Raw genomic sequence first — 70,017 nt, 5'->3', positions numbered from 1 at the left:
ACAGCACATTTACACAGTTATACAAGCTGTAGGCTCACTACTTTACATTGTAGCCAAGTGTCATTTCTTCGATGTTGTCACATGAAAAGATATACTTAAAATATTTACAAAATGTGAGGGGGTCTACTCACCTCTGTGGCATACCGTACCTATTTTATAGGACGAGGTGGTCCGTTAGTATCCCTCACTGCAGAAATCTTTAAACCTAAATTACTACCTGAGATGTTGTACGGGGCTTTCGACTGGGGATTTGGAAATTTTATACCCGTTAGACGTTATACAAAATGAATTCACTTCTTAGATTCATCTTTGCATCCGAAGAAGCCATCACTTTTGGCCGAATCAGGTGGCAGGGAGGAACCTAATACACTTTTTTTTAAAAAAAAATGGGGTGGGAGGGTGCACACACACACACACACACTGGCTAATAGCCACTGATGGACCTCAGCTCCATATTTTTATCCAATCCCCTCTTGAAGTTGGCTATGCTTGTAGCTGCCACCACCTCCTGTGGCAGTGAATGACTGAGTTACTGCATAAATTATTGTGCTCTGCGGTCATTCCTACGGAACTAAGAAAAAAAAATGTAAGCTGGAAGCTAAAAATCTGTGAGCTAGCTCACACTAACTCAGCTTAGAGGGAACCCTGGTGGAGAGAGCAATGATGCAAAAAGGCCTAGATAGGTGTGGCCAAACTTGCTTAATGTAATAGAATAAACGGCGTATGTCCAAGAGCCACAAGACCTGAATGTCAGACGTTTGGGAGCCGGAAGGAAGGAAAATAGAGGAGGGAGGGAGAGGTGGAAAGAAAGCAACTTGAAATGCATTCTCCAAGCTGCCATCTGGCTTGGCTTGGGGAAGTGATTTAAAGAGACAAACGCCTTCTCCAAGTCGGCCAATGGGGTGGTGGGGGGGCTCCAAGAGTCACACAATTTGTATGAAAGATCCATGTGTGGCTCCCGAGCCAAAGTTTGGCCACCCCTGGCCTAGAGAATGGTCCAAACGCACATGGAAAGAGTTCTTCTACTGGAGTCAAGTTGGTCTCGTCCAGCAAGCAACATCTATGTCAGCTGCTCCCAGTTCTTCCGAGGAAGAAGAAACTGTAAGTGAAATGACAGGTGAAAATACAGTTAACGGAGTATATATAGGAAGTCAAATGTACACCTCTTGGTTGTGGTAGTATGCGGAGTCTCTCTTTTTAAAAAAGTAAAACAAAGCAGGAGTCAAGTAGCACCTTTAGGACCGACAAACTTGTATTCAGAAGGGTCAGCTTTCGTCTGCATGCCCACTTCTTCAGACGAGGAATGAGGTACGGTGAGCAGAGCTACATAGAGCTGGCGGGGTTTAGAATGCAAAGTGGTACAAAGTGAGAATCCAATAGCAGAATAGTAAAATTAACAAATTCAGAAAACCTTTGATCTGGGTGGCATTTGCGTGAGAAACCAATAAAACAGTAACACGGCAGAATGTGAGAATGTTAATTACTTGATTGCTCATAAGCCTGGGTCAAAATGAGGGCGTTTCTTTCCCAGAAGTTTTTCCTGTCCAACTAATTTACCTTTTAACATGTAACATAAATATATATCATTCTAGTTTGCCATTAGAAAAGATGATAATGCTGATATTGGATTTATATCCCGCCCTCCACTCCAAAGAGTCTCAGAGTGGCTCACAATCTCCTTTCCCTTCCTCCCCTACAACAGACAACCTGTGAGCTGTGTGGGGCTGAGAGAGCTCTCCCAGAAGCTGCCCTTTCAAGGACAGAGTCTCAGAGCGGCCTACAATCTCCTTTCCCTTCCTCCCCCACAACAGACACCCTGTGAGGCAGGTGGGGCTGAGAGGACTCTCCCAGAAGCTGCCCTTTCAAGGACAGAGTCTCAGAGTGGCCTACAATCTCCTTTATCTTCCTCCCCCACAACAGACTCCCTATGAGGTGGGTGGGGCTGAGAGAGTTCCGTCAGGAGCTGCCCTTTCAAGGACAACTCCTACGACAGCTATGGCTGACTCAAGGCCATTCTAGCAGCTGCAAGCAGAGAAGTGGGAATCAAGATTTGGCACACTGAACCACTACACCAAACAGGCTCTCGAGTCCACTAGCATGTCTTAGACGGCAACAAAATTGGGTTTAGCATATGTAAAAAGCTGTATGATCGATACAAGTAGTTGGCCGTGTCGGTCTGAAGCAACAGAACAAAGTTGGGAGTCCAGGGGCACGTTTAAGACCAACAAAGTTTAATTCTGGGTATAAACGTTAATGTGCATGCCCACTTCTTCAGGTATGTTGAAACAAAACTCCTTCAACCTTTAGAGAAAGGGTTGGGGGCCGGGGTCAGATGCCATGAAGGGCTAAATACACTCAAGATGCATAAGTAACTGAGCAATAAAGCAAGGCTATTTTGTAGCAGGAACTCCTTTGCATATTAGGCCACACCCCCTGATGCAGCCAGTCCTCCGAGGCCACAGGGCTCTTAGTACAGGATCCACTGTCAGTTCTCGGAGGATTGGCTACATCAAGGGGGCGTGGCCTAATATGCAAATGAGTTCCTGCTACAAAAAAAAAAAGCCCTGGCAATAAGCATAGCCCCTCTGGGGACAGTAAAATTAACAAATTGAGAAAACCTTTGATCTGGGTGGCATTTACATGAGAAACCAAATAAAACAGTGACATGGCAGAATGTGAGAAGGGCCTAAAATCTCCTTTTCCTTCCTCCCCCACAACAGACAACGTGTGAGGTGGGTGGGGCTGAGAGCTCTCCCAGAAGCTGCCCGTTCAAGGACAGAGTCTCAGAGTGGCCTACAATCTCCTTTCCCTTCCTCCCCCACAACAGACACCCTGGGAGGTGGGTGGGGCTGAGAGAGCTCTCCCAGAAGCTGCCCTTTCAAGGACAGAGTCTCAGAGTGGCCTACAATCTCCTTTCCCTTCCTCCCCCACAACAGACACCCTGGGAGGTGGGTGGGGCTGAGAGAGCTCTCCCAGAAGCTGCCCTTTCAAGGACAGAGTCTCAGAGTGGCCTACAATCTCCTTTCCCTTCCTCCCCCACAACAGACACCCTGGGAGGTGGGTGGGGCTGAGAGAGCTCTCCCAGAAGCTGCCCTTTCAAGGACAGAGTCTCAGAGCGGCCTACAATCTCCTTTCCCTTCCTCCCCCACAACAGACACCCTGGGAGGCGGGTGGGGCTGAGAGAGCTCTCCCAGAAGCTGCCCGTTCAAGGACAGAGTCTCAGAGCGGCCTACAATCTCCTTTTCCTTCCTCCCCCACAACAGACACCCTGGGAGGTGGGTGGGGCTGAGAGAGCTCTCCCAGAAGCTGCCCTTTCAAGGACAGAGTCTCAGAGCGGCCTACAATCTCCTTTCCCTTCCTCCCCCACAACAGACACCCTGGGAGGCGGGTGGGGCTGAGAGAGCTCTCCCAGAAGCTGCCCGTTCAAGGACAGAGTCTCAGAGCGGCCTACAATCTCCTTTTCCTTCCTCCCCCACAACAGACACCCTGGGAGGTGGGTGGGGCTGAGAGAGCTCTCCCAGAAGCTGCCCTTTCAAGGACAGAGTCTCAGAGCGGCCTACAATCTCCTTTCCCTTCCTCCCCCACAACAGACACCCTGGGAGGCGGGTGGGGCTGAGAGAGCTCTCCCAGAAGCTGCCCGTTCAAGGACAGAGTCTCAGAGCGGCCTACAATCTCCTTTTCCTTCCTCCCCCACAACAGACACCCTGGGAGGTGGGTGGGGCTGAGAGAGCTCTCCCAGAAGCTGCCCTTTCAAGGACAGAGTCTCAGAGCGGCCTACAATCTCCTTTCCCTTCCTCCCCCACAACAGACACCCTGGGAGGCGGGTGGGGCTGAGAGAGCTCTCCCAGAAGCTGCCCGTTCAAGGACAGAGTCTCAGAGCGGCCTACAATCTCCTTTTCCTTCCTCCCCCACAACAGACACCCTGGGAGGTGGGTGGGGCTGAGAGAGCTCTCCCAGAAGCTGCCCTTTCAAGGACAGAGTCTCAGAGCGGCCTACAATCTCCTTTCCCTTCCTCCCCCACAACAGACACCCTGGGAGGCGGGTGGGGCTGAGAGAGCTCTCCCAGAAGCTGCCCGTTCAAGGACAGAGTCTCAGAGCGGCCTACAATCTCCTTTTCCTTCCTCCCCCACAACAGACACCCTGGGAGGTGGGTGGGGCTGAGAGAGCTCTCCCAGAAGCTGCCCTTTCAAGGACAGAGTCTCAGAGCGGCCTACAATCTCCTTTCCCTTCCTCCCCCACAACAGACACCCTGGGAGGCGGGTGGGGCTGAGAGAGCTCTCCCAGAAGCTGCCCGTTCAAGGACAGAGTCTCAGAGCGGCCTACAATCTCCTTTTCCTTCCTCCCCCACAACAGACACCCTGGGAGGTGGGTGGGGCTGAGAGAGCTCTCCCAGAAGCTGCCCTTTCAAGGACAGAGTCTCAGAGCGGCCTACAATCTCCTTTCCCTTCCTCCCCCACAACAGACACCCTGGGAGGCGGGTGGGGCTGAGAGAGCTCTCCCAGAAGCTGCCCGTTCAAGGACAGAGTCTCAGAGCGGCCTACAATCTCCTTTTCCTTCCTCCCCCACAACAGACACCCTGGGAGGTGGGTGGGGCTGAGAGAGCTCTCCCAGAAGCTGCCCTTTCAAGGACAGAGTCTCAGAGCGGCCTACAATCTCCTTTCCCTTCCTCCCCCACAACAGACACCCTGGGAGGCGGGTGGGGCTGAGAGAGCTCTCCCAGAAGCTGCCCGTTCAAGGACAGAGTCTCAGAGCGGCCTACAATCTCCTTTTCCTTCCTCCCCCACAACAGACACCCTGGGAGGTGGGTGGGGCTGAGAGAGCTCTCCCAGAAGCTGCCCTTTCAAGGACAGAGTCTCAGAGCGGCCTACAATCTCCTTTCCCTTCCTCCCCCACAACAGACACCCTGGGAGGCGGGTGGGGCTGAGAGAGCTCTCCCAGAAGCTGCCCGTTCAAGGACAGAGTCTCAGAGCGGCCTACAATCTCCTTTTCCTTCCTCCCCCACAACAGACACCCTGGGAGGTGGGTGGGGCTGAGAGAGCTCTCCCAGAAGCTGCCCTTTCAAGGACAGAGTCTCAGAGCGGCCTACAATCTCCTTTCCCTTCCTCCCCCACAACAGACACCCTGGGAGGCGGGTGGGGCTGAGAGAGCTCTCCCAGAAGCTGCCCGTTCAAGGACAGAGTCTCAGAGCGGCCTACAATCTCCTTTTCCTTCCTCCCCCACAACAGACACCCTGGGAGGGAGGTGGGCTGAGATTGGATTAAAGCAGTGGATAAGACTCTTTATCTCTTAATTTGCTGCTATTCATAGGTTTTACCAACCGCTTTGATTCAATCTTAGCTATACTTACCAAAGAGTTACCTATACATCTTGAATTTAATTAGCCTTTTCTGGCAACTAGCTCCTACCCCATCCTCTCATCCTATAGGCAATGGTTGAGGGAGTCTTGTTTCAGTGTAGAAACAATCTGTAGAAGTGTGTGTGCACTCAAAAGCTTTCACCCAGAATCGTAGAATCATAGAGTTAGAAGGGACCTCAAGGGTCAACTAGTCTAACCCCCTGCACAATGCAGGAAACTCACAAACGCCTCCCCCTCAATTCACAGGATCTTCATTGCTGTCAGATGGCCATCTAGCCTCTGTTTAAAAACCTCCAAGGAAAAAGAGCCCATCACCTCCCGAGGAAGCCTGTTCCACTGAGGTCAGGAAGTTCTTCCTTATGTTCAGCCGGAAACTCTTGATTTAATTTCAACCCGTTGGTTCTGGTCCTACCTTCTGGGGCCACAGAAAACAATTCCACCCCATCCTCTATATGACAGCCCTTCAAGTTCTTGAAGATGGTGATCCTATCACCTCTCAGCCGCCTCCTCTCCAGGCTAAACATCCCCAGCTCCTTCAACCTTTCCTCATAGGACTTGGTCTCCAGACCCCTCACCGTCTTCATCACAGAGTTAAATCTCATTGGTCTTAAAGCTGCCACCGGACTCAAACTTTTTAGCTGTCCGTTGGCACGTTAACAAATTGCAGAGGGGTGGCTGTGAGAGACTTGCAGGGTTTGCCATGACATTTTGATGCCTTGCCAGTCCACAAAGACGTTTGTTTCTAGAAGTAGCTCAGCTCCCGGAGAAGCGGTGATGGGGGGAAAGCAGTTGATCGGTAAGCTGTCCGGGAACCAAAACAGCTGCATACGATCCTTCTCTCCCAGAACCAAGCAGCCGAAGTGTGCTGAATGCACCTGTGGACAGAACTGCAGGAAGCAGCCCCTCTGCCCTGTTCGTAATAATGCTGCGTAGATAAGTGGGGCTGTAGCTCAATAGTAGAGCATCTGCCTGGCATGCAGAAGGTCCCAGGTTCAATCCCCGGCATCTCCAGTTAAAAGGAGTAGGCAGGAGGGGATGGGAAAGACCTCAGCCTGGGACCCTGGAGAGCCTTGAAGTGGGGCTGTAGCTCAGTGGTAGAGCATCTGCCTGGCATGCAGAAGGTCCCAGGTTCAATCCCCGGCATCTCCAGTTAAAGGGATCAGGCAGGAGGGGATAGGAAAGACCTCAGCCTGGGACCCTGGAGAGCCATGAAGTGGGGCTGTAGCTCAGTGGTAGAGCATCTGCCTGGCATGCAGAAGGTCCCAGGTTCAATCCCCGGCATCTCCAGTTAAAAGGAGTAGACAGGAGGGGATGGGAAAGATCTCAGCCGGAGACCTTGGAGTACTGCCTGTCTGAGTAGACAATGCTGTCGGATGTAGATTCAGATTTGCACTAGAACATGCACAGAATGCCAGATAGACTTGCACTAATCCCGATCATAGAACATATCTGCACTAACCTGCCTTAACTGCTATATTTGCAGAACCTGCCTTCATATACATGACACAAGCCCATAGTGGTCTTTGAGAACAAAGAAAGAAATCACATTGCATATCACAAAGCCCTTTTCTCTAGAAAGAATATGTTATCGGGGTATGTTCTGAAAACATCTTCTAGGAGAAAGTAAACAGTTCTCCTACCATCGGAAAAGCCTGGCTTGGAGGGCACAACGACCCCACACAGTAGAGCAGGGGTGGCCAACAGTAGCTCTCCAGATGTTTTTTGCCTACAACTCCCATCAGCCCCAGCCAGCATGGCCAATGGCTAGGGCTGATGGGAGTTGTCAGTAAAAAAACATCTGGAGAGGTACCGTCGCCCACCCCTGCAATAGAGATTTTGCTTACTGACATTTCCTGGAACCCAGCTAAGAAGCTGCACAACATCCCTCGGCCATCTGCACATTCTTAGAGGAACAGTGGCTCAGTGGTAGAGCATCTGCTTGGTAAGCAGAAGGTCCTAGGTTCAATCCCCAGTATCTCCAACTAAAAAGGCTCCAGGCAAATAGGTGTGAAAAACCTCAGCTCGAGACCCTGGAGAGCCACTGCCAGTCTGAGAAGACAATACTGACTTTGATGGACCAAGGGTCTGATTCAGTATAAGGCAGCTTCAGATGTTCATATGTTCAACACCGAACCACAGAGTTCCGTCCAGATGCTAGATGCCAGGAAGGCAGGAGAGTGGGAGTACAGCTCAAAGAAATCATCTCATCCTGAAAGAGACGGGTTTCTTTGAGCCAATGGGGAAAGGCTAAAACCTAAAAGCGCAAACTTTGTAACCAATCCTCAGGCCGGTCTTCGTTATCAAAATTGTAGAAATGTTAGGGCTTTGTGGAAAAATTATGTCGGTACAGAGAGAGTTGCTTTTCCTCCTGTCGCCGGTGGCAATAAAGGAATCTCTGGATTGACTCACTTGGGTCTCTGACTGTTGAGTCTCGTAAACTGGGCTGAGGACTCCACTCTTGGCACCGATGGTGTGTGCAACAATTCTGACTTTGATGGACCGAGGGTCTGAGTCAGCCTCTGGAAGCTTCATGAATAGCAATGGTGACTGGTTTGAGCTGTACCCAATCGAATGGGACAAAGCAGCCCCCTAAGGCAGGGGTGGCCAACAATAGCGCTCCAGATTTTTTTTTGCCTACAACTCCCATCAGCCCCAACCACTGACCATGCTTAGGCTTCCCAACCCTCCCGCCCTGGCGGGGGACCCCAGGATTTACAGCCTCTTCCCCCGCTCTCCAAAAAAGCGGAAGCGGGGGGAGGGGGGAAACGGCGCCAAGGAGCGTGGCGAGCCGCCCCATCTCGGAGGAGCAGCTAAGGTGAACCGGAGAAGAGGCGGCAGCAGCGCAGCGGCATCGCCCGCTCCGCCTCTGAGGTAAAATCAGAGAAGGGGAGTGTGGAAGCAGGCCAGGAGTGTGGCGAGCCGCAAATCTGGGTCCTTCTAGGACCTGGACTCAGCCTGAGCCCATCTCGGAGGAGCAGTTACGGTGAAGTGGAGAAGAGACGGCAGCAGCGCAGCGGCGTCACCCGCTCCGCCTCTGAGGTGAAATCAGAGAAGGGGAGGGTGGAGGGAAGGAAGACATTTTAAAAAGTGTGCCGTCCCTTGAAATGCGATGGCCAAAACTCCCGTTGGGGTTCAGTGATGCTTGTCACACCCTTGCTCCACCCCAGTGTCTCCTGGCTCCACCCCCAAAGTCCCCAGAGATTTCTTGAATTGAACTTGGCAACCTCAGCCATGCTGGCTGGGGCTGATGGGAGTTGTAGGCAAAAAACATCTGGAGAGCTACTGTTGGCCACCCCTGCCCGAAGGTTTTCAGTGTGAGCATGCTGCACTTTCCTCTCTAGAGCCACCCTGGCCTATTGCCACGCTTCCGTGTTTCAGGAGCAGCCACGTTTGCTGTGGCAAAGGCTTCTGGGGAATAGTCTGCTTCAGCAAGTGGATGAATGCCGGTGGAAGCCCACAGTGGCACATAGCTGGTCCGAGGAAGAGAAAATGCTGAAAAGCTGGGCCCAAGACAGCAAGGTAAGTTGCCCAGCCTTCGCCACTGTTCCACAAAGCTCCAGTATGTGCAACGCAAACCCAGCGCCTGCTCAGCCATGGCAGTTGCATCTGAATTGCAACAATTCAGTCATTTTCAGACGCCCTCAACAGGCTTCTCTGGGCACCACGCTGCAGGGGTGGGAGAGGAATCACCCCAAGAAACCTGAGTTCTGTGTCTTGTGCAAATTGGGCAAAAACCCAGCGGTCTTTTGGTTGCATGTCATTCTGCCCCATGGCGCAGAGCGGTAAAGCTGCAGTACTGCAGTCCGAGCTCTCTGCTCACGACCTGAGTTCGATCCCGGCGGAAGCTGGGTTCAGGTAGCCGGCTCGAGGTTGACTCAGCCTTCCATCCTTCCGAGGTCAGTGAAAGGAGTCCCCAGCTTGCTGTGGGGGGAAGTGTAGATGACTGGGGAAGGCAATGGCAAACCACCCCGTAAAAAGTCTGCCGTGGAAGCGTTGTGATGCTGTCACCCCAGAGTCGGAAACGACTGGTGCTTGCACAGGGGACTGCTTTTTTAAATTCTGCCAAGGTTAGGCTGGGTCCAGAACGGCGGTTTAAGCCGACACAGGGAAGGCTTAAAAAATCAAGTCCAAACACACGTCTGGCTCCCATACTCACCGTCCTCTGTCCGCACGCCATCTGCCTTTCTGGGTGAATGAAAGCCAGAGAGAGCAAGCGAGGCAGATAAGCAGTGTGAAACCACCAATCCAGTCTAGGCGCTCGCGGGTATTTATTTATTTTTTAACTGCCGTAGGTGCTTGAGCACATAGCCACTAAAATGTAAGGAACAAAAGAAACTCAAACCACACTAAGGGGATGGTGTGCGACAACCGTCTGACCACGCTGAAGCACCCCTCGTGTGACATACAGGTGCCTTGTGCGGGAGTATCTGATCACTCTTGCCCACTTCAGTTTGGGGTGCCTCTGGTACACCTGAAGCCACCCGTATGTCTCCAGCCCTTTTGTGGGCTTCTAACAGTGTGAGCTTTAGCAGAGTTGCCTGCTTTTAAGTGAGGAGGAGAAGAATTGCAGATTTATACCCCACCTTTCTTTCTGAATCAGAGACTCAGAGCAGCTTACAATCTCCTTTATCTTCCTCCCTCACAACAGACACCCTGTGAGGTGGGTCAGGCTGAGAGCGCACTCACAGCAGCTGCCCTTCCAAGGACAGAGTCTCAGGGCACCCTACAATCTCTTTTCCCTTCCTCCCCCACAACAGACACCCTGTGAGGCGGGTGGGGCTGAGAGGGCTCCCCCAGAAGCTGCCCTTTCAAGGACAGAGTCTCACAGCGGCCTACAATCTCCTTTCCCTTCCTCTCCCACAACAGACACCGTGTGAGGTGGGCAGGGCTGAGAGAGCTCTCCCAGAAGCTGCCCTTTCAAGGACAGAGTCTCAGAGCAGTCTACAATCTCCTTTCTCTTCCTCCCCCACAACAGACACCCTGTGAAGCGGGTGGGGCTGAGAGAGCTCTCTCAGAAGCTGCCCTTTCAAGGACAGAGTCTCAGAGCGGCCTACAATCTCCTTTCCCTTCCTCCCCCACAACAGACACCCTGTGAGGCGGATGAGGCTGAGAGGACTCTCCCAGAAGCTGCCCTTTCAAGGACAGAGGCTCAGAGCAGCCTACAATCTCCTTTCCCTTCCTCCATCACAACAGACACCCTGTGAGGTGGGCGGGCTGAGAGAGCTCTCTCAGAAGCTGCCCTTTCAAGGGCAGAGTCTCAGAGCAGCCTACAATCTCCTTTCCCTTCTGCCCCCACAACAGACACCCTGTGAGGCAGGTGGGGCTGAGAGGACTCTCCCAGAAGCTGCCCTTTCAAGGACAACCTCTGCCAGAGCTCTGGCTGACCCAAGGCCATTCCAGCAGCTGCAAGTGGAGGAGTGGGGAATCAAACCCAGTTCTCTCAGATAAGAGTCCACACACTTCACCACTACACCCAACTGGACAAGGTAAGTAGGGAGGAAGAGGGGGAACCCTCAGAAAGGTTCAGTAGCTGCGCTTCTGTCAGTTCCGGCTGAATCTGAGGCCCGCCGGAGACCAAACCTCGCAAGCATGAATTAAAAACCACATAAGCTTTCAAGTTTTCACGACTGTTGGAGGTGGCCTGTTCTGTCTAGATACAGGATGAAGGAAGTTTAAGGGCTCCCCCACTCCTGGTATATCATCAGCAGGGCCGGCCCTATCACTAGGCAAACTAGGCCATTGCCTAGGGCGCTGACCTTTGGGGGGCACTAAATCGGGGTGTCCACATGTAACTCGGTGAGGTTATCAGTGCGGGGGACGGGGAGCCAGACGTTAGCTTTGCCTAGGGTGCCAGACGGTCTGGGACCAGCGCAGCCTTCAGTGATATGCCTATCCAGGGGTGTCGAACTCATTAGTTATGAGGGTCAAATCTGACATAAATGAGACCTTGTAGGCGTCGGCTGGCAAAGAAGATGGATGGGCGGAGCTTCAGGTGGGTGGAGCTACTTAAGCTCCACCCAACTGCCTTTTTCTGGCAGGTGTGATGTCCACAGATTGAGACCAGGGGTGAGTGAGGAAGAGGAAGTGGGGCCTGCCAGGTGTGGTTGCCAGCTCTGGGTTGGGAAATTTCTGGAGATTTGGGGGTGGAGCCTGAGATGAAGGGAGCGGCCTAAAGTCTGCTATGAATAGCCGCCATTTTCTCCAGGAGAACTGATCTCCGTTCCCCTGGAGATTCAGTTGCAATTCTGGGAGAATAAATCCCAACAGTTGGAGGTTGGCAGTTGTAGTCTGGGTGAGACGGTGGTATTGGGAGGTTGTGAAGCTAAAAGGGGAGAGCGAAATTCCCCGGGGAGAATAATATGAACTTTGGGAGAGGACATGAAGGGTGGGGAGTAGGGTTGCCAATCCCCAGGTGTGGGCAGGGGATCCCCCGGTTTGGAGGCCGTCCCCCCGCTTCAGGGTCGTCAGAAAGCAGGGGGAGGGGAGGGAAATGTCTGCTGGGAACTCTGTTATTCCCTATGGAGATTTATTCCCATAGAAAATCATGGAGAATTGATCTGTGGGTATCTGGGGCTCTGGGGGGGCTGTTTTTTGGGGTAGAGGCACCAAATTTTCCGTATAGCATCTAGTGCCTCTCCCCAAAATACCCCCCAAGTTTCAAAAAGATTGGACCAGGGGGTCCAATTCTATGATCCCCGATAGAAGGTACCCCTATCCATTATTTCCTATGGAAGGAAGGCATTGGGAAGGTGTGCTGTCCCTTTAAATGTGATGGCCAGAACTCCCTTTGGAGTTCAATTATGCTTGTCACAGCCTTGATCTTGGCTCCACCCCTAATGTCTCCTGGCGCCACCCCCAAAGTCCCCAGATATTTCTTAAATTGGACTTGGCAACCCTAGTGGGGAGGGGGTTTTGAGCTGAAGAATGGGAAACTTTCCAGAGAGGAATATGTGGGGGCAGTTTGGAGCCAGCAAACAGGGATTTTGGAGTTGGGAAGTGGGGAGAAATGCCATTTTAGAGAGGCAGGAGGTCTCTGGCTGGTCTCCCAGAAGGCTGCAGGAAGGAAAACCAGTTCCTGAGCAGGAAATGGGTTTTATATTAGTGATTTTTGGTGGGAAGCCTTCAGTTTTGAGTTGGGCTTTGAGTTCAGTCAGTTGGGTTGGTGAGTCTGTCTTTGCTGAAGGGTATGGCCAGGGCAAGTATTGTATAATAGAGAAAGGAGGTGTGTTTTCCCCTACTTTCATTTATTTCTTCTCTTCACTATTTTAAAATGCCCGTATATAGTTATAAATTTTAAATAAATGTTGTACCCTCTGTACCGCATAGTTTCCCCAACCGCCTTAGACCACGTTGCTGCAAGGGGAAGGGGGAAGGCATACGGTTGGCAAGGATGCCAATCCTCCAGGTAGGGTTGCCAAGTCCAATTCAAGAAATATCTGGGGACTTTGGGGGTGGAGCCAGTAGACATTGGGGGTGGAGCCAAGATCAAGGTTGTGACAAGCATCATTGAACTCCAAAGGGAGTTCTGGCCATCACATTTAAAGGGACAGCACACCTTTTCAATGCCTTCCTTCCATAGGAAATAATGGATAGGGGCACCTTCTATCGGGAATCATAGAATTGGACCCCCTGGTCCAATCTTTTTGAAACTTGGGGGGTATTTTGGGGAGAGCCACTAGATGCTATACTGAAAATTTGGTGCCTCTACCCCAAAAAAACAGCCCCCCCAGCCCCAGATAGCCACGGATCAATTCTCCATGATTTTCTATGGGAATAAATCTCCCTAGGGAATAACAGAGTTCCCAGCAGACATTTCCCTTTTCTCCCCCCACTTTCTGACGACCCTGAAGTGGGGGGAGGGCCTCCAAACCGGGGGATCCCCTGCCCCCACCTGGGGATTGGCAACCCTACCTCCGGGGTCTTCCAAAGACGGTCTCTGTCATAACCAGGGGCTGGGTTGGCAGAGGACCTTGAGGCCAGGCCGCAGAACTGGCAAGGGAGATTGGGAGTCCTGCTCCTCTCACTCAGGAACCCCTAAATTGAGCAGGTGGATGCAGTGTGCCCTAGTGGGCGGGAAGAAGATAAACTCCCTTCAGGAGTTGGAGGGAGATGTTGGCATTAACTGGCTTTGGTGCCAAGTCTGGGTGGGGAAATATCTGGAGATTGGGGGAGTGAATTGGGTTGCCAGGTTTGTGTTGGAAAACTCCTGGAGACTTTGGGGGTGGATCCGGGAGAGGGCGGGGCTTGGGGAAGGGAGGGGCTTCAGCATTGTGCATGCCCTAGACCAGGGGTGTCGAACTCATTTATTATGAGGGCTGGATCTGACAAATGAGATCTTGTTGGGCTGGGGCATGTGTGTACCTATTTAAGATTAGGTAGCAGAGATATAAACTTTTTAAAGGACACAGATGCGACTAAAGTTTTTTTAAAAACCCTGTCCTTGAAAGGGCAGTTGCTGTGAGAGCCCTCTCAGCTCCACCCACCTCACAGGGTGTCTCTTGCGGGGAAGGAAGGGAAAGGAGATTGTAGGGCGCTCTGAGATTCTGTCCTTGAAAGGGCAGCTTCTGGGAGAGCTCTCTCAGCCTGACCCACCTCACAGGGTGTCTGTTGTGGGGGAGGAAGGGAAAGGAGACTAGGCTGCTCTGAGCCTCTGTCCTTGAAAGGGCAGCTTCTGGGAGAGCTCTCTCAGCCCCATCCACCTCACAGGGCGTCTGTTGTGGGGGAGGAAGGGAAAGGAGACTGTAGGCTGCTCTCAGCCTCTGTCCTTGAAAGGGCAGCTTCTAGGAGAGCCCTCTCAGCCCCACCTACCTCACAGGGCGTCTGTTGTGGAGGAGGAAGGGAAAGGAGACTGTAGGCTGCTCTGAGCCTCTGTCCTTGAAAGGGCAGCTTCTAGGAGAGCCCTCTCAGCCCCACCTACCTCGCAGGGCGTCTGTTGTGGAGGAGAAAGGGAAAGGAGATTGAAGGCTGCTCTGAGCCTCTGTCCTTGAAAGGGCAGCTTCCGGGAGAGCTCTCTCAGCCCCACCTGCCCCACAGGGTGTCTGTTGTGGGGGAGGAAGGGAAAGGAGATTGTAGGCCGCTCTGAGCCTCTGTCCTTGAAAGGGCAGCTTCTGGGAGAGCTCTCTCAGCCCCACCTACCTCACAGGGTGTCTGTTGTGGGGGGAGAAGATATAGGAGATTGTAAGCCACTTTGAGTCTCTGATTCAGAGAGAACGGCAGGGTATAAATCTGCAATTCTTCTTCTTAAAATAATATACGCTTAAAACATTCGCACTTATTGGTCTGAAAGGTGCTCTCGTTGTATTTCTCCCATTGGATCCAGGGAACTGGGGAAAGGAAGCTCTGGCTCTTTCCTTCCTTCCCCAGGGGACCAGGAGGGGGAGGAGCCTCAACCAATGGAGAAAATAGAGGTTTTGCTGTGTAGCTCCTGTGCAATTGAGAAAGCCTTGCAAAGCAAGCTGTGATGCAGAAGGAAGCAAGAGAGAGGGAGAAGGAAGCAGACAAGAGCCAGTTGCTCGAGGACCTGATAGGAGCCCTCCAGGGGCCTGATTTGGCCCCCGGGCCGCATGTTAGACACCCTGCCCTAGAACCAACCCTCTAAGCAGCCATTTTCTTCAGGGGGGTGATAAATACAGCAGCTGAAATATAGGAGCACAATGAGTCCCCAAACATTACAAGAACATTCCACACTTTATAATATAAAGGTAAAGGTAGTCCCCTGTGCAAGCACCAGTCGTTTTTGACTCTGGGGTGACATTGCTTTCATAACGTTTTCACGGCAGACTTTTTACGGGGTGGTTTGCCATTGCCTTCCCCGGTCATCTGCGCTTTCCCCCCAGCAAGCTGGGTCCTCATTTGACCAACCTCGGAAGGATGGAAGGCTGAGGTAACCTCGAGCCGGCTACCTGAATCCAGCTTCCTCTGGGATCGAACTCAGGTCGTGAGCAGAGCTTAAGACTGCAGTAGTGCAGCTTTAACACTCTGCGCCACGGGGCTCTTACAAAACTGTGGAGCTGGCGAGGAATGAACTCGGGGCCTCATATACTCTATAACAGGGGTGGCTGATGGTAGCTCTCCAAATATTTTTTTGGCCTACAATTCCCATCAGCCCCAGCCTTTGGCCATGCTGGCTGGGGCTGATGGGAGTTGTAGGCAAAAAACATCTGGAGAGCTACCATTGGCCACCCCTGCTCTATAATATAGAGTAACAATATTTATTTGACCATTAACTTTTGGCATTAACTTACTGGGTTGCCAAATCTGGGTTGGAAAATATCAGGAGATCTGGGGGGGGGGGTGAGTATAGGGTTGCCAGCTCTGGATTGGGAAACACCTGGAGACTTTGGGGGTGGAGCCTGAAGAGGGCGGGGTTTGGAGAGGGGAGGGGCCTCAGCATGGTCCAATGGCCACAGAGTCTACCCTTCAAGACAGCCATTTTCTCCAGGGGAGCCAGTCTCTGTTACCTGGTGATAAGTTGTCAAAGCGGGAGATCTCCAGGTCCCACCTGGAGGCTGGCAACCCTAAGAGGTCTAGGTTTGGGGTGGAGAGGGACTGCAGTGGGGTATAGTACCTAGGAGGTCACTCTCTAATGCAGCCGTGTTCTGCAGAGGAACGTACCTTGGTCATCTGGAGATCAGCTGTCGTTCTGGGGGATCTCCAGGTCTCACCTGGAGGCTGGCAGCCCTAGTGAGGGCACTGAAATGGCCCTGGTGATGGGGGGGCGGTGGATACTGCGGGTCTTTGTCATGGAAAAGAAGTAGGGGAGGCTGTCTTTAGGAAGAGAGCAAGGAACGAATTGGGGGCATTGTGGGTTATGACTGGAGAGAAACGAAGGAACAGTGGTTAAAAAATCTTTCCTTAGGGAAAAACTGGGGGGGTCTTGGTAAAGGATAGGTCAATTGGTGGAGGCAGCTGGGTTTGTAAGGGGATTTATGGAGTGTAAATGAGGTCCCTGAGAGAAATATAGGGGGTCGGGCAGGGGTGGTAGCTCTCCAGATGTTTTTTGCCTACAACTCCCATCAGCCCCAGCCAGCATGGCCAATGGCTGGGGTTGATGAGAGTTGTAGGCAAAAAACATCTGGAGAGCTACCATTGGCCACCCCTGGGGTAGGGGAATTGCTGTCTCAAGCCTTTTTTTTTGAGCAGGAACTAATTTGCCTATTAGGCCACACCCCTCTGATGTAGCCAATCCTCCAAGAGCTTACAGTAGGCCCTATATTAAGAGCCCTGTAAGGAATTCTAGCAGGACCTCCTTTGCATATTAGGCCACACACCCCTGATGTAGCCAGTCCTCCTGGAGCTTACAGCAGGCCCTGTACGAAGAGGCCTGTAAACTCTTGGAGGATTGGCTACGTCAGGGAGGTGCGGCCTAATATGCAAAGGAGTTCCTGCTACAAAAGTCCTGGAACGTGAGAACTGGATCGACGGAATGATGGGGAGTGAATGGGGACATCCTCAGGGGAGAACTGGTGGCAATTACTAGGGATGGTGGGGGGAGATTGGAGATTGCTGTTCGGCTGTAGGGTGTGGCTCAGTGAAAGGGCACCCGCTGTATATCCAGAAGGCGCCAGGTTCGATCCCCAGCATCTCTGGCTTAAAACAACCAGGCAGTAGGAGACGTGAAAGAGATTAGCCAAAGACCCTGGAGAGCCGTTGCCCCAGTCTGAGTAGACAAGTTTATGCATCCCAGCGGGGTTGAGAGGGAATCTGACCAGTTTGGGACAGGGGTGTGTTCTGAAAATAAAATGGGAGTGAGAGAATTTGATAGATCACGGGTGTCAATCATAATGCCCGGGAGCCAGAACCAACCCATCCAGGACTCTTACCCGGCCTGCAAGGTACTCTTCCCATTTCATGGTATCCTTTGTGGGAGGGGTGGGGAAAGAGCCCCGTGGTGCAGAGTGGTAAAGCTGCAGTCCTGCAGTCCAAGCTCTGCTCACGACCTGAGTTCGATCCTGGCGGAAGCTGGGTTCAGGTAGCCAGCTCGAGGTTGACTCAGCCTTCCATCCTTCCGAGGTCGGTAAAATGAGTACCCAGCTTGCTGGGGTGGGAAGTATAGAGGACTGGGGAAGGAAATGGCAAACTGTCCCGGAAAAATTCTGCCACAAAAACATTGTGAAAGCAACGTCACCCGAGTCGGAAATGACTGGTGCTTGCACAGGGGACTACCTTTGAAGAGCCCCATGGCGCAGAGTGGTACAGCCCTCTGCTACCGACCTGAGTTCGATCCCGGCGGAAGCTGGGTTCAGGTAGCCGACTCGAGGTTGACTCAGCCTTCCATCCTTCCGAGGTCAGTAAAAGAAGCACCCAGCTTGCTGGGGGGAAAGCGTAGAGGACTGGGGGAGGCAATGGCAAACCACCCTGTAAAAAGTCTGGCGTGAGAACGCTGTGAAAGCAACGCCACCCCAGTGTCGGAAACGACTGGGGCTTGCACAGGGGACCTTTCCTTTACCTTTTTACCTTGGGGGAAACCTAGTCTAGTGGGGCTTTTGTGGGCTCTTCGAAAGTCGATTGCTTTCACTGCTATGAATCATTGGCTTTTTGTATTTTGAATAAAAAATAATATTGTTAATTAGGTTTGCCAGTGTCCTCTATACAATTTTATATCTCCAGTACATTTTATGGCCCAACAGCGTGACATTTATGTCCGATCCGGACCTCGTAACAAATGAGTTTGACACCTCTGTGATGAACGACTAATAATGAGGGATATAAAAAAGGCTGGTCTGGGGTGTGCCTCACAAATGGAGAAGAAAACAGGGAGAGTTACTGAAGAAACTGAGGGAAAGGGACGGTGGCTCAGTGGTTGAGTGTCTGCTTGGGAAGCAGAAGGTCCCAGGTTCAATCCCTGGCATCTCCAACTAAAAAGGGTCCAGGCAGTAGGTGATAGAGATGGAGGGATGGTGGCTCAGTGGTAGAGCATCTGCTTGGGAAGCAGGAGGTCCCAGGTTCAATCCCTGGCATCTCCAACTAAAAAGGGCCCAGGCAAGTAGGTGATGGAGATGGAGGGACGGTGGCTCAGTGGTAGAGCATCTGCTTGGGAAAGGGAAAGGTCCCGGGTTCAATCCCCGACATCTCCAACTCAAAAGGGTCCAGGCAATAGGAGATGGAAATGGAGGGGTGGTGGCTCAGTGGTAGAGCATCTGCTTGGGAAGCAGGAGGTCCCAGGTTCAATCCCCGGCATCTCCAACTAAAAAGGGTCCAGGCACTAGGTGATGGAGATGGAGGGATGGTGGCTCAGTGGTAGAGCATCTGCTTGGGAAGCAGAAGGTCCCAGGTTCAATCCCCGGCATCTCCAGCTCAAAAGTGCCCAAGCACATAGGTGTGAAAAACCTCAACTTGAGACCCTGGAGAGCCGCTGACAGTCTGAGTAGACAAGACTGACTTTTATGGACTTGAGGGTCTTATGTTCAAGAAAACTGTAGCCAGCACAGAATGCAATTAGGAAATATCCTGCCGCACCCCTTGCCTTTTTAAAATCTATTTTTTGATGCCGCAGTCTTTGTTATGAATTGTTCACGTCTTAAGAATATTTTTCCTTCTGTCCTGTTCTCCATTGACAGTAATATAAAAAATCAGGTTCTGTGTATACATCTGGGAGACTTACACTACACAGAGATAAAATGCGACAAGGTAATGCTCTGGTTGCAATGAAGACGGTTGTGTCTGCCTTCTACCTTCTGCCGGTCTGTGGGATAATACAAGTGCTGGAAGCGGAAAACATCCCGAGCTGCACGCCAAGAAAAACAGTAACATACCAGTGTAAGTGTCCTGGTACAGCTGTCTCCAAGAGGGCAGCCGTGTTGGTCTGAAGCAGTTGAACAAAGCAGGAGTCAAAGTGCACCTTTAAGACCAGCCAAGTTTTATTGAGAACGTAAGCTTTCGTGCGCTCTCTAAGCACACTTCATCAGACGAGGGGAATCAGGTATTGTATGCTGAAATACATGAAGTTTGTTGTTGTGACTGGCTGTGGTCACATGATACAACAGTGTGGCTTGGCCATTTGGTCTGGATAGCCATAAAAGGTAATAAAGTTCCCTGCCAATTGGTGTTCTTGCAAATCACAGAAGGACGTGTATTTCCTAGTTGTAGGCGACCTACCGTATTTTTCGCATCATAAGACGCACTTTCCCCCCCAGAAAAGGGGGGTAAAAAGTGTGTGCGTCTTATGGAGCGAAGGTACCGTACGTACCTTCCTCCGGGGGTGAGGGTGGGGCGATCCACTGCCTCCATCCCGGCGCTTCCCCACGCCTGCCAGCCTGGCTCCAGCTCTGACGCTTACAGCAAGTGCCAGGATCGCTCCCTCCGCCCTCTGATCCCAGCGCTTGCTTTAAGCATCAGCGCTGAAGCCATGCAAACAGGCAGGGAGAAAGCACGCCGCCCCCTCCACAGCCGGCGCTCGCAAAGCGCTGGGTTTGCAGAGGGGGCGGGTGCTTCCTCTGTGCCTGTCTGCCTGGCTTTAGCTGCTGCTTATAGCAAGCGCCGGGATCGGAGGGCGGAGGGAGCGATCCTGGCGCTTGCTGTAAGCAGCAGCTGAAGCCAGGCAGACAGGCACGGGGAAAGCACCCGCCCCCTCCGCAAACCCAGTGCTTCGTGAGCGCCGGCTGTGGAGGGGGCGGCATGCTTTCTCCGTGCCTGCGTGCCTGGTTGGGAGACAAGCGGCGAGATCGCTCCCTCCGCCCCCATCGCAAACCCAGCACTTCGCAGGGAGCGATCTCGCTGCTTGTCTCCCAGCCAGGCACGCAGGCGCGGGGGAAGCACGCCGGCGCCTGCGTGCCTGGCTGGGAGACAAGCGGCAAGATCGCTCCCTGCGAAGTGCTGGGTTTGCGGTGGGGGCGGAGGGAGTGATCTCGCCGCTTGTCTCCCAGCCAGGCACCTGCATCTAATGGTCCGGAGCGTCCAGTGGACCCAAAAATACGCTAATTTACTGATCAGCATCAATCTATACATTATAAACATCATTCTAATCTGCCATTAGAAAACAAGAATACATAACATGAAAATGGGTTAGGTATATGTAATGAGATGAATAGCCAATATCCCTTATTTGGTAGGTCAATATAAAACATTATTCTGATATGCTATTATAAAAGAGAAATACATTGGACTATTGTGGATGGATAGCTATACTCACTGAGAGTGGGTTTAGCATATGTAATGAGATAAAAAAAAACCCAATATCCCTGTTCAGTCCTGGGGAGGTGTTTGTTCCAGGTTTCATAATAATTTGTAATTCAGCAATTTCTCTCTCCGTTCTGTTCTTGAAGTTCCTTAGCTGTTTTACTTCAAAGGAACTTCAAGAACAAGATGGAGAGAGAAATTGCTGATGACCCTGAAGCGGGGGGGAGGGCCTCCAAACCGGGGAATCCCCTGCCCCCACCTGGGGATTGGCAACCCTAGAATCCCAGGAGCTTGGGGACAAATGAGAGGGCTGCTGCTTTCATGTTCTTTCGTGGCTTCCCAAGGTATCTAGGAAGGCTCCTCTTAAAATACTGGATTTAAATGGACCCTTGATCTAATAGCGGCCCCGTGGCACAGAGTGGTAAAGCAGCAGTACTGCAGTATTGTGATCTGAACTCTCTGCTCATGACCTGAGTTCGATCCCAGCGAAAGCTGGGTTCAGGTAGCCGGCCCAAGGTTGACTCAGCCTTCCATCCTTCCAAGGTCGGTAAAAAGAGTCCCCAGCTTGCTGGGGGGAAAGTGTAGATGACTGGGGAAGGCAATGGCAAACCACCCCGTAAAAAGTCTGCTGTGAAAACGTTGTGAAAGCAACATCACCCCAGAATCGGAAACGACTGGTGCTTGCACGGGGGACCTTTCCTGATCTAATGCAGCTGATTAGTTTTTGAAAGTTTCTGAGACTACATTAGAGGCAGCTCATTAAATAGTGGGCTCAATGCGCAAAGAGGCAAAGTTGCATGATCAAGCTCTTTATTGTGATAACAACATTGCAACGGTTAAACTAAGTAAAGTCCCCACACTGAGACGCCTTTGGGTAGTTTGAACCAGCAGGGGGCCGGTGATTGGTCCGGGGAAGCAGGGGTTTGGATCCTGCTTCTCATTGTTTCCCAGTCCTTCTTCAGGCTCCAGTGAGCCGGGCAGGAACTAACCAAACACGCGAAACGTGAAGTCACAGACAATTCATCATCCATTGTCAAAAAAAATATTCTGGGTTTCCTTGCCTCCACAAGGACTAATCTTTTATTTTTATCTTTTGAACGGGGGGAATTGAGTCCATAAAATATGTAGGCCATGGGGATAGGATTGTCAGGTCAGGGTTGGAAAATACCTGAAGATTTTTCGGGTGGATCCGGGAGAGGGCGGGGTCTGGGGAGGGGAGGGGCCTCAGCAGGGTACAATGTCCTAAAGTCCACCCTTCCAAGCAGCCATTTTCTCCAGGGGTCGTAGATACAACTGGAACCGGTGCGAAGATAAGCAATATAAGATAACCACCAGAAGCAGTAGAACTTTCATGCAAAGCATGTAAATATGTGTTTTTTAGTGAAGTTAAACAAAAACAGAACTAAGGAACACTCTGCATTCTTGAAATTTTCCCACAAAGTCTCTCAACAGTCACAAAGAAGGACAGCTTCTTCAGAGAGGACTTAGTGAAGACGTGGGTGAAGTCTTTTAATGTCTTAGTGTTCCAATCGTGATGGTGCGGAGAGAATAAGGAACCGCTTTTAAAAGGACTCCTCACGGTTTCAGTCGTTCTTCCTCAGCCTCTTTCTCCCGACATTACATGGAGCTGTTACCATAAAGCATAAAGTGAATATTTATGTGACAAAGCAACTATTCATAAATGCTAAAAAGACGATGCAGGCTGGTGCTCACGACTGAAGTGTTATTCATTGTTGAAAGTTGTGGGCGTTCTTGCCCAGTGGAAGGAATTATTTGTGAGAAGCTTGAGAAAGCTAATGTGAAACAAGGGCACCAGTACGACCTTGTTGCTATATGGACTGCTGGCTGCAAATATCAAGAAATATTGGACAGTTTGACATCATCTTTTACTTCACCTGGATTTCCTTGATGTAATTTGGCATTAATTTGCTGAAAGAAAATAGAACTGGTTTCCGGTGAATACCTTCTTTGCTTTGTATTAAGAAGTGATGGAGTTGTCTATTTGAGCAAATACTGTATTCATTGTTTAAATAATTTGTATTTTTGTTTTTGTTTGGAGGCTGGCTTTCACGGAAGCTTCCTGCTTTTGATTCCCCTGTCCACCTGGAGGCTGGCAATCCTATGTGTGGATATTGTCTGTATATCTATTTGTTCAAGAAGACTCCTGAGAGTCCCTTGGACTGCAGGAAGATCCAATCAGTCAGTCCTAAGGGAAATCAACCCAGACTGTTCCCTGGAAGGTCAGATGCTGAAGCTGAAGCTCCAATACTTTGGCCACCCAATGAGAAAAGAGCACTCCCTGGAGAAGACTCTGATGCTGGGAAAGACAGAAGGCCAAAGAAGAAGGGGATGGCAAAAGATGAGATGGCTGGACAGCGTTACTGATGCAACGAACACGAATTTGAGCAGACTTCAGAGGATGGTGGAAGACAGGAGGGCCTGGCGTGACTTGGTCCAGGGGGTCGCAAAGAGTCGGACTCGACTGTGCGACTGAACAACAACATTTATTTGTTCAAAAGGCTGGTGGTAAAACCATTTTTCCCCATTAAACAATTCCAGAGATATATGTGGATTAGTCTGTTGCAGCAACAAAAACAAACAGTAGTCTTATGGTTCATAAGTACACAGGGCTTTTTTTGTAGCAGGAACTCCTTTGCATATTACGCCACGCCCCCCCTGCTGTAGCCAATCCTCCTGGAGCTTACAGGGCTCTTCGTACAGGGCCTACTGTAAACTCCGGGAGAATTGGCTGCATCAGGGGTGTGTGGCCTAATAGGCAAAGGAGGTCCTGCTGGAATCACTTACAGGGCTCTTCGTACAGGGCCTGCTGTAAGCTCCAGGAGGATTGGCTACATCAGGGGTGTGTGGCCTAATAGGCAAAGGAGGTCCTGCTAGAATTCCTTACAGGGCTCTTCTCACAGGGCCTGCTGTAAGCTCCAGGAGGATTGGCTACATCAGGGGTGGGTGGCCTAATAGGCAAAGGAGGTCCTGCTAGAATTCCTTACAGGGCTCTTCATACAGGGCCTACTGGAAGCTCCAGGAGGATTGGCTACATCAGGGGGGTGTGGTGTAATATGCAAAGGAGGTCCTGCTAGAATTCCTTACAGGGCTTTCGTACAGGGCTTGCTGTAAGCTCCAGGAGGATTGGCTACATCAGGGGTGTGTGGCCTAATACGCAAAGGAGGTCCTGCTAGAATCCCTTACAGGGCTCTTCTCACAGGGCCTACTGGAAGCTCCAGGAGGATTGGCTGCATCAGGGGGGTGTGGCCTAATAGGCAAAGGAGGTCCTGCTAGAATTCCTTACAGGGCTCTTCTCACAGGGCCTGCTGTAAGCTCCAGGAGGATTGGCTACATCAGGGGGGAGTGGCCTAATAGGCAAAGGAGGTCCTGCTAGAATTCCTTACAGGGCCTGCTGTAAACTCCAGGAGGATTGGCTACATCAGGGGGGCGTGGCCTAATATGCAAAGGAGGTCCTGCTAGAATTCCTTACAGGGCTCTTCTCACAGGGTCTACTGGAAGCTCCAGGAGAATTGGCTACATCAGGGGTGTGTGGCCTAGTAGGCAAAGGAGGTCCTGCTAGAATCCCTTACAGGGCTCTTCGTACAGGGCCTGCTGTAAGCTCCAGGAGGATTGGCTACATCAGGGGGGAGTGGCCTAATAGGCAAAGGAGGTCCTGCTAGAATTCCTTACAGGGCTCTTCGTACAGGGCCTGCTGTAAGCTCCAGGAGGATTGGCTGCATCAGGGGTGTGTGGCCTAATAGGCAAAGGAGGTCCTGCTAGAATTCCTTACAGGGCTCTTCGTACAGGGCCTACTGGAAGCTCCAGGAGGATTGGCTACATCAGGGGGTGTGGCCTAATAGGCAAAGGAGGTCCTGCTAGAATTCCTTACAGGGCTCTTCGTACAGGGCCTACTGGAAGCTCTAGGAGAACTGGCTGCATCAGGGGTGTGTGGCCTAATATACAAAGGAGTTTCTGCTACAATAAAAGCTCTGAGTAAGATGCATTGCCAACGTCTAAGTGGGTCCTGGGGACATCGCAGGATTATACCTGCTCTCCACACAAGACACAACAGAGATTTGTCGGAGAAAATGGCCGTTTTGGAGGATGGGCTGTATGGCAATATACCTACTGAATTTCCTTCCATCCCTAAACTGGAGTTGGCAACCCTGCAACCAATACATTTACGTAGAATATAATTCGCAGCAGTTTATGCTAGAACAAACATTTGTTAGTCTTTGACATGCCAATAGCCTTTTTTTTGGTTGGTTAAATAGTGCCGAAAGAAGCAAACAAAAAACTAAATGCAGATGAAGCAACGTAAGAAAAATCATCTGAAAACCAAAAATGAGAAACTCGAGGGTTTGGGGGTTTTTTTGGCCTTTCTCTTGTTTTTAGTTTATGGTTTCAAAGTAATGTATGCATTTCCCCCCTCAGCTGGAAATCTAAAAAGTTTCTGGAAACGGGAGCTATCCAATTTTTCCACGCTCATAGTGAGTGAAGAAACCGATATTTTGTATGCAGGAGCCAAAAACTTCATCCTTGCTCTCGACTTGAATGATGTCTCTAAGGAATTATCCAGGGCAAGTAAAATGTTATTTTTTCAAAAAAATACATCAGTCAATGAGGGCACTTCGACAGAGGAAAGGTCTGGACTTTTTAAATTGCCCCTGATCCAATGTTCAGTTTTTAAATATAGGATTAGCATTTATTAATTTCCATTAATACAACGTGCCCTAATGTTGTTTTTAGCTGTTTTTTTAATTTTTTTTCATTTCAAGAGAAAAATCCTCTTGAATATTTAATTTGTTTATTTAGAGCATTTATATTTATTTATTTAATTTGTACCATACTTTCTTCCAAAAGGGGACCCAAAGGGAGGTAGTAACTGTTTCCAGGTCCGATTCAATAGATATCTCTGGGGAGTTTGGGGGTGGAGCCAGGAGACATTGAAGATAGACCTGAATAAAAACAAGATGGCTGCTTCAGTTCAACTTCTGATTGGCTGACAAAGCTTTAATTTTTCTAGAATGTTCTTTTTTTTCTTTTTCTTTTTGCTTTCTAGGAACCTTGGTTTTCTACAGAGGACAGACAGCTGGGATGCCTCCGTAGAGGAAAGAGCAAAGTACGTCTGAAGCTGGTGTTTTCTTCTGGTGTTTTCTTTTTTTTAAGTGCATTGGCTATATGGTTGCCAACTCCAGGTTGGTAAAACCCTGAAGATCTGGGGTGGAGCCTGGGAAGGGCGGGGCATGGTGAGGGGAGGAGGTGGAGCCCGAGTATAATGCGAGTACAATGCACCCTCTGAAGCGTTTTCTTTTCTTTTTTTTGGTTATAAACAATTTTTATTAGTAACATATGGTAGCAAAACTATATCTATATCTTACAACTTAAAAAAGAAAAATTTATCTACCCCATATCTTACTTTTTTCCCACCCCTCCCCCCGTTACTTGACCCTCGCCAGTGTTATTTACTTAAGGAAAAACAAATATTAAAGGTACCCTTAACTATTAAAGAACCAAAAGTTATACTCTTATTTTAAAAACTTAATCATTATCAAAGATTGTCCAGTGTCCCTTTATTTTCCACTCTTTTTCTACGTGTCTTCTGAACTTCTTCCACTCCAACTTAAAAAGTTCTAAATCATAGTCTCTTAATATTCGTGTTAATTTGTCCATTTCACTCCATGACATACGGTACTTTTCTCCCTTTCTCACAATACAAGAACTCGTGGGCATTCAATGAAACTGCTGAGCAGTCGGATAGAAGAGATAAAAGGAAGTCCTTCTTCACCCAAAGGGTGATTAACAGGTGGAATTCACTGCCACAGGAGTTGGTGGCGGCCACAAGCCCAGTCAGCTTCAAGAGGGGATTGGATAAGCATATGGAGCAGAGGTCCATCAGTGGCTACTAGCCACAGCGTATTGTTGGAACTCTCAGTCTGGGGCAGTGAGCTCTGCATTCTTGGTGGTTGTGGGGGGCACAGTGGGAGGGCTTCTAGTGTCCTGGCCCCACTGATGGACCTCCTGATGGCACCTGGGTTTTTGGCCACTGTGTGCCACAGAGTGTTGGACTGGATGGGCCACTGGCCTGATCCAACATGGCTTCTCCTATGTTCTCATGTTCTTATGACTACAGTCCTCAGGCTTCTTTATGGGAGAGATACAAATAGAAAAGCAGCTGTTTGGATCTCGGACTTAGCACTTCTCTGTCCAGGTGGTTGATATTTGGATCAGCTTAGCTTCAGCAGCGGGACTGCATCCTATGCTGTGTGTGAATATACGACATACCAGATCGTTCTTTTTCTTAAAAAGTGTCGCTTGTGTGCTTTTCCCTGCCAGGCAGAGTGCCAGAATTACATTCTAATCTTGCATAAGATAAATGACACCAGCTTATACGTGTGTGGAACAAACGCATTTCATCCAGTCTGCAGTTATGTGGTAAGCGCACATTATAAGTTCCAATATGCGCAGACATGCAATAATTCATGTGAAGAAGAAGAATGCAGATTTATCCCCTGTCCTTCTTTCTGAATCAAAGACTCAGAGTGGCTTACAATCTCCTTTATCTTCTCCCCCCCACAACAGACACCCTGTGAGGTGGGTGGGGCTGAGAGGACTCTCACAGCAGCTGCGCTTTCAAGGACAGTCTCAAGAGTGGTCTACAATCTCCTTTCCCTTCTTCCCCCACAACAGACACCCTGTTAGGCAGGTGGGGCTAAGAGAGCTCTCCCAGAAGCTGCCCTTTCAAGGACAGAGCCTCAGAGTGGCCTACAATCTCCTTTCCCTTCTTCCCCCACAACAGACACCCTGTTAGGCAGGTGGGGCTGAGAGAGCTCTCCCAGAAGCTGCCCTTTCAAGGACAGAGCCTCAGAGTGGCCTACAATCTCCTTTCCCTTTCTCCCCCACAACAGACACTCTGTGAGGTGGGTTGGGCTGAGAGAGCTCTCCCAGAAGTTGCCCTTTCAAGGACAGAGCCTCAGAGTAGCCTACAATCTCCTTTCCCTTCCTCCCCCACAACAGACACCCTGTGAGGTGGGTGGGGCTGAGAGAGCTCTCCCAGAAGCTGCCCTTTCAAGGACAGAGCCTCAGAGTGGCCTACAATCTCCTTTCCCTTCCTCCCCCACAACAGACACTCTGTGAGGTGGGTGGGGCTGAAAGAGCTCTCCCAGAAGCTGCCCTTTCAACGACAGAGGCTCAGAGCGGCCTACAATCTCCTTTCCCTTCCTCCCCCACAACAAAACCTTCTCCCAGCAGCTGCCCTTTCAAGGACAACCTCTGCCAGACTATGGCTGACCCAAGGCCATTCCAGCAGGTGCAAGTGGAAGAGTGGGGAATCAAACCCGGTTCTCCCAGATAAGAGTCCACACACTTAACCACTACACCAAACTGGCTCTCTTGGTGAAGCTGCAGTACTGCAGTCCGAGCTCTCTGCTCACAACCTGAGTTCAATCCCAGCGGAAGCTGGGACCAGGTAGCCAACTCAAGGTTGACTCAGCCTTCCATCCCTCCGAGGTCGGTCAAAAGAGTCCTCAGTTTGCTGGGCGGAAAGTGTAGAGCAGGGGGGCGGGAACGGTAGCTATCCAGATTTTTTTTGCCTACAACTCTCATCAGCCCCAGCCAGCATAGCCAATGGCTGGGGCTGATGGGAGTTGTAGGCAAAAAAAATCTAGAGCGCTACTGTTGGCCACCCCAGGTGTAGAGGACTGGGGAAGGCAATGGCAAACCACCCCGTGAAAAGTATGCTGTGAAAACGTTGTGATGCGACTTCACTCCAAGAGTCCGGAACAACTGGTGATTGCACGGGACTACTGCCACCCCCAGTGTCTCCTGGCTCCACCCCCAGTGTCTCCTGGCTCCACCCCCAGTGTCTCCTGGCTCCACCCCCAGTGTCTCCTGGCTCCATCCCCCCAAAGTCCCCAGCTATTTCTTGAATTGGACTTGGCAACCGTAAGGAATCCCTATGCTGAACTTCCTTCTGTGTGTGGACTTCAAGGAGTTTAAATTGCCCCTCGTAGTGGCCCCCTTAAAAGCAAGTTCATTCCATTATTCAAGAGAGCGGCTATCTATTTTTAAATGGAAATGTTGGATTTTTTTCTTTTTTTACCCTTTAAAAAAAAATAGGTCATCGACAATGAAAAGTTACAGCTGCGGGGAAAAGCTGTGGAAAGTCGAGGTAGCTGTCCGTTTGAACCCAATCTGAAATATGCCTCTTTAATGGTTGGTAAGTTTCACCATCGCCACACAAAAGAAGGCGATATCTTTCTCACTTAGTCACAGCCGCCAAGCCCTAATTGCTCAAACGAGGTGTTCTGAGTATATTTTGGATCCGATGTGTTCTTTGAGGCTCCTGGTGTGAAAGACCATCTCAAAAAGGCTATGGGGAAGCCTAATCATTTCCCAGCCTCTTCGCTTGTTCTCCCCCATTGGATGACTGATGTGTGGACTCTTTCTCCAGAAAGATTTATTGGTTGATGGTATTTTTGGTTTACTCTTTTAACTCGCCGTTTCCTCTCTTTAATCGTCATTTTTCATTTCCCCCTCCCCCCTACACGCTTCGGTTTTCAGATGCAATTGGAGGCCGCGTGTATTTTGCCTGCTTGTGCATAGCGCAGGCGGTAGCCTTTCAAACCTAAGCCCATTATAGAACTGAAAGACGCTGTAGCCTTTGTGCGAAAACTCTCGTTAGAACATTCTCTCCTCTCGTTTGGCAGCAAGAGAGCTGCCCTTTAAATCGAGGTGATTCCCCCCTATCCTTTTGAGATCTGGGTAATTTTTGCGTGTGTGCTATTTATTAACTTCAGGATTTCTGTGTGCATTTATGAACATACGAAGCTTGCCGTATACTGAATTAGACCCTGGGTCCATCAAAGTCAGTCTTGTCTACTCACACTGGCAGCGACTCTCCAGGGTCTCAAGCTGAGGTTTTTCCACGCCTATTTGCCTGGCCCCTTTTTTAGTTGGAAGAGCCCCGTGGCGCAAAGCGGTAAAGCTGCAGTACTGCAGTCGGAGCCCTTTGCTCACGACCTGAATTCGATCCCAGCGGAAGCTGGTTCAGGTAGCTGGCTCGAGGTTGGCTCAGCCTTCCATCCTTCCGAAGTCGGTCAAAGGAGTCCCCAGCTTGCTGGAGGGAAAGCATAGAGGACCAGGGAAGGCAAGGGCAAACCATCCTGTAAAAAGTCTGCCATGAAAACGTTGTGAAAGCAACGTCACCCCAGAGTCGGAAATGACTGGTACTTGCGCAGGGGACAACCTTTTTTTAGTTGGAGATTGAACCTGAGACCTTCTGCTTACCAAGCAGATGCTCTACCACTGAGCCACCGTCCCTCCATCTCCATCACCTATTTGTCTGGGCCCTTTTTACTTGGAGATGCTGGGGATTGAACCTGGGACCTTCTGCTTCCCAAGCAGATGCTCTACCACTGAGCCACTGTCCCTCCATCTCCATCACCTACTTGTCTGGGCCCTTTTTAGTTGGAGATGTTGGGGATTGAACCTGGGACCTTCTGCTTCCCAAGCAGATGCTCTACCACTGAGCCACCATCCCTCCATCTCCATCACCTACTTGTCTGCGCCCTTTTTAGTTGGAGATGCTGGGGATTGAACCTGGGACCTTCTGCTTCCCAAGCAGATGCTCTACCACTGAGCCACCATCCCTCCATCTCCATCACCTACTTGTCTGGGCCCTTTTTAGTTGGAGATGCTGGGGATTGAACCTGGGACCTTCTGCTTCCCAAGCAGATGCTCTACCACTGAGCCACCGTCCCTCCATCTCCATCACCTACTTGTCTGGGCCCTTTTTAGTTGGAGATGCTGGGGATTGAACCTGGGACTTTCTGCTTAACAAGCAGATGCTCTACCACTGAGCCACTGTCCCTCTCCTTTGACCTACATCTCCTCCGGTTTCCTTAGGCCTGGGGTGTCGAACTCATCTGCCTGGAGGGCTGCGTCTGACATAAATGAGACCTTGTTGGGCCAGGCCAGGCTATGTTGGGTCGGGCTGGGCCATGTGTGTACCTATTTAAGATTAGGTAGCAGAGATATAAATTTTATAAAGGACACAAACACAAATATATATTTTTTAAAAAAACTTAAAACATGTTTAAAATATTAGCATTCATGGGTCCTAAAGATCCTTTCTTTGTATTTCTCCCATGGGATCCAGGAAACTGAGCAAAGAAAACTCTGGCTCTTTCCTTTCTTTTCCAGGGGACTGGGGGGGGGGAGCCTCAGCCAATAGAATGAAGAGAGGCTTGGCTCAGTAGCTCTGCTGTGCGATTGAGCAAGCCTTGCAAAGCAAGCTGTTATGCAGAAGGAAGCAAGATATAAGGAGAAGGAAGCAGATGACAGCCAGTTGCTCGGGGCCTGATAGGAGCTCTATGGGTGCCTGATTTGGCCCCCGAACTGCATGCTTGACACCCCTGCCTTAAGCAATCTTTGTAATGCAAGATGCTTCTCACATTACTTTAACAAGATCCGGATGTCCGTGCTGTTGGCAGTCACGCCCATGAAGGAAACTACTGTCCTCCTGGAATTCTAAGATCATATTCTTGTTTTCTCATGTCTAGAATCATGAATCTACCCTTCTAAACAAAAGAAGCCTTTTGCAGGATCCTTCTTTTTTATTGATTTATATCCCTCCCTCCCCATCAAAGGCAGGCTCAGGGCGGCTCACAAATCCTTGCAGTGCAAGATCTAGCACAGGTGTCCCTAACATGGTAGACGCCATACCATATATATAGGTTGTGCTTAATACTGATGGGTATGCATTAAGTTGCTTACAGTGACTTGAAGTTTGGAGACTTGAATTGCTTGGCATTCATACCCCTGTATCTGAAACTGACTACTTGAAGCTTCGAGAAGCAATTGTGAAACAAGGCAATAGTACATCCTTGTCTCAATAATTGGACAGCAGGCTGCTTTATGAATTAAATTTGAATCTACTTGGACATCACCCATCATTCTTCCGTGCTACATCGGAACTTTCATCAAGGAAACTGCATTGGACTGTGTGGCGGAATCGGCCCGATTCTGCCTTCAGACCCGGTCCCGTCAACTCCCTATTGAGTCGCCAACTCCTGGAGGGAGCTATTTCTCCTCCGGCCACTTGGGCTCGCTGCCACCACCTGCTCAGTCTAGGGGTTCGGATTGAGAGGAACAGGATTCCCAATCCCCCTCTCCAGCTCTGAGGCCAGGCCTCAAGGTCCTCTGCCACCCTGTACTTGGGTATCACAGAGACCACAGCACTTCTTCGGGGAACCCCTGGAGGATTGGCACCTTATCCAACTGCATGCCTTCCCCCTTCCCCGGGGCCCCCTTCATAAAGCAGCGTGGTCTAAGCGGTCGGGATCTATGTGGTACAGAGTTTGACTGCCAGCATTCAAAACAGAAAAAAAAAATGTTTAATAAGAAGAGAAAGAGAATAAAAAAACAAACAAAACAAAAACAGTTACATGTAAAAGTTTAGCACAGCACCTGAATAGCAACCAGAGGACAAATAAAGGTGGATTTAAACGCATCTGCTCATCCCTGGTGTAAACTGGCCCTACCTTGTGAATGACTGCCTTGGGGCCACCCCCACAGGCAGGAGCCCAGGCTACCAACCTTTCTCCTTCAGCGCCAGCTGCGGACTGGCCTTTTCCTGCCTAACTCAAATAAAAAGAACAAAAGAACTTCCTGCCCCTCTAGGAGGCTTTCCCCCTAGAGTCGCTGGTTTAACTCTGGAAGGGGTTGGAGGGAGGCTAGGCCAAAGCCTACTTTAGTAGTTTAATGATCCCTCCCAATGAAGCACCAACACTGACTAAGATGGCGTTTCTCCACAGACTGCTTTAAAAATTGGACTTATTTTCCGACGGCCACTTTGGGATGTTCTGTTTTTTAAATAATTGAGTTGTGCCTGTTCTTTATGTTATATAGAATATTGTTCTTGTTTCTTTAGTGGTTGAGGCTGGTAATCACGGAAGCTTTGTGCTTTATTTTCCTGCAACCCAACTGGAGGGTGGCAACCCTAAGGGGTAGTTTTCGTCCAAGCTCAGTACAGGGGGCATAAATTAGTTTAAAAGTTCGTCCTTCTCTCTAGTGAACCCTGAGGGCTGGCTTTTAGCAGGGGCTTGGGGGTAGGCAAGGCTGTCTAATAGAGGAAGTGCAGAATTCTTGTCAGGAAGGGAACTGAGAACAAATCAGCCAGTATCCTAATGCCCCTGTATAAATCGATGGCGCGGCCTCACTTGGAATACTGTGGACAATTCTGGTCTCCGCACCTCAGAAAAGATATTATAGCATTGGGGAAAAGTGCAGAAAAGGGCAACTAGAACGATTCCAGGCGGCTCACAAATTCTTCCAGTGCAAAATCTAGCACAAGTGTCCCTAACGTGGTAGATGCCATACTGCGCACCAGCACTGTGAGGCAAAGAAGATATTGGAAGATACTCGATTTATATCCCGCCCTATACTCTGAATCTCAGAGTCTCAGTCACAGTCTCCTCTACCTTCCCCCCACCCACAACAGACACCCTGTGAGGTGGGTGGGGCTGAGAGGGCTCTCGCCGCAGCTGCCCTTTCCAGGACAACTCCTGCTAGAGCTACGGCTGACCCAAGGCCATTCCAGCAGCTGCAAGTGGAGGAGTGGGGAATCAAACCCTGTGAGGTGGGTGGGGCTGAGAGAGCTCTCCCAGAAGCTGCCCTTTCCAGGACAACTCCTGCTAGAGCTACGGCTGACCCAAGGGGTGGGAGGAGTGGGAATCCAACCCGGTTCTCCCAGATAAGAGTCCGCACACTTCACCACTACACCAAACTGGCTCTCCGAGTTCGGAGAGTGCCCAGGACTGAAAGTGCTGTTGTTTCTGGGCGCTGAGGAGCCAGAGGAGTTCCTTCGACCCCTCAGCGCCCAGTAAGAACACACGGCACTTCCCTTCCTCGGCGTGCTCCAAGTTCAGAGGGTGCCGAATTCAGGAAGCGCCATTGTTTCTGGGCACTGAGGGGCCGGGAGAGCTTCTCCGACCCCTCAGCGTCCAGTCAGAGTCCCAGGGACGATTTGAGTGGGGAGGGGGCGCCCACCCTTAGCCCCTGATGGGAGCTGGCACCCTAGGCAATAGCCTAGGTCACCTACTCCCACATGCCGGCCCTGTGTGAGTGGTAGGGCTTCCCCGCCTTGGTTTGGGCGGGGAATCTCCCCACCCGGAAGGTTCTCAACCCACTGGCCCACATTGGGCCAGCAGGGGGGAACTTCCGCCTGCGTCACTGGTGCGATGCCGTCACCCGGATGTGATGTCGTCAAAATCAGAATCCACACTCCCTCTAAGCTGTGGAGTCTCGTGAGCCAAAGTTCTACTCGGTGAGTTACCGGCGCGAAAGCTGTGAGCTACTGCGTAAAGTAGCTTGCTCTGGGGCCGTTTTCCCTGAGTTAAGGCAAAAGTGTGTGAGCCGGAGGCTAAAAAGCTCACACTGACTCAGCTTCGAGGGATCCAAGAGGGCAGCCGTGTTGGTCTGAAGCAGTAGAACAAAGTCGGAGTGAAGTTTCACCTTTAAGGCCAGCTAAGTTTTATTCAGAAAGTAAGCTTTTGTATGCATGCAGTCTTCTTCAGACAAGAAGAAGAAGAAGATGATATTGGATTTATATCCCGCCCTCCACTCCAAAGAGTCTCAAAGCGGCTCACAATCTCCTTTCCCTTCCTCCCCCACAACAGACACCCTGTGAGGTAGATGAAGATATTGGATTTATATCCTGTCCTCCACTCCGAAGAGTCTCAGAGCAGCTCACAATCTCCTTTACTTTCCTCCCCCACAACAGACACCCTGTGAGGTAGATGAAGATATAGGATTTATATCCCGCCCTCCACTCCGAAGAGTCTCAGAGCGGCTTACAATCTCCTTTCCCTTCCTCCCCCGCAACAGACACCCTGTGAGGTGGGTGGGGCTGGAGAGGGCTCTCACAGCAGCTGCCCTTTCAAGGACAACCTCTGCCAGAGCTATGGCTGACCCAAGGCCATTCCAGCAGGTGCAAGTGGAGGAGTGGGGAATCAAACCCGGTTCTCCCAGATTAGAGTCCACACACTTAACCACTACACCAAAATGGCTCTCTTAGGGAATAGGGTACAGCGGGCTGAAATACATGCAGTTGGTGGGTTAAACTGATGCAAAGTTAGGATCAAAAGGCGAAATAGTGTAACAAATTGGAAGACCGTTTGCTATCCAGATCATTTGTATCAGTTTAACCCACCAACTACATGTATTTCAGCCGTCTCTCCCCACATGTTCCCCAGAGAGTACTGAGGTCGGGAACACAAAATCTCCTCACTATCCCTGGGCCAAAAGAAGCCCGCTTGAAATCCACCAGAGAAAGGGCTTTCTCCGTTATGTCCCCTACATGGTGGAATCAGCTGCCGGAGGAGGTGAGGGCCCTGCGGGACCTTGTTCAGTTCCGCAGGGCCTGTAAGACGACCGTCTTCCGGCTAGCCTACACCTAGCTAAGATGAGAACTCAATGTAGCTTGGCCAGACGTCTGTTCTATATGTAATTGGAATGTTTACTGGTTTTTAAGGTTTTAACTGTTTTAAATGTTTAATGGTTTATATATTTAAATATTGTTTAATTTTTATGTTGATCAATTGCTGGAAGCCGCCCTGAGCCACTTGTGGGAAGGGCGGGATACAAGTCATAGATAAATAAATAAATAAAAATAAATTTAAAAATTCCCTCGTCTGAAGAAGTCCGCATGCATACGAAAGCTTAAAAAGGTCAAGGTAGTCCCCTGTGCAAGAACCAGTCGTTTCCGACCCTGGGGTGATGTCGTATCATGACATTTTCACAGCAGACTTTTTATGGAGTACTTTTGCCATTGCCTTCCCCAGTCCTCTACTATACTTCCCCCCAGCAAGCTGGGGACTCATTTTTCTGGGAAAAAAACTTTGTTAGTCTTAAAGGTGCCGCTTGCCTCCTGCTTTGTTCAGCTTAGGGGGAACGCTGTTCAGAATGCCCAGGCCCAAAAGTGCAGCTCCAGTATCTCACTGGAGATAGCCAGTTTGGTGTCGTTAAGTGTGAGGACTCTTATCTGGGAGAACTGGGTTTGATTCCCCCACTCTTCCACTTGCGGCTGCTGGAATGGCCTCGGGTCAGCCATAGCTCTGGCAGAGGTTGTCCTTGAAAGGGCAGCTTCTGTTCGAGCTCTCTCAGCCCCACCTGCCTCACAGGGTGTCTGTTGTGGGGGAGGAAGGGAAAGGAGATTGTAGGCCGCTCTGAGTCTCTGAAGGGCGGGGTATAAATCTGCAATTTTTCTTCTTCACGTCTGCCTTGACAATCTCTCGCTTTTAATGGGGAACTGAGAGAAAACATCATCCGCCCAAGGTCAGCCTTGAAACACCGTTGCAGTGCCTCAAACGTGTGGGTGTCTGTTTGCTTTTAGCTGGGTAGCCTGGTGCTCACACACATTACGCTTTCCGGTGTCCCTGTGAAATCTGTGGTGAAAGAAGACTTGTCTTTTTATTTCCCTCTGCCCCAGACGGTGCGCTTTATTCAGCCACTTCCAACAACTTCTTGGGGACGGAGCCGATTATCCTTCGGAGTCTGAGGAATCCTTTGAGGACGGAGTTCAAGGCCCAGTGGCTCAACGGTAAGGCTGTTTTGTACGTGGCTTAGTCCTTCAGCTCAGCAAATGTCTCCAGTTAAGGCAGAGTTGTCGGGTGGGATCCTTGCACCAGTGGGGAGGGGTGTGTGTGTTCCCGGAGTGAACGGCAGGGCCGGCACATGGGAGTCGACAACCTACGCAATCGCCATCTTCCAACAGGGGCAGCGGGCGGGCGCCCCCTCCCCGCTCGCACTGTCCCTGACCCTCCAACTGGACGTTGAGGGGTTGGAGGAACTCCCGCCTCCCCTTAGCGCCCAGAAACTAAGTGCCCGGCGTGATGACGTCACCTCTGGCAGAACCCCACACGCCAGGTCTGGTGGACGGTGACATCTCACAATGCACTGATGTCACCCGGAAGTGACGATGCTCTGGGTTTTGAGCAAATCTCAACAGCAGGGGTGGCCAACAGTAGCTCTCCAGATGTTTTTTTGCCTACCACTCCCATCAGCCCCAACCAGCATGGCCATTAAGCCATGCATATTAAGCCATGGCCATGCTGGCTGGGGCTGATGGGAGTGGTAGGCAAAAAAACATCTGGAGAGCTACTGTTGCCACCCCCCCCTCCCGCTCTACAGTAAAATTGATGTCGAACTATAGAGTTTTGCCCCAAAACCTGTGAGTCCCAGTGATACATTCCTGATCCAATGATGTCAATTTTGTGTGACATCAGGGCGTCAGAGACATCGCACAGCATGGTTGGGGGTAGGTTATCCCCCCCAGCAGGGCTCGATTTCTTGCAGGGGCTCCTTTGCATATTAAGCCACATCCCCCTGATGTAGCCAATCCTCTCAGAGCTTACAGCAGGCCCTGTACGAAGAGCCCTGGAAGCTCTTGGAGGATTGGCTGCATCAGGGGTGTGTGGCCTAATATGCAAAGGTGGTTCTGGTAGAATTCCACCCCTGTAGCCAATCCTCTTGGAGCTTACAGTAGGCCCTGTACTAAGAGTCCTGGAAGCTCTTGGAGGATTGGCTGCATCAGGGGTGTGTGGCCTAATATGCAAAGGTGGTTCTGGTAGAATTCCACCCCTGTAGCCAATCCTCTCAGAGCTTACAGCAGGCCCTGTACGAAGAGCCCTGGAAGCTCTTGGAGGATTGGCTGCATCAGGGGTGTGTGGCCTAATATGCAAAGGTGGTTCTGGTAGAATTCCACCCCTGTAGCCAATCCTCTTGGAGCTTACAGTAGGCCCTGTACTAAGAGTCCTGGAAGCTCTTGGAGGATTGGCTGCATCAGGGGTGTGTGGCCTAATATGCAAAGGTGGTTCTGGTAGAATTCCACCCCTGTAGCCAATCCTCTTGGAGCTTACAGTAGGCCCTGTACTAAGAGTCCTGGAAGCTCTTGGAGGATTGGCTGCATCAGGGGTGTGTGGCCTAATATGCAAAGGTGGTTCTGGTAGAATTCCACCCCTGTAGCCAATCCTCTTGGAGCTTACAGTAGGCCCTGTACGAAGAGTCCTGGAAGCTCTTGGAGGATTGGCTACATCAGGGGTGTGTGGCCTAATATGCAAATATGTTCCTGCTACAAAAAAAAGAAGCCCTGGATAAAATGAACATTGAATATGGGAGAAGGCTGTGAAATATGTTACCAGGTCGCTCTCAGGGGAACAGCGCATGCAACAAAACCTCTGCCCACCCCCCATCGCAGAATAACCATGGTAATCACATCCGTGGTACAAGACCAGTAGCGCTTCCTTTCCCCAAGGCAGTATTTCCCTCTGATGGTTGTTCTTTAGAAACAAATGAGAAAGAAAGAAATGGCTACGCCCCAGCAGCGGCCTTCTCGAAGGTGCCTCAACGCGGGGGTGGAATTCTAGCAGGAGCTCCTTTGCATATTAGGCCACACACCCCTGATGTAGCCGATCCTCCAGGAGCTTACAGTAGGCCCTGTATGAAAAGCCTTGTAAGCTCTTGTAGGATTGGCTACATCAGGGGTGTGTGGCCTAATATGCAAAGGAGCTCCTGCTAGAATTTCACCCCTGCTCATATCCAGGGGGTTGGTTGTAGCAGGAACTCCTTTTCATATTAGGCCACACACCCCCGATGTAGCCAATCCTCCAGGAGCTTACAGGGCTTTTTTTGGTAGAAAAAGCCCAGCAGGACCTCCTTTGCTTATTAGGCCACACCCCCTGACTTCATCATTGGGTCACACAGGGCTTTTTTTCTGGTTATATCAGGGGTGTGTGGCCTAAAATGCAAAGGAGGTCCTGGTACAAAAAAAGCCCTGGGAACAGTTGTTCTTCCAGCTACGGCAGGTCAGGCAACTGGCTCCCTTCCTGTCTTGCTCTGACCTAGCCACAGTGAGCCATGCAACGGTCACCTCCAGACTGGACTACTGTAACTCAGTCTACGCAGGGCTACCCTTGAGATTGACCCGGAAATTAGGGCTGGCCCAGAATGCGGCAGCGCGAGTTCCCACAGAAACTCCATTGACGGCACATATTCAACCAGTGCTCCGCCAGCTGCACTGGCTTGAGGTTGAATGCCAGATCAGGTTCAAGGTCTTGGTGTTACCCTTTAAGGCCCTAAATGGTCCGGGACCAGGTGTGGCCAAACCTGCTTAACATAAAAGCAACGGTGGCTCAGTGGTAGAGCACCTGCTTGGGAAGCAGAAGGTCCCAGGTTCAATCCCCGGCATCTCCAAAAAAGGGTCCAGGCAAATAGGTGTGAAAAACCTCAGCTTGAGACCCTAGAGAGCCGCTGCCAGACTGAGTAGACAATACTGACTTTGATGGACCGAGGGTCTGATTCAGTATAAGGCAGCTTCAGGTGCTCATATAAATGTCAGATATTTGAGAGCTGCAAGACAAGAATGTCAGATGTTCAAGGGAAGGAAGGAATAGGGTTGCCAAGTCCCTCGCAGCCTCTGGCAGGGGACTCTCTTCATGTGCGGCACGATGACGTCACCCGGAAGTGACTATTGTACCATAGAGTTTTCCCAGAAACGCCTAGAGTGGCCACCGTGTGACGTCGCTGGAACGATGATGTCACTTTTGAGTGACGACATTGTGGTGGTGACATCAGGGGAGGGTTGAGAACCTCTTGGGCAGGGGAACCCCCGCCCAAACTGGGGGCTTGGCAGCCTTAGGAAGGAAGGAAGGAAAGAGGGAGGAAGAGAGAAGGAGGGAAGGAAGGGAGGGAGAAAGGAAGGAGGGAAGGGAGTGAAGGAAGGAGGAAAGAAGGAGGGAAGGGAGTGAGGAAGGAAAGAGGGAAAGAAGGAGGGAAAGGACGGGAGGAAGGAAGGAGGGAAGGGAAGTAAGGAGGAAGGGAAGGAGGGAGGAAGGAAGGAGGGAAGGAAAGAGGGAGAAAGGGAGAAGGAGGGAAGGAAGGGAGGGAGAAAGGAAGGAGGGAAGGGAGGAAGGAAGGGAGAGAAGGAAGGAGGGAAGGAAGGAGGGAAGGGAGGAAAGAAGGAAAGGAAGGGAGGAAGGAAGGAAGGAGGGAAAGGACAGGAGGGAGGAAGGGAGGGAGGAAGGAGGGAAGGGAGGAAAGAAGGAGGGAAGGAAGGAAGGGAGGGAGGTAGGGAGAAAGGGAAGGAGGGAGGAAGGAAGGAGGGAAGGAAGGAAAGAGGGAGGAAGGGAGAAAGGAGGGAAGGAAGGAAGGAGGGAAGGAGTGAAGGAAGGAGGGGAAGGAGGGAAGGAAGGAGGGAAGGGAGGAAAGAAGGTGGGAAGGAAGGAGGGAAAGAAGGAGGGAAAGGACGGGGGGAGGGAGGAAGGAGGGAAGGAAGGAAGGGAAGGAGGAAAGGGAGGGAAGAAAGGAAGGGAGGGAGGGAGGTAAGGAGGAAGGGAGGTAGGGAGGAAGGGAAGGAGGAAGGGAGGTAGGGAGGAAGGGAGAAGGAGGGAAGGAAAGAGGGAGGAAGGGAGAAGGAGGGAAGGGAGTGAAGGAAGGAGGGAAAGGAGGAAGGAAGGGAAGGGAAGGAAGGGAGGAGGGAGGGAAGGAAGGAAGGAAAGAGGGAGGAAGGGAGAAGGAGGCAAGGAAGGGAGGAAGGAAGGAAGGAGGGAAGGAGGGAAGGGAGGAAAGAAGGAGGGAAGGGAGGAGAGAAGGAAGGGAGAAGAGAGGGAGGAAGGAAGGAAAGGAGAGAGGGAAGGAGGAAGGAAGGGGGGAAGAGAGGGTGGAAGGGAGAAAGGAAGGAAAATAGATGGGGGAGGGGGAATGGAGGGATAGGTGTAAAGAAAGCAACTTTAAATACCTTCTCCAAGCCTCTGGCTGGCTTGGCTTGCAGAAGTGATTCAGAGAGAGGAAATCCCTCTTCCAGGCTGGCCACCAGGGCAGTGGGGGCTTTGAGAGCGGCACCACATGTGTGAGGGAGCCACAGTTTGGCCACCTCTGCTCTGGGACCAATGTATTTATGGGACTGCCTCTTCTGGTGTAGCCCCCAAAGAGCATTATTCTCGAAAAAAAAGACCTGTGCAGGGCCTGTGCAGTCTGCGGCACTGTTCCCTCCTTCCAGTGCCGCATTAAACCCTGTGGAGGCCCTGAGGCAGTCAAAATCCCAGAGGCCCCCTTCCAAACTATCTCAGAGTCAGAGCACCCACCCCACCATCTGTGCCCCCCCCCCCCCCTGCAGCCTGCAGGCCCCTTCTCCAAAGCCCCTTTGCCAAAGCTGCAGGGGAGAGGCAGAGAGAGGCAAACTTGGCGAGGACGCCAGCAGCAGCCGCACCAGGCAAGTCAAGCAAAGAGGCACTTCAGTTGCTGGCTGGGTGAGCTGCAAGCAGGAGGAAAACTGGGGATGAAGGCCGGCTCGGGGCCCCTAAGGGTGTGGGAGCCCATAGGCAGTGCCTAGTTGGCCTAATTGTTAATCCGACTCTGCCTTCTTTGGAGGTTTGTTGGTTGCTAGGCATTCAAATAGGGCTGAGATGGGGATTGGTGCACTGGCTGAAGGTACCAAGAGGTACCATGAACAACATCGTTGGGCTGTTCGTTTTTTTTAAAAACCTTCCGGAGGCTTCTTTGACCATTTTGCAAGTTGTAAATTTGTTTCCACGGGATCAGCTGTTTTTCCAGATCAGATAATTAATCCATAAATAAAGTTCTTTCATCGGCCGACAGCCCAGTTTTCACCACATTTTGCTCGCCGGGGGAAGCAGCCTTCTTCCCTCTGCTGAACAGTTAACAGAAAGAAGATGTAAGGGGATCTAATTAGTTCTGATAATCAGTTGCTTGACTTAAAAAGATAAAGGGACAGATTTCGTTTAGCAAGAATAATGAATCAACTTTCCTACAAAGGACCAGTCTAAATTCCTGCATTCAGCTCAATATCTGTTGTTAATCTGTGATGATCCCCCACCGGTGTTCTTCAAAAAAGCAAGCTCTGTTCTGAGACAGAACTGTAGTTTTAAAAAAGGAGGGAGCAGACAACCAGGCAAGCACAAAAATATTGTTAGAAGGAGAAGAAGAGGAAGAAGAAATATCCCACCCTATACTCTGAATCTCAGAGTGGTCACAATCTCCTTTCCCTTCCTCCCCCACAACAGACCCCCTGTGAGGTGGGCAGTGCTGAGAGAGCTCTTTCAGAAGCTGCCCTTTCAAGTACAGTGTCTCAGAGTGGCCTACAATCTCCTTTCCCTTCCTCCCCCACAACAGACACCCTATGAGGCGGTTGGGGCTGAGAGGGCTCTCCCAGAAGCTGCCCTTTCAAGGACAGAGTCTCAGAGCAGCCTACAATCTCCTTTCCCTTCCTCCCCCACAACAGACACCCTGTGAGGCGGGTGGGGCTGAGAGGGACTCTCCCAGAAGCTGCCCTTTCAAGGACAGAGTCTCAGAGCAGCCTACAATCTCCTTTCCCTTCCTCCCCCACAGCAGACACCCTGTGAGGTGGGTGGGGCTGAGAGGGCTCTCCCAGAAGCTGCCCTTTCAAGGACAGAGTCTCAGAGCAGCCTACAATCACCTTTCCCTTCCTCCCCCACAGCAGACACCCTGTGAGGTGGGTGGGGCTGAGAGGGCTCTCCCAGAAGCTGCCCTTTCAAGGACAGAGTCTCAGAGCAGCCTACAATCTCCTTTCCCTTCCTCCCCCACAGCAGACACCCTGTGAGGTGGGTGGGGCTGAGAGAGCTCTGCCAGAAGCTGCCCTTTCAAGGACAGAATCTCAGAGCGGTCTACAATCTCCTTTCCCTTCCTCCCCCACAACAGACACCCTGTGAGGTGGGTGGGGCTGAGAGAGCTCTCCCAGAAGCTGCCCTTTCAAGGACAACTCCTACAAGAGCTTTGGCTGACCCCAGACCATTCCAGCAGCTACAAATGGGAGCAGTGGGGAATCAAACCCGCTTTCCCCAGATAAGAGTCCGCACACTACGCCAAACTGGCTCTTTGGGAAATTGAACTTGAGGGGACTGGAGAAGAGGAGGCTGAGGGGGGGCAGGATTGCTTTGCCAGGATCTCTCAATTGCACAGCAGAGCGACAGAGCCAAGCCTCTCTTCCTTCTGTTGGCTAAGGCTCCTCCCCTCCTGGTCCCCTGGGGAAGGAAGGAAAGAGCCAGAGCTTCCTTTGCCCGGTTCCCCGGGTCCCATGGGAGAAATACAAAGAAATCACCTTTAAGACCAAAGAGTGCTAATATTTTAAGTATGTTTTATTTTATTTTTTTAAAAGCTTTTATTGCATTTGTCTGTGTCCTTTATAAAGTTTATATCTCTGCTACCCGGCATTAAATTTTAAGACACATTGCCCGGGCCGACAAGGTCTCATTTATGTCAGATCCGGCCCTCATAACAAATGAGTAACACCCCTGAGACCTATATGGCCCCTTCCAGCTCTGTGATTCTATGAACCCTGTATTTTCACTCAAGCAAACTAGTTTTTGCACCTCTTGGAAATCTCTTTACATGGTCATAACTATACCCCAAATTTCTATCAGTTTTATATGACTTGTGACTAGTCCAATTCAAGAAATATCTGGGGGCTTTGGGGGTGGAGCCAGGAGACATTGGGGGCGGAGCCAAGAACAGGGGTGTGACAAGCATAATTGAACTCCAAAGGGAGTTCTGGCCATCACATTTAAAGGGACGGCACACCTTTTTAAATGTCTTCCTTCCATAGGAAAGAATGGATAGGGGCACCTTTTGGGGCTCATAGAATTGGACCCCCTGGTCCAATTGTTTTGAAACTTGGGGGGTACTTTGGGGAGAGGCACTAGATACTATATTGAAAATTTGGTGCCTCTACCTCAAAAAACAGCTCAGAGCCCCCGAAACCTCCAGAACAATTCCCCATTATACCCTATGAGAATCGATCTCCACATAGGGAATAATGAAGACATTTCCCTCTCTCCCCCCCCCCACCGTTTCTGGCGAGTCTGAAGCAGGGGATTGGCCTCTCTTCTCACCAGTTGCTGCCAGCTTCTTCACAACAACACAGACACACCATCCCAAATTGAAGCCTTTCAAGTCAAGCCTCTGGAGGTGCAAAGGCACATAGTCCTTTGCGGGCGGGGCTCTCCCTCCCCCCAGCCAGCTGACTGGGAGCAGGAAGCAGCCTGGGAAAACGGAAGAAAGGCTGCTGCGATCGGGGCCGGGTGGGAAGGGAAGGGCAAGGAGAAGCTGCTGGGATCGGGGCTGGGTGGGAAGGGCCACCATTCCCCCCCCCCTTTCCGGATTTTTGGCGAGCGGGGGGAGGAGGCTCCAAATCGGGGGTCCCCCGCCCAGGCAGGGGATTTGGGATGCCTACTTGTGACTTTGCTAGAAGAAGAAGAAGAAGAAGAAGAAGACTGCAGATTTACACCTCGCCCTTCTCTCTGAATCAATCTCAGAGCAGCTTACAATCTCCTTTATCTCCTTCCCCCACCAGACACCCTGTGAGGCAGGTGGGGCCGAGAGAGCTCTCGCAGCAGCTGCCCTTTCAAGGACAACTCCTACAAGAACTACGGTTGACCCAAGATCATTCCAGCAGCTGCAAGTGGAGGAGTGGGGAAACAAACCCGGTTCTCCCAGATAAGAGCCCGCGCACTTCACAATTACACCAAACTGGCTCTCTAGAATCCTGGGGATTGTCGTTTGGTGGTGAAGGCATGGAGACTTGTACATGGAAGGTCTCTGGCCCCCTTTATAGCATTAGAGTTCTCAAGGGACAGGGAATGATTAATAAATAAGTATGGCAGTAAGTTTGCCTCAGGATGTCCTAGCTGAGCACTTAAAGCATTGCTAGATTTGGGTCCCAGAGTATCTTTTGGGGCCTCATAGGGTTTATTTATTTATTTATTTGGGATTTGTATCCCGCCCTTCCCACAAGTGGCTCAGGGCGGCTTCCAACAACTAATCAAACATAAATTTAACAATTTTAAATATAAAACAATTAAATAATTAACATTTAAACATTAAAACCAGTAACATTTCACTTCATAAAAACAATACAGCTTAAAACCAATAACATGTCATTTTATATAAACAGATGGCTGGCCAGTTACGTCAAGTTTTTATCCCCGCTAGGTGTAGGCTAGCCGGAAGAGGGTCGTCTTACATGCCCTGCGGAATTGAGCCAAGTCCCGCAGGGCCCTCACCTCTTCCGGCAGCTGATTCCACCAAGTGGGGGCCATAACGGAGAAAGCCCTTTCTCGGGTGACTTTCAAGCGGGCTTCCTTTGGCCCGGGGATAGAGAGGAGATTTTGTGTTCCTGATCTCAGTGCTCTCTGGGGAACATGTGGGGAGAGACGGTCCTTCAGGTAGGCAGGTCCCAGGCCATATAGGGCTTGCCAGCCTCCAGGTGGGGCATGGAGATATCCTGCTTTTACTGGCACTTTAGCATGCTGAGGCCCCTCCCCTCGCCAAACCCCGCCCTCTCTCAGATCCACCCCCAAAGTCTCCAAGTATTTTCCAGCACAGACTTGGCAACCCTAGGGTCTGAGCTTTTGCTATGGGACTTGAATCTATTCAGGGTGTCGAACTAATTTGTTATGAGGGCCGGATCTAGCATAAATGAGACCTTGCTGGGCCGGACCATGTTGGGCCAGGCCATATGTGTAGCTATGTAACATTCAGTACCAGAGGTACAAACTTTATAAAGGACTCAGGCAAACACAGTTAAAGATTTTTTAAAAAACTTAAAAATAAAACATGCTTAAAACATTAGCACTCGTTGGTCTTAAAGGTGCTTTCTGTGTATCTCTCCCATGCAATTCAGGGAACTGGGCAAAGGAAGCTCTGGCTCTTTCCTTCCTTCCCCAGGGGACCAGGAGGGGGAGGAGCCTCAGACAATAGAAGGAAGAGAGGCTTGGCTCAGTAGCTCTGCTGTGTGATTGAGAGAGGCTGGCAAAGCAAGCTGTGCCTCCCCCCCTCCTCCCCAAGGGAGGAGCCTCAGCCAATGGAGAAAATAGAGGCTTTGCTCTGTAGCTCCTGTGCGATTGAGCAAGCCTTGCAAAGCAAGCTGTGATGCAGAAGGAAGCAAGAGAGAGAGAGAAGGAAGCAGATGACAGCCAGTTGTTCAGGGGTCTGCTAGGAGTCCTCTGAGGCTCTGATTTGGCCCCCGGGCCGCATGTTTGACACCCTTGGTTTTACAGCATTGTTGTTGTTTTTTCCTTTTTAAAGATGGTTATTAATAGCCGTTGACTTCTCTTTTGTAGCCTTGACTGTGTTTGTGTGTTTCAGAGCCCACCTTCATTCACATGGCGCTGGTACAGGACAGCAGGAAAAGCGCGGACCGAATTTACGTGTTCTTCACTGAAACTGCCGTTGAATTTGAGTTCTATGACAAGATTCGGGTCTCGCGAGTGGCCCAGCTCTGCCCAGTGAGTATTTGAATGCCCGGTCTGTCTCTGTTGTGGGGCTGTATGGATCGTGTTGCAATAAGAACAGAAGAACAGAAGAGAAGCCATGTTGGATCAGGCCAATGGCCCCTCCAGTCCAACACTCTGTGTCACAGAAGAACATAAGAGAAGCCCTGTTGGATCAGGCCAGTGGCCCCTCCAGTCCAACACTCTGTGTCACATAAGAACATAAGAGAACCCCTGTTGGATCAGGCCAGTGGCCCCTCCAGTCCAACACTCTGTGTCACATAAGAACATAAGAGAAGCCCTGTTGGATCAGGCCAGTGGCCCCTCCAGTCCAACACTCTGTGTCACATAAGAACATAAGAGAAGCCATGTTGGATCAGGCCAATGGCCCCTCCAGTCCAACACTCTGTGTCACATAAGAACATAAGAGAAGCCCTGTTGGATCAGGCCAGTGGCCCCTCCAGTCCAACACTCTGTGTCACATAAGAACATAAGAGAAGCCCTGTTGGATCAGGCCAGTGGCCCCTCCAGTCCAACACTCTGTGTCACATAAGAACATAAGAGAAGCCCTGTTGGATCAGGCCAGTGGCCCCTCCAGTCCAACACTCTGTGTCACATAAGAACATAAGAGAAGCCCTGTTGGATCAGGCCAGTGGCCCCTCCAGTCCAACACTCTGTGTCACATAAGAACATAAGAGAAGCCCTGTTGGATCAGGCCAGTGGCCCCTCCAGTCCAACACTCTGTGTCACATAAGAACATAAGAGAAGCCCTGTTGGATCAGGCCAATGACCCCTCCAGTCCAACACTCTGTGTCACATAAGAACATAAGAGAAGCCATGTTGGATCAGGCCAATGACCCCTCCAGTCCAACACTCTGTGTCACATAAGAGAAGCCATGTTGGATCAGGCCAGTGGCCCCTCCAGTCCAACACTCTGTGTCACATAAGAACATAAGAGAAGCCATGTTGGATCAGGCCAATGACCCCTCCAGTCCAACACTCTGTGTCACATAAGAGAAGCCCTGTTGGATCAGGCCAGTGGCCCCTCCAGTCCAACACTCTGTGTCACATAAGAACATAAGAGAAGCCATGTTGGATCAGGCCAATGACCCCTCCAGTCCAACACTCTGTGTCACATAAGAACATAAGAGAAGCCATGTTGGATCAGGCCAATGACCCCTCCAGTCCAACACTCTGTGTCACATAAGAACATAAGAGAAGCCCTGTTGGATCAGGCCAATGACCCCTCCAGTCCAACACTCTGTGTCACATAAGAGAAGCCATGTTGGATCAGGCCAGTGGCCCCTCCAGTCCAACACTCTGTGTCACATAAGAACATAAGAGAAGCCCTGTTGGATCAGGCCAGTGGCCCCTCCAGTCCAACACTCTGTGTCACATAAGAACATAAGAGAAGCCATGTTGGATCAGGCCAATGGCCCCTCCAGTCCAACACTCTGTGTCACATAAGAACATAAGAGAAGCCCTGTTGGATCAGGCCAGTGGCCCCTCCAGTCCAACACTCTGTGTCACATAAGAACATAAGAGAAGCCCTGTTGGATCAGGCCAGTGGCCCCTCCAGTCCAACACTCTGTGTCACATAAGAACATAAGAGAAGCCCTGTTGGATCAGGCCAGTGGCCCCTCCAGTCCAACACTCTGTGTCACATAAGAACATAAGAGAAGCCCTGTTGGATCAGGCCAGTGGCCCCTCCAGTCCAACACTCTGTGTCACATAAGAACATAAGAGAAGCCCTGTTGGATCAGGCCAATGGCCCCTCCAGTCCAACACTGTTTTATTGCCTATATTGTTCTATATTGTAATTCTAATGGTTTATTTATTATGATGTGTTTTTATGGATTGTTGTTAGCCGCCCTGAGCCTGCCAAGGTGGGGGAGGGGCGGGATATAAATGAAATTAATAAATAAATAATAAATAATAAATAATAAATAACACTCTGTGTCACATAAGAACATAAGAGAAGCCATGTTGGATCAGGCCAATGGCCCATCCAGTCCAACACTCTGTGTCACATAAGAACGTGAGAGAAGCCCTGCTGGATCAGGCCAATGGCCCATCCAGTCCAACACTCTGTGTCACATAAGAACATGAGAGAAGCCCTGCTGGATCAGGCCAATGGCCCATCCAGTCCAACACTCTGTGTCACATAAGAACATGAGAGAAGCCCTGCTGGATCAGGCCAATGGCCCATCCAGTCCAACACTCTGTGTCACATAAGAACGTGAGAGAAGCCCTGCTGGATCAGGCCAATGGCCCATCCAGTCCAACACTCTGTGTCACAGAAGAACATGAGAGAAGCCCTGTTGGATCAGGCCAGTGGCCCATCCAGTCCAACACTCTGTGTCACATAAGAACATAAGAGAAGCCATGTTGGATCAGGCCTATGGCCCATCCAGTCCAACACTCTGTCACATAAGAACATAAGAGAAGCCATGTTGGATCAGGCCAATGGCCCATCCAGTCCAACACTCTGTGTCACATAAGAGAAGCCCTGTTGGATCAGGCCAGTGGCCCCTCCAGTCCAACACTCTGTGTCACATAAGAACATAAGAGAAGCCATGTTGGATCAGGCCAATGACCCCTCCAGTCCAACACTCTGTGTCACATAAGAGAAGCCATGTTGGATCAGGCCAGTGGCCCCTCCAGTCCAACACTCTGTGTCACATAAGAACATAAGAGAAGCCCTGTTGGATCAGGCCAGTGGCCCCTCCAGTCCAACACTCTGTGTCACATAAGAACATAAGAGAAGCCATGTTGGATCAGGCCAATGGCCCCTCCAGTCCAACACTCTGTGTCACATAAGAACATAAGAGAAGCCCTGTTGGATCAGGCCAGTGGCCCCTCCAGTCCAACACTGTTTTATTGCCTATATTGTTCTATATTGTAATTCTAATGGTTTATTTATTATGATGTGTTTTTATGGATTGTTGTTAGCCGCCCTGAGCCTGCCAAGGTGGGGGAGGGCGGGATATAAATGAAATTAATAAATAAATAATAAATAATAAATAACACTCTGTGTCACATAAGAACATAAGAGAAGCCATGTTGGATCAGGCCAATGGCCCATCCAGTCCAACACTCTGTGTCACATAAGAACGTGAGAGAAGCCCTGCTGGATCAGGCCAATGGCCCATCCAGTCCAACACTCTGTGTCACATAAGAACATGAGAGAAGCCCTGCTGGATCAGGCCAATGGCCCATCCAGTCCAACACTCTGTGTCACATAAGAACATGAGAGAAGCCCTGCTGGATCAGGCCAATGGCCCATCCAGTCCAACACTCTGTGTCACAAAGTGGCCAAAAACCCCAGGTGCCATCAGGAGGTCCATCAGCGGGGCCAGGACACTAGAAGCCCTCCCACTGTTGCGCTCCCCCCAAGCACCAAGAATACAGAGCATTACTGCCCCAGACAGAAGAACATCAGAGAAGCCATGTTGGATCAGGCCATCCAGTCCAACGCTCTGTGTCACACAGTGGCCAAAAAACCCCAGGTGTCATCAGCAGGTCCACCAGTGGGGCCAGGACACTAGAAGCCCTCCCACTGTGCCCCCCCAAGCACCAAGAATACAGAGCATCACTGCCCCAGACAGAGAGTTCCAACAATACACTGTGGTTAATAGCCACTGATGGACCTCTGCTCCATATGTTTATCCAATCCCGTCTTGAAGCTGGCTGTGCTTGCAGCCGCCACCACCTCCTGTGGCAGTGAATTCCACATGTGAATCACCCTTTGTGTGAAGAAGGACTTCCTTTTATCCGTTCTAACCCGACTGCTCAGCAATTTCATTGAATGTTCACGAGTTCTCATATTGCGAAAAAGGGAGAAAAGGACTTCTTTCTTTACTTTCTCCATCCCATGCAATATTTAAAAATGGTCCAAGGACCTAAAACCGCTAAGTGAACACAAACTAACGTTCCCCCGCCATTGCTTCGCCCTGCTCTGTGGGGGTTTAGAAAGACGTTGGTGCCTCAATATCTGAAGGATCTCTCTGGCTGTGATCACACACACAAAACAATGCACTTTCAATCCAGTTTCAATGCGCTTTCCAAGTGGATTTTGCCAGTAAAATCCAGTGGGAAAGTGCATTGAAACTGGATTGAAAGTGCATTGTTTTGTGTGTGTGATCGTAGCCTTTGGGTCCCTAATTTAAAGCTGATGTACCGTAGCAAATGAGAGGGTAAAAATTTTGCCTCAGTCACATAGGCTTCCCAATCCCCAGGTCCCAGCGGGGGATCCCCCGGTTTTACAGGCTTCCCCCCCCCCACCCCCAGCCAGCTGGCTGGCGGGGAAAACCCCACCCCCTCATCCACCATGCAGCTCCAGATCTTGGGCAGGTTTAGAAATCTGCTAACGGGTCTGTTTCAAAACGTGTGTGTGTGAGGGAGAGAGAGAGAGCAGCGTAGCCCCTGTTCTTTTCAGATGTCGTTGTGGAGGAACCAGACCCAATAAGTGTGTGTGTGTGAGAGAGAGAGAGACAGAGAGGGTTGCCAATCTCCAGGTTTGGAGGCCCTCCCTCCCCCCGCTTTTGGGTCATCAGAAAGCGGCGGAGGGGAGGGAAATGTCTACTGGGCAATCTTTATTCCCTATGGAGAGCGATTCCTATAAGGAATAATGGGGAATTGATCCGCAGGTATCGGGGGCTCTGGAAGGGCTGTTTTTTAAGGTAGAGGCACCATATTTTCAGTATAGCATCCAGTGCCTCTCCCCAAAATACCCCCCAAGTTTCAAAAAGATTGGACCAGAGGGTCCAATTCTATGAGCCCCAAAAGAAGGTGCCCCTATCCTTCATGATTTCCTATGGAAGGAAGGAATTGAAAAGGTGTGCTGTCCCTTTCAATGTGATGGCCAGAACTCCCTTTGGAGTTCAATTATGCTTGTCGCACCCTTGCTCCTGGCTCCGCCCCCAATGTCTCCTGGCTCCACCCCCAAAGTCTCCTGGCTCCACCCCTGAAGTCCCCAGATATTTCTTGAATTGGACCTAGCAACCCTAGTCACATAAGCCAGCCTTATCCAAGACTCTTTCTCTCATACCTCCCACTCTGTGAAGCAGAAGAAACAATGCTGGGGTTCCATGCAGGTTGTCGTTGGGGTTTGTAGCCAGCTTTCTTGGTTCATTTCCCAGCTCTGCCTAAAAAACAGAGATCAGGGCATTTGCCCCTCTTTCGGACCTGTTGTCCTGGTGATCAACCACTGATGCTAATTTAGGGTTGCCAATCCCCAGGTGGGCAGAGAAATCCAAACATCTGAAGCTGCCTTCTACTGAATCAGACCCCCCTTGGTCCATCAAAGTCGTCTACTCAGACTGGCAGCGGCTCTCCAGGGTCTCAAGCGGAGGTTTTTCACGCCTACTTGCCTGGACCCTTTTTAGTTGGAGATGCCGGGGATTGAACCTGGGACCTTCTGCTTACCAAGCAGATGCTCTACCACTGAGCCACCGTCCCTCCATCTCCATCACCTACTGCCTGGACCCTTTTTAGTTGGAGATGCCGGGGATTGAACCTGGGACCTTCTGCTTACCAAGCAGATGCTCTACCACTGAGCCACCGTCCCTCCATCTCCATCACCTACTGCCTGGACCCTTTTGAGTTGGAGATGCCGGGGACTGAACCTGGGACCTTCTGCTTCCCAAGCAGATGCTCTACCACTGAGCCACCTTCCCTCCATCTTCATCACCTACTGCCTGGACCCTTTTGAGTTGGAGATGCCGGGGATTGAGCCTGGGACCTTCTGCTTATGAAGCCGATGCTCTGCCACTGAGCCACTGTCCCTCCCTAAAGTCAGTATTGTCTACTCAAACTGGCTGCGGCTCTCCAGGGTCTCAAGCTGAGGTTTTCCACACCTGTTTGCCTGGACCCTTTTTTGGAGACGCACAAGGCTTTCCGTGAAAACCAGCCTCCGTACAACCAACAAACTCACTAAACAATACAAGAATACAAAAGCATATATTAGTTCATGAAAGACTATACAATTAGTCCTTAACAAAATAGAGAACGTGTTCACCAAGAATCAATCCAGTCTTTAAGGCAATCATTGCTCAGTTCATTTCAAGGAATCCTGCTGAAATAAGGAATCCTGGTGAAATAGTTGTGCAGATGATCAGTGTCTCTCAATCTATGCAGCCAGCAATCCAAAAGGTTGAAAAGAACAAGGTCGTACTGGAACCCTTGTTTCGCACAAGCTTCTTCGAGCTGCAAAAACCCTTCAGTCACACGGTGAAGATCTTTGTGCTGTGGTACGGAGGCTGGTTTTCACGGAAAGCCTTGTGCTTTGGATTTCTCTGCCTATAATTGCCGTGATTCTTTTTGTGGGTTGCACGATCCCCAGGTGGGGGCAGGGAGATCCCCCGGTTTGGAAGCTCTCCCCTTGCTTTAGGGTCATCAGAAAGTGGAGTGGGGGAGGGAAGTGTCTGTTGGCACTCCATTATTCCCTATGGAGACCTATTCCCATAGGGTATAATGGAGAATTCATCTGCGGGTATCTGGGACTCTGGAGGGTGGGGCTGTTTTTTGAGGTAGAGGCACCAGATTTGCAGCATGGCATCCGGTGCCTCTCCTCGAAAGGATTGGACCAGGGGGGATCCAATTCTATGAGCCCCGAAAGAAGGTGCCCCCATCCTTCATTATTTCCATTGGAGGCATTTACAAGGTGTGTGGTCCCTTTAAAGGTGATGGCCGCCGGCTAGAACTCTCTTTGGAGTTCAGTTATGCTTGTCACAATCTTGTTCCTGGCTACGCCCCCAAAGTCCCCAGGTATTTCTTGAATTGGACTTGACAACCCTAGGCTCATCCTGTAGTTCTTCTGGGTCTGCCATTTTTGTTTGTTAGTTTGCCATCAATCAATTCTTCTTCTAAGCCAGGGGTGTCAAACATACGGCCTGACGGCTGAATCAGGCCCCCGGAGGGCTTCTATCAGCCCCCCCGAGCAACTGGCTGTCATCTGCTTCCTTCTCTGTCTATCTTTCTTCCCTCTGCATCATAGCTTGCTTTGCCAGGCTTGCTCAATTGCACAGGAGCTACAGAGCAAAGTCTGTTTTCTCCATTGGCTGAGACTCCTCCCTTGGGGAGGAAGGGGGAGAGGCAGAGCTTGCTTTGCCAGGCTCTCTCAATCACACAGCGGAGCTACTGAGCCAAGCCGTGCTTCCTTCTATTGGCTGAGGCTCCTCCCCCTCCTCATCCCCTGAAGAAGGAAGGAAAGAAGCAAGAGCTTCCTTTGCTCAGTTCCCTGGATCCCGTGAGAAAAATGCTTTCTTTGTAGCTCTCTCATGGGATCCAGGGAACTGGGCAAAGGAAGCTCTTGCTTCTTTCCTTCCTTCCTCAGGGGATGAGGAGGGGGAGGAGCCTCAGCCAATAAAAGGAAGCGCGGCTTGGCTCAGTAGCCAATGAGTGCAAATGTTTTAAGCATATTTTAAGGGGTTTTTTAAATCTTTAATTGTGTTTGTCTGTTTCCTTTATAAAGTTCATGTCTCTACTCCCTAATCTTAAATAGGTACACACATGGCCCAGCCCGGTTCGATAAGTAGCTCATTGATGTCCGATTCGGCCCTCATAACAAATGAGTTTGACACCCCTGCTCTAAGCTGTGCGTGTGAGCAAAAATTCAACTTCATGAGCTACTGGCATTACACTTGCGAGAGAGCCATTTGGCTGCAGCATCGATGACTTTGTGCTGGGGCCGTGCTTCTCAAGCTGAAACAAAAAAGTGTGAGCCGGAAGCTAAAAAACTGTGAGCCAGTTCTCGCTAACTTCAAAACTGCACCGGTTGAATTATTGCTCTCACACGTAAAGTGTGTAAATAAGCATTTAGTGCAATACAAAACAACACGTGCAGCAAAGCATTTGAACGCAGTCGCTCCCCCAGTCCATTTTCCTTGTCAAGGTCTTAGAGCCGTTGCTTTCTGCTGCTTTTTGCAGTCCGGACCTCGGGTGGAGTTGGGGGAGTCCTTCTGTACAATTTCTCTTAGACAGAACAAAGACCGTATTTCCTGGATTATTTACGGTTTCGTAGGAGTAACCCTTCGTCAGCCTTCTCTCAATCCTGCTTTTACTGGAGCCACAGTGCACTGAATTCGTTCACGGATCCACGCATGCCTTCACAAATCTCTGCTACCGGCTCTCCTACACTGGTGCCTGTGTTATTGTAGCTCTCACTAACTTGCCTTAGAGCAGGGGTGGCCAACGGTAGCACTCCAGATGGGGGTTTTTTTGCCTACAATTCCCATCAACCCCAGCCGTTGGCCATGCTGGCTGGGGCTGATGGGAGTTGTAGGCAAAAACATCTGGAGCGCTACCGTTGGCCACCCCTGGCTTAGAGGCAGCACTGCTCACAGCTGATGTATGCTGCATGGTGACCCCGTAGGATTTTCAAGGCAGCAGACATTCATCGGCGATTTCTGCCATTGCCTGCCTCTGCATGCCAGCCCTGGTATTCCTTGGTGGTCTCGCATCCGAAGACTAGCCAGGGCCTATCCTGCTTAGCCAGGATTCGATGAAATTGGGCTAGCAGGGCCAGGATCCAGCATTCCTGCATGCAGGCCTCAGATTCAGCCGGAGCTCACCGGAGCGCAGCTCCTGAACCTTTCTGAGGGCTCCCCCTCCTCCTCCCCACCTACCTTCTCCATTGAATAGGAGGTGCAGCTGCATAACAATCCCTGGATTAGGTAGGGTTGCCAAGTCCAATTCAAGAAATATCTGGGGACTTCGGCGGTGGAGCCAGAAGACTTTGGGGGTGGAGCCATGAGACATTGGGGGGCGGAGCCAGGAGCAAGGGTGCGACAATAATAAATGAACTCCAAAGGGAGTTCTGGCCATCGCATTGGAAGGGACCGCACGCCTTTTAAAATGCCTTCCTTCCGTAGGAAATAATGAAGGGTAGGGGCACCTTCTTTGGGGGCTCGTAGAATTGGACACCCTGGTCCGATCTTTTTGAAACTCGGGGGATATTTTGGGGAGAGGCACTGGATGCTACACTGAAAAATTGGTGCCTCTACTTCAATAAGCAGCCCTCCGAGAGCCCCAGATACCTGCGGATCAATTCTCCCATTATTTCCTATGGGAATCGGTCTCCCTAGGGAATAATGGAGTTCCCAGCAGACACTTCCCTCCCCTCCCCCTTCTTTCTGATGATCCTGAAATGGAGGGGGGGCTTCCAAACCGGGGGATCTCCTGCCCCAACCTGGGGATTGGCAACCCTATAACAATCTTGGATCAGGAGAGCAGGCAGCCAGCCAGCCCCCAGGGGCTTTGCCACACCCCCAGCAGCCCCCATTAATCCCTACAGAAGCCTACGCCACTTCTCCACTTCTTATGTGATTTTGGGTGGCTTGCTGGCCTTTTGACTTGGGGGGGGGCAGCTTAGGAGAGCCCTGGGCAAGCGAGGCCTGCTTGGGCTGGCTGGATCCCTAGCTAGCCCAACCAGGCCTCGCTCACCCGGGGCTTTCCTTCCTTGCGTCGGGTTGCTTTTGGCCGAGGGCTGGCGGCATATGCTAATGAGTTATGCTAATGAGCTCCGCCACCTATTTCCCCACAAAACGACCCCTGCCTGCCTGCAAATCAGGCTCCCTCGAACAGAGCACCGAAAAGGATATTTCTTCCAAACGCAGAGCGATCTTGGAGGCAGGCGTGTATTGAAAAACAGATGGACGTCGTTTTTAAAGTCCACCCTTGTTTGTTCTGTCCCTGAACTGGATTTCCAGTTCAACGTCGTCCAGGACGTCTTAGCGCTCAAAGCTGCCGAGGATGGGCACGAGACCATCTTTTATGGGATTTTTACACAGCAGTGGTAAGATGTTTCTTTGTCAAAAATCCGTTTCAGCCGGGTAGCGAAGGCATCTGCTCGACACAAGGCGGAACCGTTACAGTGAGCGGTGCAGTGTGAAATAAGGACGAGAAAGTTGGGGGTGCTCAGTCTCTGTCCTTGGGGGGAAAAAATGAAAGGAGGAATCCGCAAGTTTGTGAGACAGTTTGGTGTAGTGGTTAAGTGTGCGGACTCTTATCTGGGAGAACTGGGTTTGATTCCTTGCACCTGCTGGAATGGCCTTGGGTCAGCCATAGCTATCGCAGGAGTTGTCCTTGAAAGGGCAGCTTTTGGGAGAGCTCTCTCAGCCCCACCTGCCTCACAAGGTGTCTGTTGTGGGGGAGGAAGGGAAAGGAGATTGTAGGCTGCTCTGAGGCTCTGTCCTTGAAAGGGCAGCTTCTGGGAGAGCTCTCTCAGCCCCACCTGCCTCACGGGGTGTCTGTTGTGAGGGAGGAAGGGAAAGGAGGTTGTAGGCTGCTCTGAGGCTCTGTCCTTGAAAGGGCAGCTTCTGGGCGAGCTCTCTCAGCCCCACTCGCCTCACAGGATGTTTATTGTGGGGGAGAAAGAGAAAGGAGATTGTAAGCTGCTCTGAGTCTCTTTCCTTGAAAGGGCAGCTTCTGGAAGAGCTCTCTCAGCCCCACTCGCCTCACAGGGTGTTTATTGTGGGGGAGAAAGGGAAAGGAGATTGTAAGCTGCTCTGAGTCTCTTTCCTTGAAAGAGCAGCTTCTGGGAGAGCTCTCTCAGCCCCACCTGCCTCACAGGGTGTCTGTTGTGGGGGAGGAAGGGAAAGGAAATTGTAGGCCGCTCTGAGACTCTGTCCTTGAAAGGGCAGCTTATGGTAGAGCTCTCAGTCCCACCTGCCTCACAGGGTGTCTGTTGTGTGTGGGGGTGGGAGGTAAAAGGAGATTGTGACCGCTCTGAGACTGTGAGATTTGGAGTGGCGGGCAGGATATAAATCCAATATCATCATCATCTCTTCTACTTGGAAAACTAGTTTAGGAAAGAATGGGGGGGCATGGAATGTGGAAGAGCTGGCACAGCACAGAGATGTTAACGAAGTTGTCTGGACACACAAAAAAAATGGCGACAGAGGAATGAAAGTGGAACATTAGAGCAATCTGGAAAATGGCTAAATCCGCTCTCCCTCCCCTCCCCCGCTTTCTTTTTTGATAAAAGGGGAAAGCTGGACATTTCGGCAGTTTGCGCCTTCAGCCTGGGAACCATCCGAGACGTCTTTCTGAAAGGAAGCTACAAAGTCCCCCTCTCCTTGGACTGTTCCCACGTGAACTGGGTGCCGCACAGGGGAGATGTGCCGTCCCCTCGCCCTGGCGGCGTAAGCCTCCTTTGCCCCGGTGGACAGCTGCGTGGGGAGGGAAGGGCAGGGAAGTCCTGAACCACTGCAGAAGAACCTCCTTACATCCCCCACTCTTGCTTCCTTCTGCTTCACAGCTTGCTTTGCAAGGCTTGCTCAATTGCCCAGGAACTACAGAGCAAAACCTCTATCTTCTCCATTGGCTGAGGCTCCTTCCTTGGGGAGGAAGGGGCGGGGAAGAGGCAGAGCTTGCTTTGGCAAGCTCTCTCAATTGCACAGCAGAGCTGTTGAGTCAAGCCTCTCTTCCTTCTATTGGCTGAGACTCCTCCCCCTCCTGCTCCCCTGAGGAAGGAAAGAAGAGCCAGAGCTTCCTTTGCCCAATTCCCTGGATCCCATGGAGTTAGGTCGCCAGTCCCCTGTTGGGGCAGGGGATCCCCAGGTCATCAGAAAGTGGGGGGGTAGGGTTGCCAAGTCCAATTCAAGAAATAGCTGGGGACTTTGGGGGTGGAGCCAGGAGACATTGGGGGTGGAGCCAGGAGCATGGGTGTGTCAAGCGTAACTGAACTCCAAAGGGAGTTCTGGTCAGTCATCACATTTAAAGGGACTGCACGCCGTTTAAAAGCCTTCCCTCAATTGGAAACAATGGATAGGGACGCCTTCCTTGCGGGCTCCTAGAATTGGACCCCCTGGTTCAATCTTTTTGAAACTTGGAAGAGGCTTTGAGGAGAGGCACTGGATGCTGTGCTGCAAATTCGGCGTCTCTACCTCAAACAACAGCTCCTCCCAGAGCCCCAGATACCCGTGGATTAATTTTCCATTATACTCTATGGGAATTGGTCGCCATAGAGCAGGGGTCCTCAAACTTTTTAAATAGGGGGCCAGTTCACTGTCCCTCAGACTGTTGGAGGGCCGGACTGCCGTTACTGTACAAGGCCGCGGGCCGTCAGTTCTCCGTCTTCTGCATCTCTCTCCCTTCCCCACACCACACACCCTGGCCTGGGAACTCACCTCACCTCGGTATCACCTCACACTCTGTCTCTGCCGCCTCAGCCCAGTGCCGGAAGTGTGCGTTGCTAACGCGAGTTTAGGTCGAACGTCACTTCCGGTCTGTTTTTGCCATAACCCGGCGGGCCGCATAAACGTCCTCAGCGGGCTGCATCTGTCCCGCGGGCCGTAGTTTGAGGACCCCTGCCATAGAGAATAATGGAGTGCCCAGCAGATATTTCCCGCCCCTCCCCCGCTCTCTGATGACCCTGAAGCGGGGGGAGGGCCTCCAAACTGAGGGATCCCCTGTCCCCACCTGGGGATTTATGCCAAAAGCAAAATACACGTCTGTGATATGAATAGGCTACCGGACTTTTAAAATAATTTTTAAATATGTTTGCATGCTTTTTAAATATAAAACTGCTTCAGACTCAATGTATTTGACACAAAAGTTCACATTGACAACCATAGAACGCAGCTGAATCCCTATAAACAGAGCCCGTAGTGATTAACTGATACAGCATACACGTGACTAGTTAATAATATAATAGACGCCGCGTTCCGTGTTCCCACTTGGTCAGTATTACGGTATCTTCCACTTAAGCTGTATATTGCAAGGGAGCAAGCCAGTTCCTTTTACTAGAAGCATAGCAAAGTCTCCCACTCCATTGCTGGCTACGATACTCTTCCAGCAAACTGGATGATGCAAGCACTGAGGCTTCCTGAAGGAAAGACCTTGACAATATAAATAACCAAACTCTAATACAGGTTGTTTATGAACAAATATGATGTATTTCAAGGACCCACCTGGAGACTGGCAACCCTAGTGTGGTGGGAGGGAAATGTCTGCTGGGCACTCCATTATTCCCTATTGGAGGGAATAATGGAGGGCACTCCATTATTCCCTATTGGAGACCAATTTCAATAGGGTACAATGGAGAATTGATCTGTTGCGAAGTCCAATTTAAGAAATATCTGGGGACTTTGGGGGTGGAGCCAGGAGACTTTGGGGGTGGAGCCAAGATCAAGGCAGTAACAAGCATAATTGAACTCCAAAGGGAGTTCTGGCCATCACATTTAAAGGGACGGCACACCTTTTCAATGCCTTCCTTCCATAGGAAATAATGAAGGATAGGGGAACCTTCTTTTGGGGCTCATAGAATTGGACCCCCTGGTCCAATCGTTTTGAAACTTGGGGGGTATTTTGGGGAGAGGCACTAGATGCTATACTGAAAATTTGGTGCCTCTACCCCAACAAACGTCCCTCCTAAAGCCCCAGATACCCACGGATCAATTCTCCATTATTTTCTATGGGAATAAATCTCCATAGGGAATAACAGAGTTCCCAGCAGACATTTCCCTCCCCTCCCCCCCCTTTCTGATGACCCTGAAGCGGGGGGAGGGCCTCCAAACCAGGGGATCCCCTGCTTGCAGCTGGGGATTGGCAACCCTACCCACCTCACAGGGTGTAGGGGAGGAAGAGAAAGGAGATTGTAGGCCACTCTGAGACTCTGTCCTTGAAAGGGCAGCTTCTGGGAGAGGTCTCTCAGCCCCACCCACCTCACAGGGTGTCTGTTGTGGGGGAGGAGGGGAAAGGAGTTTGTAGGCCGCTCTGATACTTCTTTGCCTATTAGGCCACACCCCCTGATGTAGCCAATCCTTCTGGAGCTTACTGGGCTCTTCTTACAGGGCCTAGTGTAAGGTCTTGGGGGATTGGCTACATCAGGGGGTTTGGCCTAATATGCAAAGGAGCTCCTGCTGCAAAAAAAAAAGCCCTGGTGTCTCCCACACCGCCACTTTGCATGTTCTACCAAGCTCTCACTTTCTCTTGTTTTCCAGTGCATTGACGTTTCTGCCCACAATCAGGGATACAACTCTTCTCTCGACTTGCCGGATCAAGTCCTGCAGTTTGCCAGAGACCAACCCCTACTGGACGACACTGTGACCCCGATCGGCCGTCGGCCGGTGCTGCTGAAAAGAGGCACAAAATATACACGGCTCACGGTAGACCGAGCCGTTGGCTTGGATAATTCATCGTACAACATCCTTTTCCTAGGGACAGGCAAGTGGGTTTCCGTACCCATTCCTCATATAATTATTTAAATATCTGTCTCTCTATTTCAGGGGTGGCCAAACTGTGGCTCGGGAGCCACATGTGGCTCTTTCACAAATATTGTGTGGCTCTCCAAGCCCCCACTGCCCCAACAGCCAGCTTGGAGAAGGCATTTCTCTAAATCACTTCTCCAAGCCAAGCCAGCTGGTGGCTTGGGGAATGTATTTAAAGTTGCTTTCTTTCCACTCTCTCTCCATCCCCTCTCTCCCCTCTATTTTCCTCCCTTCCTCCCTCCCTTCCTTCCTCCTTCCTTCCTTGTGGCTCTCCAACATCTGACGTTCATGTCTTGCGGGCTTTCAAACATCTGAGATTTATTCTATGTGGCTCTGACATTAAGCAAGTTTGGGCACCCCCCCGCTCTACTACCTTGACACGGGATTTAAAAATCTACGTTTTGTTTTTGCTCAGACAGCGGCTACTTGCATAAGGCTCTCAGCTGCCACGGGGAGACGATCATCATAGAAGAGATACAGCTTTTCCCATCCCCAGAGCCTGTGCAGACACTGAAGCTGGTTCCCAAAAAGGTATCACGTCTGCCTCAGCCTGTATAGCGCAAGACCCTTCTCTTTCTCTCCCTAAACTCATTTCCCATTTGTACAGCTTTTTTTCCCACATGGCTGAGGACTTGCTTACCTTAGGGGGCCGTCTCTCCCCACATGTTCCCCGGAGGGTACTTAGATCGGGAACACAAAACTTAGTATCAATCCCTGGGCCGAGGGAGGCAAGACTGAAAACAACATGAGACGGAGCCTTCTCAGTTGCTGCCCCTCATTGGTGTAGGGTTGCCAAGTCCAATTCAAGAAATATCTGGGGACTTTGGGGGTGGAGCCAGGAGACTTTGGGGGTGGAGCCAGGAGACATTAGGGGTGGAGCCAAGATCAAGGGTGTGATAAGCATAATTGAACTCCAAGGGAGTTCTGGCCATCACATTTCAAGGGACGGCACACCTTTTCAATGCCTTCCTTCCATAGGAAATAATGAAGGATAGGGGCACCATCTTTTGGGGCTCATAGAATTGGACCCCCTGGTCCAAACTTTTTGAAACTTGGGAGGTATTTTGGGGAGAGGCACTAGATGCTATACTGAAAATTTGGTGCCTCTATCACAAAAAACAGCCCCTCCAGAGCCCCTGGTACCCACGGCTCAATTCCCCATAATTCCCTATGGGAATCGTTCATGGAGGTACATGATGGCTCTGGGGGCGGGACTTCCCCTGCAGGCCAGCTGGCTGGGGGAGGGGGGAAGCCTGTAAAACCAGGGGATCCCCCTCTGGGACCTGGGGATTGGGAAGCCTACATTGGTGGAACCAGCTGCCTGAGGAGATCAGAGTCTTGCGGGGCCTTGCCCAGTTCCGCAAGGCTCGCAAGATGACACTGCTTCCGTTAGCGTTTACCTCCAATGCTGACCGCCACCACCGAGACGCTACATCCAATGGATGCTTACGATCACTGAACGCCATCTTAAATCTGTATCGAAATTAGCACCAAATTATTTTAAACTGTTTCATGCTTTTAACGTAAAGGTTTTTTATCATTAAGTGATGCGTTGGGAAGAGAGCCCCGTGGAGCAGAGTGGTAAAGCTGCAGTACCGCAGGCTAGCTCTCTGCTCACGACCTGAGTTCGATCCCTTGCGGAAGCTGGGTTCAGGTAGCCGGCTCGAGGTCGACTCAGCCTTCCATCCTTCCGCAGCCGGTCAAATTTGTCCTCAGCTCGCTGGGGGGAAAGCGTAGAGGACCGGGGAAGGCGAGGGCAGAGCACTCCGTAAAAAAGTCTGCCACGAAAACGTCGTGACGCGACGTCACCCCAGAATTGGAAACGACTGGTGCTTGCACAGGGGACCTTTTTTACCTTTTTTATGTGTTTACCTTTACCTTTTTTATGTGTTGTGAGCCCGCTTCAGTGGGGAGGGCAGGGTATAAATCCAATAAAACGAATGAACGAATTGTAACGTACTCAAAGCGGAGACGAGAGCAGGGCAACATAGTTTATTAGGAGCACGTTGCAAGAGAGAGAGCATGCGGGCCGGGCCCCGCTTATATACAATTCCCGGTACAGCCTACTGGACAGGTCAGGCCAATCCCGACCTGTTGAACTTCCCACCGTAGCTGTTGATTGGCGGGAGGTTCCGCGCCGGGCGCTGGAGGCTTCTGGGACAGCCCTGTTGCCTCTGTGGGGGGCTTTTATTTACTGATACACTACACGAATGCAGGGGGGAAAGTTAACAGCTGGACACTGTGTTCTTTCCAGGGCCTTTTGTACGCAGGGTCTGCCTCTCGGCTTGTGCAGCTTCCTGTGGCAACCTGCGCCCGGTATCGGTGCTGCTTCGATTGCGTCCTGGCCAGAGATCCTTACTGCGCGTGGTCCTTGCCTCTTCGCAGCTGCGTCCACGCGGCCGGCCAGCCCCGGAGTTCACAGTAAGTCACGTAACAATGACGAAGTGTGGATAATAACTGTGCTTATCAGGCAGGTTTGTTTTTTTTTTAGCCTTCTGTGACTATGTCATCTTGGCAACGGCTCTGCAAAGTCAATTCCGGGTAGGGTTGCCAAGTCCAATTCAAGAAATATCTGGGGGCTTTGGGGGTGGAGCCAGGAGACTTTGGGGGCGGAGCCGGGAGACATTAGGGGTGGAGCCAAGATCAAGGCTGTGGCAAGCATCATTGAACTCCAAAGGGAGTTCTGGCCATCACATTGAAAGGGACGGCACACCTTTTCAATGCCTTCCTTCCATAGGAAAGAACGAAGGATAGGGGCACCTTCTTTTGGGGCTCATAGAATTGGACCCCCTGGTCCAATCTTTTTGAAACTTGGGGGGTATTTTGGGGAGAGGCATTAGATGCTATACTGAAAATTTGGTGCCTCTACCCCCAAAAACAGCCCCCCCCAGAGCCCCAGAAACCTGCGGATCAATTCTCGATGATTTTCTATGGGAATAAATCTCCATAGGCAATAACAGAGTTCCCAGCAGACATTTCCCTCCCCTCCCCCCGCTTTGTTATGACCCTGAAGCGGGGGGAGGGCCTCCAACCCGGGGGATCCCCTGCCCCCACCTGGGGATTGGCAGCCCTAATTCTTTATCTCCCTCCCGCGCAACAGACACCCTGCGAGGTGGGTGGGGCTAAGAGGGCTCACCCAGCAGCTGCCCTTTCAAGGACAACCTCTGCCAGAGCTATGGCTGACCCAAGGCCATTCCAGCAGCTGCAAGTGCAGGAGTGGGGAATCAAACCCGGTTCTCCCAGATAAGAGACTTAACCACTACACCAAAATGGCTCTCATGAAGAAGATACTGAATTTATATCCCTCCCGCCACTCTGAATTTCAGAGTCTCAGAGCGGCTCACAATCTCCTTTCCCTTCCTCCCCCACAACAGACACCCTGTGAGGTGGGTGAGGCTGAGAGGGCTCCCACAGCAGCTACCCTTTCAAGGACAACCTCTGCCAGAGCTATAGCTGACCCAAGGCCATTCCAGCAGCTGCAAATGGAGAAGTTGGGAATCAAACCCAGTTCTCCCAGATAAGAGTCCGCACACTTAACCACTACACCAAACTGCCTCTCGCAGAGAGGGCAGGGTATAAATTAAAGGTAATAATAATAATAATGGCTGAGCCGCCAAAGCATCACTAGCTGCAGCTGGAGCCAGGAGAGCTGAGGAGGGCGCCAGAGGGGAGGGTCTTCTCGGTAGCAGTCCCCCTATTGGTGGAACCAACTGCCGGAGGAAGTGAGAGCCTTGTGGGACCTCGCCCAGTTCCGCGAGGCCTGTAAGACCGCTCTCTTCCGGTGGGCCTTTACCTGGCTTTAAGTCACCGTTACGGTCGGAGAAGATTTAAGTAATGCGGAAGCCACCGGAAGTGAAATAACGCCAAATGATGTTAGCACCTGACTGTTTTAACTATTGCATTTTAAATTTGGATGTATCGATGCTGTGAAATTTTAATTAGCTGTTGTGCTTTTGTTGTGGTGAGCCGCCCTGAGCCTGCTTCAGCGGGGAGGGCGGGATATAAATCAAATCAAGTGAAGTAAAGTGCACCGCGGCAGCAAAAGCAGCAGGCAGAGAAAAGACTGCAGATTTATACCCCGCCTTTCTCTCTGAATCGGAGTCTCAGAGCAGCTTACAATCTCCTATATCTTCTCCCCCCACAACAGACACCCTGTGAGGTGGGTGGGGCTGAGAGAGCTCTCACAGCAGCTGCCCTTTCAAGGACTGCTCTGCCCGAGCTGCGGCTGACCCAAGGCCATTTCAGCAGGTGCAAGTGGAGGAGTGGGGAATCAAACCAGTTCTCCCAGATAAGAGTCCGCAAACTTCAAAGACGGGGGCTCAGAGCGGCCTAAAATCTCCTTGAAAGGGCAGCTTCTGGGAGAGCTCTCTCAGCCCCACCCGCCTCACAAAGTGTCTGTTGTGGGGGAGGAAGATAAAGGAGATTGCAGGGTGCTCTGAGACTCTGTCCTTGAAAAGGTAGCTTCTGGGAGAGCTCTCTTAGCCCCACCCACCTCATTGGGTGTCTCTTGTGGGGGAGGAAGGGAAAGAAGATTGCAGGTTGCTCTGAGCCTCTGTCCTTGAAAGGGCAGCTTCTGGGAGAGCTCTCTCAGCCCCACCCACCTCAATGGGTGTCTCTTGTGGGGGAAGAAGGGAAAGGAGATTGTAGGCCGCCCTGAGACTCTGTCCTTGAAAAGGCAGCTTCTGGGAGAGCTCTCTCAGCCCCACCCGCCTCACAAAGTGTCTGTTGTGGGGGAGGAAGGGAAAGGAGATTGTAGGTCACTCTGAGCCTCTGTCCTTGAAAAGGCAGCTTCTGGGAGAGCTCTCTTAGCCCCACCTGCCTCACAGGGTGTCTGTTGTGGGGGAGGAAGGGAAAGGAGATTGTAGGCCGCTCTGAGCCTCTGTCCTTGAAAGGGCAGCTTCTGGGAGAGCTCTCTCAGCCCCACCCACCTCATTGGGTGTCTCTTGTGGGGGAGGAAGGGAAAGGAGATTGCAGGCTGCTCTGAGCCTCTGTCCTTGAAAGGGCAGCTTTTGAGAGAGCTCTGTCAACTGCACCCACCTCACAGGGTGAATGTTGTGGGGGAAGAAGGGAAAGGAGATTGTAGGCCGCTCTGAGCCTCTGTCCTTGAAAGGGCAGCTTCTGGGAGAGCCCTCTCAGCCCCTCCCACCTCACAGGGTGTCTGTTGTGGGGGAGGAAGGGAAAGGAGATTGCAGGCCGCTCTGAGACTCTGAGATTCAGAGTATAGGGCGGGATATAAATCCAATATCATCATTTTCTGTGCATCAACTGTTGGCCCGCTGCGGTGAATTCCAGCCCTACAGCTCTGAGATTCCTTTTCATTGAAGACTCCAGGGAGACCCGATGGGACTGGAGTCTCTTGTGTGCAAAACCTGCCCTTCCCCACCTCTCCAGCTGTAGGCTTCCTCCCCAGGGTCGGAGAAACACTTCAGGAGTCTTGTACACCAATCCCACCGCCGGGGAACGCTGCACGCTGCCTCCCTCGTTGCATCAGCGTCTTCGTTTGACATAAGCCCTCAGTTATTGTTCTGTACAAATCAAGGCTGAACGAGACACTGTCGAGCTACGATGAATGCTTTTGAGTGCCTCCATTAAGTATTTATTTGTATCCCTCCTCTCCTTTTCCCGAGGGATTTGATTCAGAGCCTCCGCAACGGCGATGCCTCTCGGTGTCCTGAAGAGGGTAGGAGAACGGGTTTTTTTGCTTTCTGCAGCGGAGCGGGTGTGGGGGCGTGCCGAGCGATTGCCGTGTGTCTAAAAGTTTGGTTCAGGTTAATCACGGTGAAAGCAGCGTGAGTGATGTGCAATGAAAGAACAAGGTTTTAAGTGCACTGGCACCTTTAGGACCGAGAAAGGCTTATTCAAGGTATGAGCTTTCCTCTGCACATACAGTAGAGGTGGAGGGTGAGCAGTAAATTAGCATTCAGCAGGCTCTTTCACACATCTGGTGTGGCTCTCGAAGCCCCCGTTGGCCATCTTAGAGAAGGCACCTCTGTCTTTAACTCGCTTATCCAAGCTAAGCCAGCCGGCAGCTTGGAGAATGCTGTTTAAAAGTTAAAGTTGCTTCCTTTCCACTCCCTTTCGTACAGTACTGCAGTCCTAAGCTCTGCTCACGACCTGAGTTCGATCCCGGCAGAAGCTGGGTTCAGGTAGCAGGCTCGAGGTTGACTCAGCCTTCCATCCTTCCGAGGTCGGTCAAAGGAGTACCCAGCTTGCTGGGGGGGAAAGCGTAGATGACCGGGGAAGGCAATGGCAAACCACTCCATAAAAAGTCTGCCGTGAAAGCAATGTCACCCCAGAGTCAGAACGACTGGTGCTTGCACAGGGGACTACCTTTAAATGAGCCCCGTGGTGCAGAGTGGTAAAGCTGCAGTACTGCAGTCCTAAGCTCTGCTCACGACCTAAGTTCGATCCCAGTGGAAGCTGGGTTTTCAGGTAGCAGGCTTAAGGTTGACTCAGCCTTCCATCCTTCCGAGGTCGGTGAAAGGAGTCCCCAGCTTGCTGGGGGGTAAGTGTCGATGACTGGGGAAGGCAATGGCAAACCACCCCGTAAAAAGTCTGCTGTGAAAGCAATGTCACCCCAGAGTCAGAACGACTGGTGCTTGCACAGGGGACTACCTTTAAATGAGCCCCGTGGTGCAGAGTGGTAAAGCTGCAGTACTGCAGTCCTAAGCTCTGCTCACGACCTGAGTTCGATCCCAGTGGAAGCTGGGTTCAGGTAGCAGGCTCAAGGTTGACTCAGCCTTCCATCCTTCCGAGGTTGGTGAAAGGAGTACCTAGCTTGCTGGAGGGGGGAGGGGAACGGAGTGTATATGACTGGGGAAGGCAATGGCAAACCACTCCATAAGAAGTCTGCTGTGAAAACATTGTGAAAGCAACGTCACCCCAGAGTCAGAAACGACCGGTGCTTGCACAGGGCACTACCTTGACCTTTTATATCGAATCAACCCCTGCCTAGGGGGAAGCAAAACCCTTGTGGAACGTCAAAGCAACAGCCCCTTATTGGCGAGTAGGATGAAAATGCGGGAAAGCCCGTAGACATCAGAAACCGGTTGACTCATATTGGCTTTAAGGAATTCTTCCAGTTCAGATGAATTTATTTCCTCTCTATTCTTTACGGAGAACGTCACTGCCACCCGACTGCTTTATTGAGCTGAATGTCTGAGGGTTCGGCTGCCTGGTCAGAGTACTCATCCTTGTCTGTGATGACTGAACCCACTTTATTGCTCCTTTTTGAAATAAGAAATCTAGCGCTTTGGGAGTGCCAGCTACGTACGTGAGAAAAAGGAGTAGAATCTTGTGCGGCTGGGTAACGCGTATGGCAGATGTAGGTCAATAGAAAAAGGAAGAAGCGCATCAAAAATAGGCAGCTGAGGTTCTCCTATCCCCTTTCTCTTCTCCTGTGCCATCTTTGATATTATTCATCGTGACATTAAAACCTCCTGCTATAATTAATTCATTGTCTGAAAAAATGGGATCGGAGCTCTTTTTATTTCATTAGAGAAAACTCCGTCCTCCACAATGGCTTAGAGCAGGGTTGGCCAAACTTGCTTAATGTAAGTGCCGCACAGGATAAATATCACAGGGATGGCCAACGGTAGCTCTCCAGATGTTCTTTGCCTACAACTCCCATCAGCCCCAGCCAGCATGGCCAATGGCTGGGGCTGATGGGAGTTGTAGGCAAAAAAAACATCTGGAGAGCTACCGTTGGCCACCCCTGAAATATCAGATGTTTGAGAGCCACAAGAAATCTCCAAAATTTTGGGTTACGACTTCAAGAAAACTGCAGAGACTTTTTTGCTTGGATTACAATTAGAAAAATTTCCAAAGGAAGATAGGACTTTAATTTGGTACTTGCTCTCAGCTGCTAGGATATTGTATGCGCAGCTTTGGAAACAAGGAACAATACCAGAGAAATGGGATTGGATTGTGAAAGTTTTATCGTGGAGTGAGATGGACAAATTAACTAAAACTTTAAGAGACTATGAGTTAGACTTATTCAAAAAGGAGTGGAAGAAATTCAAAGGATATATGGAGAAAGAGTGGAACGTAAAAAGACATTGGACAATTTTTTAGTATTAATCAAAAGTATTATATTTTGATAGATTAGTGGTACCTTTAGAATTAAACTCAAATTTATAACTTCGGGAAGTCAATATTGGAGGGAGGGGGGTGAAATATCATATGGGTTAGTATAAGAAAAAGATAATTAAATATTGTAACCATATGTTATTAATAAATTGTTAAAACATAGAGAGCCACAAGACGTGAATGTCAGATGTTTGAGAGTAGGAAGGAAGGAAGGAAAATAGGGAGAGAGAGGTGAAAAGAAAGCAAGTTTAACTTTAAATGCATTCTCCAAACTGCTGGTTGGCTTGGCTTGGCTTGGAGATGTGATTTCAAGAAAGAAATGTCATCTCTAAGCTGGCCGATGGGGCGGTGAGGGCTTCAAGAGCCACGCAATATGTGTGAAAGAGCCACATGTGGCCTTTGAGCCACAGTTTTGGCCGCCCCTGGATAAGAGCTTAACTCTGGGGTGTCAAACTCATTTGATATGAGGGCCAGATCTGACATACCGTAAATGAGACCTTGTTGGGCCGGGCCATGTTGGGTTGGGCCACGTCAGGCCGAGCCACGTGTGTACCTATTTAAGGTTAGGTAGCAGAAATATAAACTTTATAAAGCCGGGGTGCCCAACAGTAGCTCTCCAGATGTTTTTTGCCTACAACTCCCATCAGCCCCAGCCATTGGCCGGGCTGATGGGAGTTGTAAGCAAAAAACTTCTGGAGAGCTACCGTTGGCCTCCCGTGTTATAAAGGACACAAACACAATTAAATATATTTTTTTTAAAAACTTAAAACTTGCTTAAAATGTTAGCAGTCGTTGGTCTTAAAGGTGCTTTCTTTGTATTTCTCCCATGGGATCCTGGGAAAAGAAAACTCTGGCTTTTTCCCTCCTTCCCCAGGGGACCAGGAGGGGGAGGAGCCTCAGCCAATAGAATAAAGAGAGGCTTGGCTTAATAGCTCTGCTGTATGATTGAAAGAGCCTGGAAAAACAAGCTCGGCTTCCCACCCTTCCTCCCCAAGGGAGGAGCCTCAGCCAATGGAGAAAATAGAGGTTTTGCTCTGTAGCTCCTGTGCAACCGAGCAAGTCTTGCAAAGCAAGTTGTGAGGCAGAAGGAAGCAAGAGAGAGGGAGAAGGAAGCAGATGCTCGGGGGCCTGATAGGAGCCCTTCGGGGGCCTGATTTGGCTCCCGAACCACATGTTTGACACCCCTGGCTTACATTCTGAATAAAACTTTGTTGTTAGGGTTTGTAGAATCTTTCGGATCAAGTGCCGTGTTCTACTGGAGAAAGTTTTCCTTCCAGACGTTTCGTTCTCAGCTGCGGAGAACATCCTCAGTGGCGTTGCAGCCGGAGCAGGCGCTCTGACCTTCTTGGCTGCTGTGCATTGAGTGGGGCCAGGGCTGCTGGAGAGCTGCTATTTGTAGGCTGGAGGGTGTGTGATGAAAGGGCAATCATCTATCATCTATCTATCTATCTATCTCTATCTATCTATCTATCTATCTATCTATCTATCTATCTATCTATCTATCTATCTATCATCTATCTATCTATCATCTATCTATCTATCATCTATCTATCTATCATCTATCTATCTCTATCTATCTATCTATCATCTATCATCTATCATCTATCTATATCTATCTATCTATCTATCTATCATCTATCTATCATCTATCTATCTCTATCATCTATCATCTATCTATCTCTATCTATCTATCATCTATCATCTATCTATCTATCTATCTATCTATCTATCTATCTATCTATCTATCTATCTATCTATCTATCTATCTATCTCTATCTATCTATCTATCTATCTATCTATCTATCTATCTATCTATCATCTATCTATCATCTATCTATCATCTATCTATCATCTATCTATCATCTATCTATCATCTATCTATCTATCATCTATCTATCTATCTATCTATCTATCTATCTATCTATCTATCTATCTATCT

General features: G+C 50.6%; 1 protein-coding gene and 2 non-coding genes across 3 annotated transcripts; all 3 read left to right on the top strand.

Moving 5' to 3' along the window:
• The first annotated feature begins 6,433 nt into the window (after window positions 1-6,433).
• Window positions 6,434-6,505, top strand: TRNAA-GGC (transfer RNA alanine (anticodon GGC)). Its single transcript has one exon. It is a non-coding gene; the product is annotated as a tRNA-Ala (tRNA).
• Window positions 6,506-6,571: 66 nt separating this feature from the next.
• On the top strand, window positions 6,572-6,643 carry TRNAA-GGC (transfer RNA alanine (anticodon GGC)). The gene has a single exon. It is a non-coding gene; the product is annotated as a tRNA-Ala (tRNA).
• Window positions 6,644-18,947: 12,304 nt separating this feature from the next.
• On the top strand, window positions 18,948-65,783 carry LOC132567462 (semaphorin-4E-like). The gene is made up of 13 exons (XM_060233137.1): window positions 18,948-19,114; window positions 24,908-25,053; window positions 25,536-25,595; window positions 26,810-26,908; window positions 28,592-28,691; window positions 35,964-36,074; window positions 45,653-45,792; window positions 55,395-55,573; window positions 56,765-56,921; window positions 59,724-59,950; window positions 60,410-60,521; window positions 62,245-62,411; window positions 65,618-65,783. Exons 1-13 carry the CDS (start codon window positions 18,976-18,978, stop codon window positions 65,781-65,783), a joined length of 1,803 nt encoding a protein of 600 aa, XP_060089120.1. The 5' UTR covers window positions 18,948-18,975.
• The last annotated feature ends 4,234 nt before the right edge of the window (window positions 65,784-70,017 follow it).

The sequence above is a fragment of the Heteronotia binoei genome, chromosome 2, assembly GCF_032191835.1.
Source record: "Heteronotia binoei isolate CCM8104 ecotype False Entrance Well chromosome 2, APGP_CSIRO_Hbin_v1, whole genome shotgun sequence".
NCBI classification, from domain to species: domain Eukaryota; kingdom Metazoa; phylum Chordata; class Lepidosauria; order Squamata; family Gekkonidae; genus Heteronotia; species Heteronotia binoei.
This window is presented reverse-complemented; position numbering and strand designations above follow the sequence as displayed.

Coding starts and splice junctions, on each gene's coding strand:
- LOC132567462 (XM_060233137.1), top strand. CDS start 18,976: ATGCGACAAGGTAATGCTCTGGTTGCAATGAAGACGGTTGTGTCTGCC. Junction 25,596..26,809: donor TCCGTAGAGGAAAGAGCAAA/GTACGTCTGAAG, acceptor TTTCCCTGCCAG/GCAGAGTGCCAGAATTACAT. Junction 36,075..45,652: donor CAAGGCCCAGTGGCTCAACG/GTAAGGCTGTTT, acceptor TGTGTGTTTCAG/AGCCCACCTTCATTCACATG.